The 66727-nt window shown below is 43.2% G+C and overlaps 1 protein-coding gene across 1 annotated transcript; it reads right to left on the bottom strand.

Moving 5' to 3' along the window:
* Positions 1-38921: 38921 nt before the first annotated feature.
* Positions 38922-45628, bottom strand: Fam124b (family with sequence similarity 124B). Its single transcript, XM_013019686.1, has 2 exons — positions 44906-45628; positions 38922-39506 (listed from the first exon to the last, which is right to left on the bottom strand). The coding sequence occupies exons 1-2, from the start codon at positions 45626-45628 to the stop codon at positions 38922-38924; spliced, it is 1308 nt and encodes a 435-aa protein (XP_012875140.1).
* Positions 45629-66727: the final 21099 nt, after the last annotated feature.

A 66727-nucleotide genomic window follows, 5' to 3' on the forward strand; every position in this document is an offset into this window, starting at 1 on the left:
GGCTGAGATCTGAGGATCAAGATTCAAAGCCAGCCCGGGCAAGAAAGTCCATGAGACTCTTATCTCCAATAAACCACCAGAAAACCGGAAGTGGCTCTGTAGCTCAAGTGGTAGAGCACTCGCCTTGAGCTAAAGAGCTGAGGGACAGCACTCAGGCCCAGAGTTCAAGCCCCACGACCCAGAAAAAAAAAAAAAAGTAATCAACTAGTACAGTATGCAACAACATGAATGTGAATGAGTTTCAAAACAAAATAAGCCAAACCAAAAGAGCACATATATTATATGATACTAAAAGAAATTCTAGAAAATGCACATCTATCTATAATGAAAGCCAATCAGTATGTATCTAGGGATAGAAAAGTATTAGGAGGTGGTCAAAGGCAAGACAGAGCACAAGGTAATGACTGACGCATTACCTTGGCTGCAGGGGTAGTTCCCTATGTCAAAACTTGACAAATCATCCCTGTGGGAGTTGCTGTGATCAAGAAGAAACTGCTTTTGTAGAGGCAGACAAAGGAGAGGCAGGGTAAACCCATGCCTGTCTATCTGAGATTAACACTGCTTCAAGTCAACTCTTTCACTTTATATACACCCCAAGCATTACATAGCTTACATATATGCATGGATCTCTGCATCAAAAATGATTCTTGAGCATTCATTATAATTCCCATAAGCGCTCTCCAGCAGACTTCCTCCATGGGCAAGCTGACACCCCCTCCTGCCCAAGGCCAATAAATTTTGTATCCAAGTAGTTGCATAAATGTCTCCATTTTTCCAGTTTGAAACTTCCCTTTACCCCAACCTCCTTGGATGCACTCAGAGTTTAGGAAGGCATACATGCATACATCCCGCTTCAATGCTCTTCTATTCCCACATGAACACTGTTCATTATTCTTTGGAGACAACTCTGTCTGATTGTTTTTCAGTGAACATATTGTTTAAATATGTGCAGTTTCCAGTATGTCAACTGCATCAAAATAAACTCGTTAAAATAGCATCGCTTTCTGCTCTTCTGCAGCCCACAGCTAGAACAGTGAGAGCCTGGTGTGTTTTATCTAGCTGAACTAAGGTGAAATACAAATTTCATGTTATTCAGCGTAATCTATGCGAATGATGTAGTGAGGGAGATGATGATAAACATCAGGCAGGTGTCCATTAGAAGTCAGGTTGGAACAGGTAATCAGGTTTCAGCGTGAGGACGCTGTGTGCACATTTGAAGGGGGCATGGTAGAGTCATAACAAAGACCCATTAAACAGTAAGGTCATGGCAGGTGGATAGGAGAGAGAGGACAGCCTTCAGGTAGAAGAAGGACTTCCATATTTAAAGAATGTGAAGAAGCCCGACATGGGTGAAAGATGAAGTATATACATATACACCACACACACACACACACTCACACACACACACATCTAGCAGCTCCCTGAGCCACTGATAAGGCTGGGAAAGGACATTTTAAAAAGGCACAGAAAGCTCGGCTCACACCTATGGCTTACACCTGTGGCTCACACTTTTAATCCTAGCTACTCAGGAAGCTGAGATCTGAGGATTGCGGTTCAAAGCCAGCCTGGGAAGGAAAGTCCTTGAGACTTTTATTCTGGAAGTGGAGGCAGTGGCGCTGTGGCTCAAGTGGTAGAGCCGAGGCCTTGAGCTGAAGAGCTGAGGGACAGCGCCCAGGCTGGGTTCAAGCCCCATGACCAACAGGAAAAAAAGAAAAAGGCACACAAACAAAGTGAGGCTGAGTGGTCAGGGCCCCAGTGACACCAGGCCGGCGGGACTGCACCCAGTGCCCCCAGCCTCGCCATGCAGTGTCGTCACTGCCACACACAGCCCTGGTGTCATCTCTGATAACAGATTCTCCCTTCTTAGCTCCTGGTTCCAGGTCCAATGGACAGATTTGCTTGGCAAACTTGAGTTGTGTTCCTAGACTCCTGTTTCCAAGGAGAGAGAAGCAAGCACATGGCCTTGGGGCTTTTCAGTGGGAAGGGGGCTGTGCCCAGACCTATTCTCGGGAGACGGGGAGGGGGTTGTATGCCAGAGGAGAAAAGACAAGGCCCAGGGAAAAGTGAAGGTGGCCTACTTGGCCCTGCCCCATGGGAGAGGGTGTTCTGGATTCTCTTGCCTAGATGAGGCCAACGAGACCCGTGAAGGATGGCTTTATAACACAGAAGGAAAGAAGGCATAAAAGGCCCCACTGCAGTCGGCTGGAGTTTGACAATTTGGAACACTGTGTTAATGGTAAGGAACTAAAACAAAGGTTCTCTGTGATAGGAAAAGAAAAGGAACAACAGCTTCCAATGGATCGACAAGCTTGATTCTGCCACAGGTGGCATCCACACCCCCCCCCAAAAAGAAAATGGTTCTCCCAGATTAGACCCACCTGAGTAGCGCTGGCTCAGGTACCCACTGGAGTTCAGACCAACTCAAAGATAACATGATGAAGTGTGTGTGTGTGTGTCCGTGTGTGTGTGTCTGTGTGTGTCCTGGAGCTTAAACTTGGCCTGCGCACTGTCTCTGAGCTTTTTTGCTCAAGACTAATGCTCTACTATTTGAGCCACACTCTACTTCTGACTTTTGTGATGGTTAATTGGAGATGGGAAGCTCACAGACTTTCTTGCACAGCAGGATTTGAATCTTGATCCTCAGACCTCTACTTCCTGACTAGCTAGGATTATAGGTGTGAACCACTAGTGCCTGGCTATGAGTACCTTTTATTACTATCAGATCTCTAAAAAAAATGCATCAATTTTTTTGTAAATTACAATCCATAGGCATTTAACTCTATAAGTTCTATTTCTAAAAACGTGTTATTAATTCCAGTTTAATCTTAAAGGAACTAAGTAGGGAAAAAAATGCAACTCTTAAACCAGCAAGAAGGCTCAGGGAGAAGAGGTAAACCACTGCTAGTCAGGTTGTGTCCTAACTTGGAGCTGTGGTCACTTCTCTCTGGAATCCTCCTCTTCTAGGTCCTTCACTGATATGGGGTAGACTTTGTTTTACAGCTTAATGGGCACAACCCACATTGAACTGAAAAACTGCTTCTTGTCTTGGCTATAAAAAGGGAACTATTCAGCCCACTAACTGGCAGGCTTGACTAACCCCTGACAGGCATTATCATTTACATGGTCCATTGGAGATCTCTGATGAGCTATTGGACATTCGTAATGACCCCGATTTACTACCAGGAGCAGATGCAAGGTGCCTCTTCATTATCTCCAGCTTTTCTGGCAATACCATTTAGAACAAATATGTTCTTTCAACAAATCTCACTTATGTAACTCTTATGCTCAAAGGCCCCACAGGAAAAAGAATAAGAAATAAAACTTCCAGGTTCCTGGAAATCCAAAAGTGGACAAAAAGGTGCTTCACATTGAGAATATGGTGAATACTAAGACAGGTACAAAGTAATGCTGTGGTAATCCCACTGGGGTAGAATCCTTTTGCTGTGAGGTTTAGTGTGGGAAAGGTCTCTGAGCTATGATCCAAGACTTGATGTATGTCAAACACCCGGTTCAATATTAGATTAAAAATATAGATACCAAAAAGCCTCAGTAGCTTGTCACATTGAGCTTTCAAATGTGAATAAGACTTTTAACAATAACAGTATTGCTCTTTGTAAGAGTGTCTGCTATCAATGCACGATTTTTCAAAAGTGTTAAGATCTTCCATACGTAAATATAATGTACTTTGTTGGTATTCCACCCCTCCCTTCAGGTTGGTATCTCATCCTCCTTCTTCTTTACTTATAATTATAGTGGATTTCATTATGCTATTTTTATACATACACATAAAGTACTTTGATCATATTCACCCTTCCCCATCACCTCCTGTTCCTGAGGTCCCCTCAAATATTCTCACTTCATATTTGATAGAAAGACAGATCTACATTCCACATAAAAGACACAATATGTGATATTTCGCTTTCTTTCTTATTTTTTGTTAATCCTTGGGGCTGAACTTTGGGCCTGAGCGCTGTCCCTCAGCTCTTCAGCCCATGGTAGTGCCCTACCACTTGAGCCACTGGCTTTTTTCTGCTTATGTGGTGCTGAGGAATCGAACCCAGGGCCTTATGCATGCAAGGCAAGCACTCTACCACTGAGCCAACTTCTCAGCCCTAATATTTAGCTTTCTGAAGCTACTTTATTACACTTAATCTACCTTATTACATATGATGATCATCAGTTCATTTATTTTTCTGCAAATGATTTAATTTCATTCTTCTTTATGGTGACTAGTATTCATATATATATATATATATATATATATATGCATGTATATCTCCCATTTTCTTTGTCCATTCATCTGTCAACCTGTCCAGGCTGATTCCATGATTTGGGTATTATGAATAACCATCAGTAAACATGGATGTGCAGGTATCTCCTGTATGCTGACTTACATTCCTTCAGATATATGCCCAGTAATGTCTTTTTAGATCTGAAAATAAACTGGTTTAGACAGCACTGTGATCAAGTATTCTCACTGGCATTGCAATAAACAAAAGGCAGACATGCTGTGCCATTCTTCACGCTCTAAAGGGACTGCCTGGCCAGTGTCGCCTGGGGATCGTGCAGTGCTTTGCAGACTCTTCCTCATTAGCTGATATGGGCACAGGAGATCTATTGCCCAATGTCCTGGTGTCAAGAATGTATAAAGAGGCATTTGGACCCAAATACACACCAAACCACACACACACACACACACACACACACACACACACACACACACACAATTAACATCTATACCTACTAATCCTCTATTCACTTTAACTTCACCATAGAGTTTCGTTGAGTTTTTCTTCCTCAATAATGGCTGCCATCAGTTGCCTAATTTAGAAGACACAGATTGTTTTCATATGCCTGAAATAATTCAGCTAAGTTGTTATTGTGGAGTGAATACATATTTCCACAGTGCCATCACCTAAAATATGAAAGGGAAAGACATTGTAGCATGTATTTATAAGCCCAGAGGTACATGGATATATCTGGGAGCTCTTCAGAGACCTATGTTCAAGATAATATCTTTGATTTTTGTTGTTGGTGGTGGTGGTTGTGGGGCTTGAATTCTGGGCCTGAGCGCTTCAGCTCAAGGTAAATGCTCGACTGCTTAAGCCCCAGAACCACTTCCAGTTTTCTGGTGGTTATTGAAGAGTTTCATGGACTTTCCTGCCCCGGCTGGCTTTGAACCGCGATCCTCAGATCTCAGCCTCCTGAGTAGTTAGGATTACAGGCCTGAGCCACCGATGCCTGGTGTGAATTTGATTTTTAAAATCAGATTTCATTTAGTGATAATGTACATTTTCTAATACAATTGTAGCAAAATACTGACATTTGATATTTAAACAAAGTATCATTCATGTAAAAATCATATTTAGCATGTAAAATGTAATTAGAAAATTCAGAGTTCACAAAAGTACATATATGTTGTTGATTAGCTTGAGAATATTATTATAATTTTACTTAGGATACAGACCAAAATTCACAATTAGTACTCTAAATTTTACACTGTATTATTGATACTTTTGTTAGTAAGGTACATTTGAAACAACTGATTCTGATGACCAATAATCTAATATTTATTAAAAACATTTATTGTGTATACTAATCACCAAATAGTACATATGAATGAAAGCTATAGGAAAGTGACAAATCATCAATTTTGAGATTAATATCTTTAATCAACTACATTCTTCAGCTCAGGAGTCTCATAGAACATAAGATTCCAGGTTATGCATTATTCCCTGAAAATTCTAAACAAGAAGTTATCAGCTACTAAACATAAGAACAAGAGAATGGTTTATGATTCTGTAGAAACTTGAAGCTTCTTAATTAAATATGTTTATTCCTTTGTTTCTATTTATTTATTTAGTGCTGCTAGGCTTTGAACTCAGGACCTTCCACTTGCTAGATAGGTGCTTTACCATTTGAGATCCCTGCCAGTCCCAGATCTTTTATTTTAAAGATGAAACAAAACAAAACTAAGGGTCACACACTTGGAGAGTTTTGTAGACATCCTTAGAACTGAGATCTCACAAAAGCTCAGAGAAAGTGCCAAATGGCAAAAGTAGCATAAGACAGAGCCCCAAAGCCTTCTCCTACTGTATTCATCACTATTTAGTATTCACTTAGCTTTTTAAAAGTGCTTTGACAAGCTCCTAATTATCTAACAAAGAGGAAGATCTAATTTCACTATGCCTTGTAGAGACAACGGTTGAGGCTGCCAGTTGAGCAGTGCGGGCATGTTACCTGCCCTGACTTATCAGTGATCTAGAAACATGGGAGCCTACTCCAAGCACATGTGCTTGATATATTTGCAAAAATTTAGGGGTACTTTGGACTTAAAATCATGCATCTAGCTTTGCAAACATGACAGAATACCTTTAGTTTGCAAGGGAGTGGAGAATATCACTTACATATTTTAAAAAGATGTATTTTATTCTGATTATTTTAAAGCCTTTTTCAGCAATTGCAACAAATCAAAGTTAATTTTCAGACAATGGCTCCTGAATTCCCCATGAATTTCTTGTACTAAGAACGAAGCAGATAAATTGCTGAATACATCTGCCTAGCATTCAAACTTATCTATACAAAATTCCTGATAATGCAACCAAAAGTCACATTATCTGAAATTGCAGATATATGTAAGTCCAATATTTAACAAGGTGATTCATTTGAGTCTCTATGAGCATCAGTGACTATTATTATGGCTTAATGAATATTAATGGTTATTAATATAAGCTTATGAATGTTATGACTATTAATAAGCATTGATGAATATTAATGTTGTCGTTAATGTAAACAACTGACCAATCTTCACTGATATCTCTATGACTCCCAGAGCATGACTTTTGAGTCAACGGAGGCTGGGCACTGGCGGCTCATGCCTGTAATCCTAGCTCAAAGTCCATGAGACTCCAAGAAACCACCAGAAAGCCGGAAGTGGCACTGTGGCTCAAGTGGTAGAGCACTCACCTTGAGCTGAAGAGCTGAGGGACAGTGCTCAGGCCCAGAGTTCAAGCCCCAGACTCCCCCCGCCCATACACACACACAAGTCAATGGAATATTGAGAGAGACAGTGATGTTTCCTATCAGGTTCAGTCTGTTGAGTCTCTTGGTGGGCTCCCTGGCCAATCACTGTGGACAATAGTGCTGTTGAGCTCAAGCTCAAAGATTTCTGAGTATTGTCCAAAGCAAAACAATGCTAAAGAGATAGGAGTACATCCCATTCTGGGGAGCAGAAATATGGAGTTTGAGAAGGATATAAAGAAAAAAACAGTCGAAATAACAGCAAGTAGAAATAATAGCACTCCTGGGGTATCTTTTATGGCTTAAGCCTGAGACTCTTGAATGTTTCTACATTTCTATGCATGCCCCTGTCACTTGTTCAAAAGCTTGTTCTTGCTTCTTTGGTAATTCTTTTGTGTGCTTAAGCATTTATTATTCTCTCACAGGGAAGGCTCAATGCACAACACGGAGATAGATCTGTGATCGTATTTCTCTACTCCCAGCTAGAAATCCCAAATGTCACCAAGCAAAACCTACCCCTTCCAGTTCCATGACCTTCCCAAGCAGTGTCAACCAATACCTCCACATGTTTCTGGTGGAGAATTTTGTCCTTGATGAACACGAGACAGGCAGCTACTACATATCCATCATAGGGTGAACCAAGAGAGGAATCAGTGATGAACATGCCATCCACAGTGAGCTCAAATCCTCTGTGAAGTCACGACTCCAAAACCACAAAGAACACACGTGTGTAGCACTATAAAGGAAAAAACAACAGCAACAACTGCTGATACATGCAACAGTGTGGCTGAATTTTGAATGCCCTTAGCTAAATCCAAGAAGATACACTCCAAAGTCTACATCCTGCACAATTCCATTTAATTCATTCTGGAAAATGTCCTCAAAGGACAGAACACTGGGGGACAGAATGTCACAGGGACTGTGATTAGCTGCGGGGAAGGGAAGCAGCTGGCTCTAAAGGATTGGGAGAATTCGTTGGGGTTGTAAGAGAAACCGCATGTGCAGTGGTGAATTGATGACCTGGATTTGTCAAATCCCAAAAGTGTGCACTAACAAGATTAAATGTAAATTAAACCTCTGTTTTATAAAAGGAAATACATGGGACTATATTTCAAGTCTAGCGCAAATTTAAAATTTAAACTTATTTTAAGTGTCTAAAATGGTTGTTTATAACTAGGGAAAATACAAATAAAATAAATGCAGTTATGATCATATTAAACGATGCTTATCAAAATGAACTCCAAAAAAATGGAAACAAGATGCTTTTTTATTGTAGTTTGTAGTTTTCCCGCCCCTTTGGTTTATTGCCTTTTGTTGCTGTGTTTTATTTCTGTACCCTTTGTCTTGTATATAAGTTTATCTGATTTGGGAAGGGGAAGGGGGAGCACAGAAATGGTGGGACAAAGGGTGAACCAAATCAGCAGCGAAACCCACTAGACACTGTGCTGGAAATGAGCTATACAACTTGTGTGGGAGGGGGGAGTTGGGAGAGGGAAAAACTGGGCGAAAACAAGAGAGGGGTGACATTGCTCAAAAAGAAATGTACTCATTCCTTGACTTATGTAATCCCTCTGTTCCCCACTTTTAAAATAAAATTTAAAAAATAAAATAAAGTTCTTGAATTAACATAAAAAAATAAGTGCAATTTCCTCCAGGAAGGAATTCAGGTCACTGGTCTGAGAGATGGCTGTGCAGACACAGCTATTGTTTGTTTGGTTTTCAATCCTGTGAAAGAGACTTGCAAAAAACAAAAACAACTCAATTTTCCGAAATGTAATAATGGGAGTATTAAAAGAGAAAAAAGTCAAGAACCCTCTTATTTGAGATACATTTCTTGTAACTGCTAATTTGTTTTCGCAATGACCTAGAATCCTTGGAATTCTTAGCTTGTGAATAAATACTGTATTTCCAAAATGTTATGAGGTTATAAAATTTTGATTTCACTTTTGCACACTCTCCACATGATAGTACAAAAGAGAAATATAAGATAGTATGGCTGACCAGAGCCAATCTAGACAAGGAAAGACATAAAGACAAACAGACACTGCCAGGCGCTAATGGCTCATGCCTGTAATCCTAGCTACTCAGGAGGCTGAGATCTGCGGATTGTGGCTCAAAGCCAACCAGGGCAGAAAAGTCCCAGTGAGACTCTTCTCTCCAATAAACCACTCAAATAAGCCAGAAGTGGCGCTGCAACTCAAGTGGTAGAGCACTGGCCTTTATCACAAAGATGCTCAAAGGCAACACCCAGGCCCTGAGTTCAAGCCCCAGGATGGGCAAAAAAAAAAAAGATGAAAAGACATAAAGCAACAAATGACATGGAAATTAACTGTTGGTGGAGCCTTACAGGCAGGAGACATGGGGATTGTAATTACAGATGGCTTCTGGAGGAGACAGGAATGGAGCTAAACGTGGAAAGCTGGGTGGAGGGAACAAAGGAATCCATCCTGGTGGGAGTCATGATCAGCATATCTGTGCACTCTATGGACACTCAAGTCATCCCTTGTCAGCTGGGCACCGGTGGTTCATGCCTGTCATCTTAACTACTCAGGAGGCTGAGATCTGGGAATTGCAGTTCAAAGCCAGCCCAGGCAGGAAAGTCCATGAGACTCTTATCTCCAATTAACAACCAGAAAAGTGGAAGTGGTGCTGTGGCTCAAGTGGTAGAGCGCTAGCGTTGAGCAGAAGAGCTGAAGAACAGTGCCCAGGCCCAGAGTTCAAGTCTGACAACAGACAAAAAAAAAAGTCATCCTTTGTGGTGGAAATAGGGCACCCTGTGTTCAGCTATGCAGTAAATCTGAGTTTTGTGGGATCTGGAAACCCCTCGCAGCCTGAGTTTGGTTTCACTACAGTCAGGATGGTTGAGCTGCCAAACCCTCTTCCCCCAGGTTGATTTACCACATAACTTCCATATTGTGGGGTCTCTAGGGATTTGGCCTACAAACATGGCTAAGACAAACCATGGAGATTATGATTGGAGGAGGGGCGGGCAGGGAGGAACAGCACTCACTGTCTGTGCAGTATACCAATGGCACTGTTTTAAGTTCACAGAGTGTTAGTTTTCTTCTCTTCCCTGAGACTTTCTAGGGGCAAATATTAATGTTTGGGGTACGTGTGGTGGTACTGAGGCTTGAACTCAGTGACTGTGTGCTGTTAATCACTCATGCTTGACAGTATACTACTTGAGCCGTAGCTTTACTCCTGTGGTTTTTATTGGGTAGTTAATTGGTGGTGAGTCTCACCGACTTCCCTGCCTGGACTGGCTTTGAAGCTGGAGCCTTAGATCTCAGCCTCCTTCATAGCAAGGATTACAGTTGTGAGCCACCAGCACCTGGCTACATGTTATTTTTTGCAACGAGAAAGATATGTTCAGGTTAGGATAAAGACAGCTACCGTATTTTCAAACTCATTTCCATCCCTCGATGCAAAAGAAACCTCCATGTTTAATTCCTAGTGTATTGTGTCAATGAAAGGCTGATTTGTTTTTATTTTTTTAATGACATGCCAAAGATCTAAAATTTGTACCTAGTAACTCACACATCCAAGAGTGGCTTAAGGAAAGTATGTAACCCTTTGAAGAGAAAAAACAAGTACACTTTACAGGTTTTTAAGTTATATATCAACTAGGTGCCGGTGGCTCATGCCTAAAATCCTAGCTACTCAGGAGGCTGAGATCTGAGGATCACAGTTCAACGTCAGCCTGGGCAGAAAAGCCCCCATGAGACTCTTACTTTCAATTAACCACTCAAAAACCAGAAGTGGGGTTGTGGCTCAAGTGGTAGAACATTAGCCTTGAGCACACAGAAGCTCAGGGACAGCTCAGGCCCTAAGTTCAAGCCCCACAACCAACAAAAATAAATATAGATGGAGAAATTCTTGCCTTTCTATGTGTCTCATGTAGTCACTTCTAATGAAACTCTACCCTAAATCTACCCTGAAACAATTAGATGTGGTTTCTTAAAAAAAAAAGTTTTTAAATAAAGCTAAACAAATGTATACTGAAGGAAAGAATCTGATTGGTTAAATAAAGCAAGGAGTGGTGTGAATTAGAACATTGGCTCATCAATAACACCATAAGCTCCAGGAAGACTTCATTATGCCATCAGCAGGGGTGGCCCAAATTGGCTAGCTGTTCTTAGTTAGCTGTGTGACTATGGATAGATTAGCTCTCCCGTACAATGGTGCTCTTACCTAGTATCATGGAGATAAAAAGGCTCCCCTTCAGCAACTGTTATTTCAAACAAATGAGGTAAAGTTTGTGAAACTGTCCAGCAGCATGTCTAGAATATAATTGGTACTCAATAAATCAATGCTATCCCGAAGACGGTGTGAGCATTAATGTAGGACAGAACATAAGCGGGGAGCCACAGGATGCATGGAGAGTCCTTGCTCTAATCTCCTGACAGGTGGAATTGATCCATCCAGGTAAGAAGAATTCTGTCAACACTGGAAAGAAGACTGTCAATAGCTTTTCAGATCACTAGAGACAAGCCAGTGAATCTTAAATCGATGGCTATCTTGCTGGGAAGTTCCCACCCTCAGAATGAGTGAGCTAATAATCCAGTGATAATCCAGGCCTTGACTTCCTTCCAATCAAAAGTCAAGATTATCAGGTATAAAATTAGTAATACATGGCAGGGGGCTGGGGGATGGGGGGGGGGAGCCAAAAAGCGCTCCTGGTATTTAATTGCAGGGAAGTTTTTGCTGATAAGATGTAGATTTTCACATACTGATAAAAAGCAATTTAGCCAATTCAGTTATATAAAGTGATGGAGAAGTTTATGCCAAGCATGGAAACTAAGTGATGAATATGCAAATTATACAGATTTTGCCAAATCGTGGGGGAGGAGGGGAGAAGAAGGGAATAGTGGTCCTAGTCAGTTACACACAATTCTCCCAAGTGTTTTTGGTTGGCAATATCCATTCTAGACCCTTTGAAACTGTCATCCTGGACTGACAGTCTGAGAGACTGAGAAACTCTACTGCCTGTATTAACCTCGGTATGGGTGATTTTCTTCCATTGGCTCTATTCATTCATTCCTGTGCATTTCCTTCCAAGAGAAACTCAAACATGGGAATTATTTAAAGTACAGAGTGAAGAGACAAGCTTATGAGTTTAAAGAAAAAAAATAACAGACTAAGTTTATGATTCCACATTTTAATAGGAAGCATTTCCCAGAGCGTTGTACGTGAATGATTATAAAATTATATGCATGTTGGCATGTAGTAATCATGATTTCACACTTGAAAAATGGCTTGTAAGCATGTTAATATAAAAGATGGGTAAAACGTGGGATTTGGAAATAATGCAGTAAATGATGTGCTCGTCACTGAACTCCTGCCAGCCCTTCCCTGAATAATTAGTGCTTCTCTGTACCGCAGGTGTACATTTATCAATTCTGTCTCTAAGGAGATGTCTGCATGCAGCCTTTGCATCTGGGGAAGCAGACCCTTCTGCCTAATCTTTCATCTATTCCTACTTTCCACAGCCCTTGAAAGAGCACGCACTTATTGTTCTCTGTCTCTCTCCATCTCACAAATATTTCCATTCCTTTTTTTCCCCCTTACCTCAGAAGCTCACCGCAGCAGACTATGTGGCCATGGAAAATGGGTGCCAGACAGGAGGCCCCGAAGTCCTTGTAAGAGACCCTTCAGACCTTCACTTCTGCTTCACTGTGGGAACTTTGCTCCCAGAAGCCAGGGCATTGACAGAGGGAAGGTTTGTGGACAATCTGAGCTTCTTCCGCAAGCCTGCTCCACCATTGATTCGGTTTGGAGCAAGGGGAGTGTTCAACCATCAGGTGGAGTTCCATCACTCAGCACTTTGCAGGAACTCAAAAGGTCAGCTCATGAATGATCGTTGGGCATTTGTGGTAAAGAGACTTCAACATCTGACTTCCATAAACCTTTGCTAGGTCACATACCTAGGATTTGCTGATACCTCTGTGCATTTTCTCCAGGGAAATAGCCATATAAGCACTGAATTTTGCATGCAATTTCAGAAATTTCAAAGCTCTCTTGCTGCTCCTGGTTGCTAGGTAAGACCTTTAGAAGAGAAACTAAATCACTTGAAATCCTGAGAGTATAAAAATCCTTCCCCATTTACCATGCACGAACAAGGAATTGCTAACGCAGAACTTTAATCAGCATTGACAAATTCAAGTTTAAAAAAAAACAGTGAAAGTAAAAAATTTCACTTTCAGTCTTGGGAATGGTATTTGGGGACTTGTAGGTTCAAAGGAGGGGGAGATAGTAGGGGCTTATAAAGGCAATATTCCTTATCTATTAGGAGCTCAGTGAAACTGTTTAAAGAGAAATTTGTATTAAAGTTGGAAGCAAGAGCTATATAACAAATAGAAGATGAAACTACACACACACACCTTGGTATAAAGAAAATGCCCATACAGGGAGAGTCGACAAGCTCCTGAAACACATCTGTAATGGCTGGACGGACCGGCCATCTATAGAAAAAGGAGTGACCAGTCCATTGTCTAGGCAAGTAATGAGACAGTCTTCTTCACTGCCCTCCTGATTTAATTTTGAAACATTCTCTTGATGGTAGTTTCTTTTTTTGGGGGGAGGTCCGGTCATGGGCCCCGAACTCTGGGCCTGGGCACTGTCCCTCAGCTCTTCAGCTCAAGGCTAGCACTCTACCACTTGAGCCACAGCACCACTTCCGGCTTTTTTCGTTTTGCTTATGTGGTGCTGAGGAATCAAACCCAGGGCCTCATGCATGCAAGGCAAGCGCTCTACCACTGAGCCACCTTCCCAGCCCCTTGATGGTAGTTTCATAGAGGATTTACCTTTATTTATTTTTCTTTCTTATTGCTATTGCAGAGGTGATATACAGAGGGTTACAATTACATGAATCAGGTGATAAATACAATTCTTTTTTAACCATGTCTCCCTTTTCCTCCTTCTCTCTCTCTCAGTGTTTCCCTTCTGTCTCCACTCAAAAGATGTACAGTTCATTTTCCACACAGTCTCTAATGAGTACCACTATTGCATTGGTTTACCCTTGGCTCCACCTTTTCCATGCCTCCCATACCCTCACAAATGCAAACAAACAAGACAAAAAGAAAAGGAAACAAAAACAGCAACAACAGCAACTAAACAAATCTCATTTCCATTTCTTGGAGTTCATTTTATATTACTTTAGATGATCATTTGCACATAGCTATTGAGCCTTTGTCATCCATTCCTCTGTATGTCCACCTTTGGCCTCACTCAGTGTGGGAATGTCTAGCCACATAGATGGATGGATGCATAGACAGCCAGCCAGCCAGCCAGACAGACAGACAGACAGATAGACAGACAGCAGAGACAGACAGACAGACAGACAGACAGACAGACAGACAGACAGACAGACAGACAGACAGACAGACAGACAGACAGATAGATAGATAGATAGATAGATAGATAGATAGATATCATTCAGTGTGTTTACTTGTAAATCTATAGGCACCTACTAGCTACCACCAATGAGAGAAATTAAGTGGCTCTGACTTACGCCACTTAACTAATGTTATTTTCACTTTAGGAGAGTAGAGGAAAAGAGAGCCTTTAATGTTGCCTTATGAGATTACCTTAGGCTCAGTTAGTGCCTCATGGTTCCAGCCTGCAATATCCTAGCCGGAGAAATAATAACGATAACCGATGCCCAACATAAAACTCATTGATTCTGTGCTGACCACAGGCCAGGCCTTAGGCATTAAACCAAACACTTGAAAGCTCCCTTCTGCTCGGTCCAGGTTCCTGCTGATGTTCTTTAAATTCCCACTCGTTCACTCAATGATCTCCAGGCAGATTGAGTGGGTGGCTTTGAGTCCTTCTGGCAGCAAACCCCCTGTGAGCTGGGACTGCAGGAACCCCCTGCTATGGCCTTGCTTCAGAGCTCACACATAGCAAGCCTACATGTGCTTCGTGCCCTGTGGCTCTGCAGATGTTCCTGCCTCAGCATTCCCAGGAAGTCGGGCCAAATGAGAAGGACCAGAATTCCCTCGCCTTCTGGAGCCAGAATGTTAAAGATCCAGCCACTGGATGCTACCCAGCCTCCCTATCTGAGCTGAGTCAATGTGGAAGCAGACTTCACACCAGGAGACTCCAGAGTCCTCCCGAACATTCTCTACTCCTGGAAAGCACAAACAAATTCTCAGCTGTGATCCCTATGGTAAGTTCACAGGTTCCCTGTGGATTTTCTGAAGGTAGGTTTGGTCATGGATCACATGACGTAGTCACAGCTTTGGTATTATGTCTTTCCCACTGTGGTGCAAGCTGTCTGTGGGTACTACTTGGTAGTTGGAACCTCAATGAGCCATCTTGAAATCTTACAGCCAAATATCTTTGGGCTAGAGTTTCATTAGCTCCATGGGCTAGAATGTTATTTTAGATCCACAAGAGGCCCAGCTTCTAGGGTTCCATTAGCACTGGGCAGCCAGAAGAGAGGAAGAGGCGGAGGGTTCATTGAAACCTTCAGAAATCAGAAATTGAGGACTCCAGATAGGATTTTCCAGGCCTGAAAGATTTGTGCTGATTCTACACCGACCCTTCCTTCTCTTACCCCAGTGTTTGCACGGGTTATGCTTCTGAGTCCTGATTGGTGGGCTGAGTACTGATAGCTGATTTCTATCAGTGCCTGCACAATTGGTAGGGCTCCAAGCTCCTTCTTGAAACAGAGGCTTTGGGGGTGAAGCTGACTTTCGGGGTGTCAGTAGACGAAACCTTTATGAAGAAGATAAAGACCTAAGTTCACAGTCTATGGAGTTAAAAAGGATGATTTAAATGCTGACTTTCACCTGGAGAGGTTTTAACTGGGTGTGGCACTTTTTAAAAAGATTGCAAAACTTGAACTAAAGCTGATTTTTAAAAGTCTGTCTTTCTGGGTTTTGTGGCATTAGGCGCCAGTGTGATTCATTAGAACCGACCTGAAGTGCTTGAGGGATCATCTTCTAATGCACTGTGTGTTTCTTTATTTGATGATTTTCTTTATATACATTTTGGGAGCTTTTAAGTTGCCTCTGATTTGATGTATAATCTAATAGAACACAGTCAGACTAGTTGATGAGTCATCATAAAAAAACAGCCAAGATAAAGAACAAATCTTTTTACCTTTTTTTCTATTTTTTAAAATATCTTTTAAATCTCCTTATGTAGTTGTACAAAGGAGTTGCCATTCAACAGAACAAACCTTTTATCTGGATCTTGCTATAACTACAGGTGACCTTTGCCACATAGAAAGAGCACTATTAGAAAATAGGTTCCCTCAACCCAGATGCTTCTCAGTAGATGAATGGGTCAAGAAAACGTTATTTATATATATATATATATATATATATATATAAAGTGAAGTAAGCCAGCTTAATATATATATATATATATATATATTCACTTAATATATATATATTCACTTAATATATATATATTCACTTAATATATATATATTCACTTTATATATATATATTCACTTTATATATATATATATATATAAAGTGAAGTAAGCCAGGCCCAAAGAAACATAGGTCCCATGGTTTACCTTATTTGCAATAACTAGTATACATCTAGGACAAGTAGAAAAGGTCAAAAGCTATGTACATATGATGTATAAGATGATGCTAAGCGAAATGAACCCCAAGCTAGGGACACAAGAGGTTTTATCTTTGTTGCTGTTGGTTTTAATGTACTTACAATGTTCTATGTGATTTTTTTGTTTCTTTTGTACGTTCTTCCTCCATGGCATAACCCTTGTTTTCATGTATTTGCTTCCAGTGCCCTGCATCTTAATGGAAGCTTTCTCACCATGACAAGGTATGTGATGTTCTCTGCAGGCAGAGGACCTGATTTCAAGTTATGCTAGGATTTAGAAAGCAACATTAAACAAGGTTGCTTAGAATGGTTCAATTCCAATCATGTAAACACAAGAACAATGACATTTCTCCAAGTTCTCTAACTTCCTTTTTTTGTATTTAATTACATATTTATTTATTTATTGTACATCTTGGGGCTTGAACTCTGGGCCTGGACGCTGTTCCTCATCTCTTCAGCTCAAGGTGAGTGCTCTACCACTTGAGCCACAGCATCACTTCAGGTTTTCTGGTGATTTACTGGTGATAAGAGTCTCATCCTAGCTGCTCAGAAGACTGAGATCTGAGGATTGTGGTTCAAATCTAACTTCCTTTTTAATAGAGAAAAAAACAATGAAATGATTTTGTCAGGAGATAAAACAAAAAGTCAATGTGAGAACAGAGGTGTACAGAAGTATTCTGAAAGTCCTATTAATTAATCAACATAATTCAGCTTTCTAAATGTAGCAAGAGCCCAAAGACTGGATTTGGGGGCTTACTAGACTGAAAACAACAAGCATACAGTAGGACAACAGGCATTGAATTTGCTTACCCCTCACTTAACTGTTGCAAACAGTTGCTCCCTGAGTGCATGCGAAATATCTGATTAGAAGTTTGATGCCTCTCCTGGTTTTTTGGGTTTTTGGGTTTTTGTTTTTGTTTTTGTTTTGTTTTTTGTCGCTCGTGGGGCCTGAACTCTGGGCCTGGGCGCTGTCCCTCAGCTCGTCAGCTCAAGGCTAGCACTCTACCACTTGAGCCACAGCACCACTTCTGGCTTTTTCTGCTTGTGTGGTGCTGAGGAACCAAACCCAGGACCTCATGCATGCAAGGCAGGCACTCTACCACTGAGCTACCTGCTCAGCCCCCTCTCCCAGTTTAATGGGTATTTTGTCACATACACACCCCACCCTCCATCCCAATACATTAATTATACATAGCCTAATCAATTATGACATGTTACAGAAAGGAGAAGAATTAAAAAAGACAAGTCTGAAATTAGAATATTCTATCAGAAATAAGGGTTGTCCTATCATTTCTTTGAAAATTCCAAAATGTGATGGACTTCAATATTCTAATCACACTTGTTAACACAACCGACCTCAAAGGCAACCTCATAGCTAGCAGTGGATCCATAATTGGAAAGGGTGGACAGTTGGGGTGTCTCTCCCGGAGCCATGATCCCACAGTGGGGTGGGGTGGACACAGGTCAGCGTGGATGGGCCTGTCTGTGAGTGATAGAGACCAGCTTCCTCCGTGGAAGTCTGCAAGTTGGCTTCCCCCTGCTGAGGTCACGTGGCGGGAGGACTGTGGGGCCTCAGGTCTCCTCACTTAGAGAACACACATACAGTTTCTATGACAACGGATAGAGCTGGACACCTGCTTGCAAGAGGCCCAAACACAGATGCTGACAGCATACCAAGATGTCTTTCCTATAGAAACCTTTCGGGGATGAGCTATGGATGGATAACCGGTGACCAGCGGTCGGTCAGCACAGACAACGAGGTTGCCCTGTCCACGTCTCCTTCCAGCTACACCCTCTCCACTCAGGAGGGGAGAGGATAGAGCACTGGAGAAATTCTAGAAGTTCCCCATCACAGGAGGTCATTTCTTTCTTCCACATTATACAAATTCAGGAGCATCTCCATCCACACTATCCTTACCAGGCTACTCAGAGCATGGGAGAGATGGTTGAACTCCTTAGACCATGAAAGCAGGGGTTTATCAAGGGAGAGTGTAGTGGAATCCAGAAGCAAACAGCAGCCTGGAAGATGTTCCATAGTGATAGCTTATTTCTCAACTTTTATATAAGAGGGTAAAAAAAAAAAACTACCTTGTTGCACCAAACAGTATCCTAAATGAAACATATAGATATAGATATATAATAATGTTATTTATTTATCTATCTATCTATCTTGTATATATCCGTAGCAAGAAAGGGTCAAAAGTTTAGCAACAATTACCATAGAAAAAGTAATATTTTGTTTTTCTTTATATCATATTGTATATCTTTCCATAGAAATTGCAATGGTAAAATCAGGGAAAAGGTTGAAAAAAAACCAACATTGGAAAACAAGGACTATATGATATGATTTACATGTTTTATACAAGGGTTCATATGGTAAGAATTTCTATCATGGTATATGATAATCATCTGTTGTAAAATCATGATTACTTTTGATTGTTTAAAAATGTATTTAGAAAGGTGCTGGCGGCTCACGCCTACAATCCTAGCTACTCGGAAATCTCCATCCAAAACCAACCCAGGCAGGAAAGTCTGTGAGACTCTTATCTCCAATTAACTACCAGAAAATCAGAAGTGGTGCTATGGCTCAAAGTTGTGTAGTGCTGCTAGCCTTGAGCAAAAGAGCTCAGGGCCAGTGTCCAGGTCCTAAGTTCAAGCACCACAAAAAAAAAAGCTATCTAACAAGTCAAGGCACATCACTCAAATAAACTGATGAGGAAGGAGTATCTCTTATTAGTTATGGCTCAGTCTCTGAAGTCATATTTACAAGAAACACAATTAGTATAGTAACTAAAAGCTAAAAGGGAAATGGTTCCTCAAAAAACATTAAAGAAAATAAAAGCCATAACCCACCAGAAAGTGTCTCAAAAGTCCCTTCTCTTTCCCATTTCCATGTAGGGAATTCTCACGAGTCAAATCTTTAGACTTCTTAGCTCCATTTCAATTCAAGGACATTGTTTCCTTCCTTAAGTTTTTATGTTGACCAATCTCCATTTTCCCCAGGTTGCTTCTCTCATTTGCCAGGGGAAGAGAAAGAGGCCTGACTAGTAGCAAATGAAGGAGTGTTGTAATCACTGATGGCTGCTAGAGTTTGTCCCGTGAAGGAAAACCCAATTCCTCCTCAAAATAATCAACTGGATCCCTTTGGAATCTTTTACAGAATAATTAAGAACGTAAGTAGTTATTGTTTTCTGTCTTCATCATTACAAAGTAAGTTTGGTCATCACAAGTTGATTCCAGAAAAATACTTTAGAAAGGTAGCTCTAAAAACTACTTTTTTTTAGAGAATATCAAGGTTCTAATAACGCCTACACCCAGATCAAAGTTTCTAAGGAGGAAAGAGAAGGGGAAAAATTACTGGACTGTCAGCATATCATTACGAAAAAGTTAGTGACTCAGACTTCCAAAATCACCTTTCGTTTGAAGCTAGAGATTTATGCTATTAACCTAAAGTTATTAATAGTTTTAAACTGTTAAACGGTACCAAGAATTATGATGCCTAATAAAGATATCATTTTGCTGACATTTTAATAACATTCTCAGGGTTTTAAAAAGCAATGCATGCTTCTTGCTGAAATGAAATTAAAAGGCTCTAGATAAGAAAAATGTTTACAACCTTCAGAAGTACTTTATGCTTCATTTTGTTTGTTTGATTCAATATAATCATACTAATGATAAGTTTTCAAAAAACATCACCATACACAATAACACCGGGAAGGAGGAATAAAATCCTGAGGAACAACTGTATGTCCTTTCTCCAGCCGGTCTGTTGTGTCTGGCAGGACACAATGACAAACTGTTTTTAATAAAATGGTCACTACTGCTTCTGAGTGTTGGACTATTTTCAGAGTTTAAATTTCATTCATTTCAAATCCTCCCAGCTTAAAGGAAGAAATTTTCCAGACTGACAAAGTAGATGTCACTTCGAGTTTGGAACATAAGATTCCAACCTAAAAACAGGAGGAGTATATTTTATTTAGAGAAAGTACCAAAATGTTGTCGATATGCACACTTAATCCATTTTGTCCGTAAAATCTGTGTTCTGAAGAGCAAGCAGAATGCTCCAGGTACTGCTTATTACATTTCCTCACGGGAAGCTCTGCACTGGAAATGCCCTTTGGCCACCCACCATGTTCTAATGGCAGCATTCTGACTTCCGGTCACTGGAAAGGGAGTGAGGAGGAGCCTTGGATTTACCTTAGTCCTCTCTTAAGAAGCACTCTTGTGAAAATAAATGCATTATATTGAATGAATGCATGACACTTGGAATTCATTGAGTATTTCTCTCTTTCTCTCTCTGTCTCTCTGTCTCTGTCTCTCTTTCTCTCTCTCTCTCTGTCAGTCATGGGGCCTGATCTAGGCCTGGGTGCTGTCCCTCAGCTCTTCAGCTCAAGGGTAGCGCTCTACCACTTGAGCCACAGCTCCACTTCCAGTCTTTTCTGCTTTGTGGTGCTGAAGAATCGAACCCAGGACCTCATGCATGCAAGGCAAGCACTCTACCACTGAGCTACCTTCCCAGCCCCCTATGGAGTATTTCTCATAACAGAGTGGAAGCGCAATTTAGTTGGCCAAAAATAAATACTTATATGATAACACTGAGCACTGGGCTAAGCAAGAGACATTGCAAGTCACCATTTCTGCAGACTACACACACACTGACAATCACTAGCCAGTGGTAGAGTTGCCCCAGCTCAACCACCACACAACTGGCACTGAATTATTTAGTTTTAAATTAAGTAGTGGATTACAGATGCATATTCTGGCCTCCTCGCAACTCAAAAATGAAGAAAATAAAGAGAAGTGGTAACTCAGTCTGTGAGAAAGATAGCAAATGCTAAAACCCCACACCACGCAATAAATAAACAAGGTATCTAAGCAAAGTGGAGCCCAACGGCTCAAAAGAAGAAATAAAGATGAGAAGTTGTTAGAGTGTACTAGACTTTGCCAGAAAACCACACAGACATCCAGATATAAAGAACAAAGAAAAGGTTTATGGCTGGTAAAGGCACGGGCAAGACCCCTTCTCACAAGAGAGGAGTGAGAAGAAGCACAGGCTATTGTCTGAGGTGACCTGTATAACCTACTGAGGCCAGGAGGGACTAGAATGAGCTAGAAGGCAGAGACTCTGGTGTAGACGTGAGGGCCAGGCTTCATCATGGCAGACTAGGATTGATGGCTGCTGCCCAAGTAGTAGATCAGGGACCCTACAGCCACCCAGACCTGAAGGTCACTCCAAGGGGCTCTTGCTGCCGTATATGGTTGTAGATGCCCCCAGAGAAGTGCCATCCCAGGGTAAAGGGGCTGGAGGCTGATTATCTACTGCCTTTACTAAACGGGCCTAGTGTTGCTTAGGAAAGAGGCATGCTTGGTTGTGGAAAGGGGAAGGAGCGTGCTAGGCTAGGGGAAGGGAGCTTCTTGGGCCAACAGAAGTAAATTCAGAGAAATATAAAATATGAAATATAAAAGAGTTAAAAACATACCCAAGAGCTTTATTTTCTTGAAAAGCAAATTGATTTTTTTTAACAGACACAAACTATCAGCTCACCTATTGGTTTTCCAGCACTGGTGATTTTGCCCCATCCCATTCTCCAGGGTACATGTGCTGGGCAGTGTCTGGAGAACATTTTTGCTTGTCACAACCTAAAGGAAGGCGTTGCAATTGGCTGCTGGTGAGTAGAGATGGAGGCTGTCACTAACCATACTGTAAGGCCCAGACAGACCCTGTAACAAAGATTCTATCACCATTTCTAGAAAGAAGTTATTTCAATATTATTTAAAATGGCTCTAAAGCCCAGAATAGGGAGAAACCCTTCCTTTTTCTCCTCCAATTGAAATTATATAATACCCAAATCTGACAGAAAGCCCATGACAAAGGACAGTAGAAAGCAGTTTTAGGTATAAATATCAGTGCAATAAAATATTAGCCAGATGATTGTAGCACTACATCTAAAACACATGGTGACCAGATGCTATGTATATTAGAGATGAAAATCTCTGCATTAGGAAATCTGCATATAATTTAGCATCATACTAAGGAACAGAAAAATAGCATGACCATCTTTGCTCTTTCTCAAAGTCATTGGACAAAATTAAATATATTTCCTGTTTTTAAAAAAGTACCTATTTCTATATCATGATTTTATGACCTCTATAACTACCCGTAGGTGATAGCTCCCTTTATAATAGTTACGTTTAGTTCATTTTAAAAGTGTATATTCAGTATTTGGTTTTTCATCAAAAAGGAAGCAAAGCCTCCCCTTCCCCCCCGCCCATTGCAGGCTTTTCTAAATGTTTCATTGCTGAGAATACAGAGATGGTTCTAGAAAGGAGCACATGACACAAAGAGAACCACAGGACTTCTCTCACCCAGCCCTGAAGGTTCTGAGTGGAGATCACTTTTTCCTGAGGACTGTCACTAGTGGTATGCTTTGTGTTTGAGATTGCGGAGTCTTACCAAACCTTGGGAGATAGAGGTACAGAATCCCAACGTGGACAAGTTTTGCCCTTTCTAGCTGAGAGGAACAGGACAGGTATTCAGAGGAAAACCAGGGTTGAGCACTGAGTCTAAGTGGCTCATTTAGGCCTCGTAGGGTCCTGTAGTCTCTCAGCTCATGTCAGGATGAAGTGATGTATAATTTAACCAGGGCCGTAGACTGACCCATCCTCTGGTGGATTAATGGCCTTGTAAAATGGTTCTATTTGTCCCTTTGCAGGGTGACCTTATGTCTGGGCAAGACTTCTGTTTGCGTGGGATCTCATTAGACACAGGAACAAATCCAGTGTGTGTGCACTGAATATGTTAGGCAGCGATTAATGCTGAAGAGAAGCGGCCCTCTGCTGACTCTTTCCTTGACTCTGTTCTGTGAAGAATTCGGCTTCACTCTTTGATCTCCTCAAGGCACCAACATTATGATGACAAAGGAATCAGTGAAGCCTCATAACCGAGAACCTCTGTCAGGCAGGTCTTCTTCAGTCGAGGGCTTCTAAACCTTGGGCCTCTGTCTTGTCCTTCAGGTATCCCTCTCCCATTCAGATTGTTCCCCTGCTAAGCTCTCAGCCCCTCTATCCCGCACCTTCCGCGCTTGCTTCACATTCTCTTACACATCTTTCTCTTTTTATTCTGCGATGATCCCTACATATAACTACTGAGTTCCTGTGGAATTCCAGGTCTTCCCTAAGGGCAAACCAAGGTTATACGTATTACCTCTCAAGGAGCTTCTGTTTTAGGTGGGAGACTAAAAAAACCAGAAGAGAATTTTTAAAATCATAGCGTCTGTGCTGAGGGAGAAGCAGCTCTGTTCTGACAACCATCCCCATGGATCTCCTCACACCACGCCAAAGAGCCCATCCCGCATCCTCCAACCACGCCAGAACACCATGAGGGAGAGTGAAATGGTCAGAGATAAAGGCCAAATGTCAACGTAGTCGTGATAGCTTTTTAATGATGCAAGAATTCTGCTTCCATCCAGCAATCAATTGCTGGCATATTTTTTTTCCAGACCAGAACTGCTGTAAAGGTAAAAACTGCAGTCAAGGTAAGACATCAGGGTATGGTTTTAGAAAGTTCTGTCTATGAGCTTTGCTGTGACTCAGGAACACATAGATGAGCTGGAAGACAGAGAAACGCCATTATTCAAGAATTACTCCAGGTCCACCAAATGAGCCCCATCTCTCTGTCCTACCCCACTCAGAGTCCATGAGCCCCATCTCTCAACCCAGGGCTCCCCGTTAGAGCAGCAAGCAGTGGCCTTAACACTCCCTTCAGTCTTGACTGAACCTCTTAAGATTTTTCCCCAAAAGATTAAAATTATCACTCATTAAAATGAATTTCAAACCAACTGTTCAGATCCCTTCACTCTGTTAGGCAAGGATTCCTTTTAAATGCCAGGTAGCAAGTGTGTCTAATTCATCCCAGTTCTTGCTGAGAAACCTGACATCAAGGCCTAGTTTCTGTTCTTTGCCAACAAGAATAAAAAGATCCATATTCTCTATAAACACACAAAAATGCTAACAAAACAGACTTCCTGTTTGATAGAAAGTAATATTATTTAAAGGTATAGGAGGTGAAGACCTTTTTGTGTTTATTGTGTTTATAGCAAAATTATGAAATCTGTCTACATGGCCACCTAACACATTACCAAAAAAATTAAGGTTGGTGTTCGTCTATGTCAACCTAAAGTTTCCCCTGGAGGTGCTTTCCTGTTTTAATAACCAATGTTTGCAAAAGGTTTCTCTAGATAAAAGTGACAAAATACATAGTTTGAGTTTGTAAATTACCTTCTCACCTCTCCCACCCTCCAGAATGTGCCACATCAAAATAGGAAATAACTAACCAACCTGACAATGCTTACAGAGCAATTCCTGGTGTTTACATGTTCAAGAATGTCTTAAAGAGTTAGCAGCCCTAGGAATTCATCTAACAAGTGGCCTGCTATTTTAGCTTCCAAGCTACTGGATTTGGTTTACCTGAGAACAACAGATCTGTTCTGAACTCACTGTGACTTCTCAGAACTTGCGTATGGAGGGACATTTAAAACTAATGTGGATTGTTTTTATTTAGTAAGTGAGTCTAACCAGAACAAGAAAATGACAGACAGCCAAAAGCAAACGCTGGAAAGGAATCCATAGTTACACCATTACATAACTAACTAGCTCTGAGGGCAAACACTTCCATTTCTGCTCACCAGGTGGCGCGAGGCACCTGCTCATTTGCTAACACTGAGCCTAACGCTGGGAAAGTGTGACGTCATTAAAAAGGTGAGAGTCTGTATTGCAGATAGGAACACTTTTTTCCTAAGCAGGGCAAAACTTCCCTTTTCAATAAAATGGCATTGTTGGAAGTGTATTTCCCGAATGCTACTTTGCAGGAAGCTTGTGGATTCTTTGTTTTGATAGGGAACTATCAGGATGTGTTTGCACATAGCTCACCCACGTTTCTAGATACTGACAGACCTGGGTCTGGGCCTCTAGCCTGGTCTTAGGCTGTAGGAGTTTGGACACCTCACACCAAGCAAGATCTTGTCATTTTATCAAATGAGAGCAGCCTAATGTTGGCTGATTTGTGACAAAAAGGCAGGGGTTTGTTCTTCAGCGCTAGCTGGGATGACAGGGGTACTGTACTAGGTGGTCCCTTCCTCCTCTGATGACAGAACTCTGCCTGCTGGCTTGAACCAATCCTCCCACCCTCCCATCGCCTGCATGCAGCCCGTGCCCGAGCCCTCAGAAGGGACTCACTCAGGGATTCACAAGTGGCTCCGACACTGTTGAGATTTGTGGCTGTCTCCATCCTTCCAGTGGGGCTCAGGACTTTGTTTCTTGGCATCATGCAAGACCTCATTCTATGCTGCTTTAGCCACTGACTGCTGGGCCAGCCTTTCTACTGCTTTAGCAAGTTCATTGTATGGGCTGGGAAGGTGGCTCAGTGGTAGAGCGCTTGCCTTGCATGCATGAGATCCTGGGTTCGATTCCTCAGTACCACATAAGCAGAAAAAGCTGGAAGTGGTGCTGTGGCTCAAGTGGTAGAGCACTAGCAGTATTCAAGCCCCACACTGACAAAAAAAATTCATTGTATGTATTTTTTTAATTTTAAATAATCGTACAAAGGAGGTTTCCATTCAACCTGTCCATTTATGTGTACAATGCACATCTTTCTTATCCAGTGTCACCTCCTCCATCTTTCTCCCATCCTCCATCCACCCCATTCCATCCTTCTCCTCAAGCAAAAAGTTCCGTGTACTTGAACAGGTTCCAGAATGAAGTATCATCGAGAGCATGCCTGTCTTTTGGGTCAATAAGAGTTTATGGAAAGTTAATTTTCATTCATTCAAAACATACACTGCCATTCTTCTCCCCACTCAGGAAAAGAAAAGCAATCTACTCAGCACTCACCTTCTTTCCCTGAGTGCTCTCTAGCAGGGCTGTGTCCTGTTGGCAACCTACATTCCTCCAACATCAAAACTTACTTTGCCTCTTTGTGGTTCTCAGGGACCAGGCTGTCTAGGTTGGTAATCCTATTTAGAGATTACTAGCAGAAGGCTTTGGGGCAAGTTACCTAATCTAGCTAAAACCGCCAGATCATAGGCCCGGGGTGGGATTAACTGAGTTCAAAGCACAGGGCACAAAGCCAGTCACGGAACAAACGCTCAGTGAGTGTTTTGTCGCTGCTTTTACTCTTTTGTGTGTCTGGCAGGAATTTCCCCCATTTATATGAAACACATCTTTTCATCCTGTTGCTTTGACCTCTGGCACCTGGCCGATGGTGGAGAAACTGGCCAGTCCAGGCTGGTCAGTTCCAAGAGACAGTTAAACCCTCCTCTAGGAATATACCTAGTGCATGTATAATCCAATTCATCCAAGAGCCCAATTCAGAACCTGCTCATGCGCAGATCTCACAGGGTCTCTAATGTCAGCTACTATTTATTCCCTGTCATCATTAACCAGGCGTGGATACCACAGAGATGATAGAGCCTGCACCGGGAAGCCCAGCCCAAGTGGCCTATCCACATCCTGTCAGCTCTACCTCCCCGATTCTTTCCTAAGAGAACCACAATAAAGGCTTTTTTTGAATATTCTTCCATGAGTGTGTAATGATTGCACACCTCCGTAAGGGACGGGGTGGTGTTTTGGCACATGCGTACCACGCTCCATGGCCCCTTAGTATATGCATCCTCTCTAACGTGCATCATTTGTTTCTGTTGGAAACATTCCAGGTCTGTCTTCCAGCTCACCATAAAGGAAGACTCCAGCTCACATTCTGCCTTTGCTCGCCCTGCTGCCGCACCAGCCCTGGTGTGGGCCCAAGGGGCATGATGGGTGCCACCTCTGCAAAGATGGCCATGATAAGCCACACCCAAAGCAGGGCACAGCTCTCCCTCTACAGCGTTCAGCAAGCTTTCAGACTCTGTGATGGGATTAAGATTTTCTATGCTATCAGAACACCATCCTACCCATAGACATGATTGCCCATAAAATGTGTGCAATAATTATCTAAGGCCTTGGTGCCAGTAGCAACGTTTAAATTTAGGGCCTCATGCTTGCTCTACTGGTGTTCTACAGATTGAGCCACTGCCCCAGCTCAGCTTTTCAGTGGTTATTTTTGGGGATGAAGTCTCACAGACTTTTTTTTTGCAGTTCTGGGATTTGAATTCAGAATCTGGGCACTGTCCCTGAGCTTCTGTTGCCCAAGGCTAGCACTCTACCACTTGAGCCACAGCATCACTTCTGGCTTTTTCTGTGTATGTGGTACTGAGGAATCAAACCCAATGCTTCGTGCATGCTAGGCAAGCACTCTACCACTAAGCCACCTTCCCAGACCCCAGACTTATTTTTTAACCTGAGTTGGCTTTGAAATTGTGATTCTCTGGATCTCAGCCTTGTGGGTAGCCACAGGAATCCGGCATTAAGATCTACTATGAGTCAAACTCTGGACTGTGTGATGGGGGGAATATATAAAGTTAAAACAGTGCTCTTCGTGGTCTTATTAGCCCTTAGACTGGTCAGCTATCTGTGCAGTGTAAAAATAGTGGACCACAGTACAGACTACAAAAGTAAAGTGGTACAAGAAATTATGAGAGGATGAGAGATGAAGAGATCAAGTCTAGGAAGGAAGATGCACTATTGATGGACCCCAACATTATTTTTCCCACATAAATCCTATATTTCATTATTCTGTACAATGAAGCCTTTTCAAAATTAGAGATTCATAAGGCTTAAAAATCACTTTTGAAGCCAGGCGCTGGTGGCTCACACCTGTAATATTGCTACTCAGGAGGCTGAGATCTGAGGATTATGGTTTGAAGCCAGCTCAGACAGGTAAGTCCACGAGACTCCTATTTCCAATTAACCACCAGAAAACCAGAAGTGGAGCTGTGGCTGAAAGTGATAGAGCACTAGCCTCCAACAAAAATGCTCAGGGACTTTACCCAGGCCCTGAGAGCAAGCCCGAAAACCGACCCCTCTCCCCCAAAAAAATCACTTTTGAAAACCAGGTGCCTATAATCCTAGCTACTCAGGAGGCTGAGATCCGAGAATCCCAGTTCAAAGTCATCTCAGAAAGACAAATCAGAGAGACAGGTATGTTCATTTAACCAGCAAAACGCTAATAGGGGCAGAATGGTTCAAAGGGTAGAGTGCCGACCTTAAGCAAAATCAAGCCACGTGAGGACATGAGACCCTAAATTCAAGTCTTAGTCCTGGCAACTTTTGTAAAATGGGCACTTTCCTGATGAACTCAGTAAAACTCTTGCTACCTTATACAAATCTCATGCACAAAGTGAAACAAACCATGAACCCTTGCTGCTTACAACTGCTTCAAAGAAGCAAATGAAGCAACATCAAGACTTAGAAGACTCCATTCATTCATGTGGGCAACTTGACTTTAGTTATCAGCTGGCCTTGCTTCGTGACAGGGACATTTTTTCATGAGTATGTTTTTCATTTTTTACTCAGGAATAATTTAATGACGAATAACAAGAACCCCTCCACATTTGTTTTCTACCCGGCACTGATCTTTCAGAAATGCTACCATGATCTAAAATACTCTGACCTGAGGTTTCCCTGTCAAATGTTCCCACATGCTTGGCTATGATTCTGGGTTGTTTGGGGTACGTGGAAATCCATCCACCAAGCTGTATATACAGACCACAGGCTCCACACACAGACACCATGCTATCACTGGAAAGCCTTCTGCCAGCCAGGGTGGTTGCATTCTTTCAAAGCAGTCAGGGTCTTCGCTTGGCTTCCCAGACATAATGTAACTGTAATTCACTCAAAGTTCCTGGGCTGGCATCCGACAGGAGGGGCACCAGCACAGACAAACTAGACCTCTGCAAACGGACATCGTCATTGCTGCGTGTTTCCTCCCGTCAAATGCATCCCACAAAAGTAGGATGTCAAAGTTTGACATTCACTGTTGACATTCACTTAAAGAAATCCTGACTACCTCGCATTCCAAACCTTGTCATTATAGCTTAGAAATTCAAGACAAAAAGAAAGACTCACTTTCTTTTACCCACCTTGTCATTATAGCTTAGAAATTCAAGACAAAAAAAAGACTCACTTTCTTTTACCCAGTCCACCGAATCTTCCAACAAGCATTGATATAGTATTTCACTTTTTTTAAAGTCTTAAGTCACCAGGTAAGTTTAAAATCCAGTCTTCACAGGGTAAAATCATATATATTTGATCTTTTTAATGTGGGGAACCATTTTGAAGGCATGATCCCTTAACAAAAGCGAGGCCTTCCCTGGTTTTCCTAAATAGGCCTTCTTTCCTCTGGAGGGAACCTTGCCCACAGATTTCCATCGGGCAGCGTGACAGCAAGTGGCCTTGCTTCTGAAGGTCACTGTGCTCACTGAGTTTTTTCTTCTCTTCTGAGGGCATTTCTCAAAAACGATGAGCATGGGACTGGCAATATGGCTCAGTGGTAGAGTGCTTGCCTAGCATGCGTGAAGCCCTGGGTTTGATTCCTCAGTACCACATACACAGAAAAAGCCAAAAGTGGTGCTGTGGCTCAAGTGGTAGAGTGCTAGCTTGAGCAATAAAAGCTCCGGGACAGTGCCCAGGCCCTGAGTTCAAGCTCCAGGACTGGCAAACAATAAAATTAATAAAGGAAAAAAGAAAAGCATGGACTTAGGCATTGGTGGTTCATGCATGTAATCCTAGCCACTCAGGAGTATGAGATCTGAGAACTGTAGTTGTAAGCCAGCTCAGTCAGGAAAGTCCATGAGAGTCTTCTATCCAATTTACCACCCAAAAGCTGGAAGTAGAGCTGTGGCTCAACTGGTAGAGTGCCAGCCTTGAGCAGAAAAGGAAAAATAAATCTAAGCAAGCTATCAGCCCATGAGTTCACGCCCTAGTATTGCTGCTGCACACACACACACACACACAGGACTCTTCCCAGATTTCAGTTCATTATCTCTTTTACATGGCTCCCCCCACACCCCACATAGGAATTACCATTTATAGGATTTTGGATAGATCCCAATATTCAGGATTTCCATCTTTCAGAACTATGAGTTGGGGGAATTTGGACTTCAGGATTTTTTGATCCTAAAGGATTTCAATATTCAGCATTCTGACATTTGGGATGGGGTCTTTCAAGTTTTGTGTTGGGCGCCAAAGAGTCACAAGATCTAGGACATCAGACATATCGAATGCTCACCTTAGTTCAGGACCATTTTTTCAAATCCTTACCCAAGCTGCTCAGAACCCTAAAATCGCCCCCTGCCCCATGGGAACCCATTCTCCGGAGTGTCAGGAACATCAGTTCAGCCCCTGACACACTGAACAAAGACCCTGGAGGATGGCCTTTGAAAAACAAGAGCCAGAACTTGGACACCTCCTACGGATCTTCATTGTAATAGAACATGGATGGATGCGTATCTGCCCCTATCATAACCAATGGGGCTTTGCCTGGATAGTTGAATGGTGGCATTCGCCATTTAGCGACATCACAACAGTCAACATGGACTCACTTTTCACACTCAATAAAGACTGCCCAGAACATAGCTGTACCATCATCTCTTTTCTAAACTGTGTTCACATCAAGAGACCAACTCTTCCTTAAGATACAGGCTTCCACTACCTGTATGGACCACTGTCTGTTTCATGTGTGAATTCTCAGGGGTCACAAAGTCTGAAGCCCTGTGAAATGGCTGTTGACTTGCCCGGCTGCCCGGATGTCCCTGTGTGTTGCTGTGAGCCAGTGACAAAGCCTCTCCCCAGATGACTTTCTCAGGCCTTGGACATCCCAGGAACTTGATCTCAATCAGGTTCCCATTCCTATGAAAGGTGCATTTGTAGGGCTGCATTCACAAGGGCTTTGATACTGGGGGAGGGGGGGCATATTTGTGGTCCATTCACATTGCAAGGTGTGAAGTCATTGGAACCTGGTCCTCCTAGCTCTGCTGACTACTTTTTGGTTTTGTTTTGTAAAAGGAGAAGGAGAAGAAGTTTAGGTCCCTGTGGTTTTGATCCAGGCAAGCCTTTCTGGAGTCACTCATGCTGCTTGGCACGTGTCATGCCCGGGAAGGTTCAGAGAAGTCACCTGAGAAACTGGCTGGCAACTGTTGAAGGACACACGTGGACACTCCAGGCTACGCAGGATGGATGCTGCCCTCTGTCTGTGCCTGTGAAGTGTCCAATAGAAATCAGCCCATGAACACGTCTTCCCAGGAGCTGTGCAAGCCGACGCTGCCCCCGCCCCCCGGCCTGGTGATAGAACACGCCAATTAGGATCTTGTGAATGATTGGGTCCAAGGCAGTCAAAAATTGGTCTTTAGCCTGTGCCTTTCCATGGATGAAGTCCAAAGGCTCTCCTTCCATTGTCCAGAGCCAATTGAAGAAACTGCACCTTGGGAAAGGTGACAGATTTGAAAAGGGAGAACTGAAAAGCTAACTCACTGTCCAACAAAATAAGGACCAGGACAAATACTTGCAAGGGAGGAAGGGGGTGAGAATGCAGTCATAAAAGTCAGTATCTATACTAAAAAATTAACACTGAAGGAAGGGGTGGGGTTGGGAGAGATGGGGGAGAATAATGGAAGGGGTGGCATTGATCAAGGTATGTTGGATTCATAAAGTGCGTGGTTGAATGGCAACTCCTTTGTGCAACTACTTAAAGATAACTTTAAAGAGAAAAGAAAAAGAAAAATATGCTGGGAAGGAAGAGGAGGAGGAGAAGGAGAAATAGGAGGAGGAGGAGGAAGAGGAGGAGCAGGAGGGAAAAAAAGCAGAAAAAAAGTATTCGCCAGCTTTGGCCACTGCTGTTCCGTGATTGGTAGCCGAGTCTGTAATTAGGTGTGAGAAAAATATTGGGAGCAGAGAGACCCAAATTACTACCATCTGGACAGTCAATTATGATACCAAACTATGTAATACACCGGCTGTACATTATACTTGTCTTCCTTATTAATTCCTAAGGTAGCATCTTGTACATTATTTGGTGCATAAATTTTATTGCTCTGAATTAAAAGGCAGAAATGATTACCTACGATTATGGAAACCAGCCTCAGAGAGTATGTATTAAACCAGAGAGAGAGAGAGAGAGAAAGAGAGAGAGAGAGAATGCAAGTGAAAGAGGTCTTGTCATTTGTAAGGCTCTGTATTGAGTGGTGACCCTTCCCACCTCCAAATGTAAGTCCTCATCCTAAAATCCAGAGCCTGTGAATAGGATGCTATTTGAAGAAGGAGTCTTTTCAGATGTAATTCAATGACGGATCTTATTGAGGAGCTGATTGTTGGTGAGGTAGAGCCTAAATCCAATGACCACCATCCATGGAAGAGACCGGAAAGACAAAGAAGAGGAAGATGGGAAGATGGCAGCAGAGACTTTCGCTGTGGGGCAGCCAGCCCGGAAGTACATGAAGTCCCCGGAAGCTGTAGGAGACGGGGCAGGATTCCATCCTGGGGCTTCCCAGGAAGAGCCCCCACTTTGTCCACTTTGCTTCTAGACTAATGGCCACCAGGACTTTGTGAGAATAACTCCTGTCTTCAGTTATGAAATTTGCGATCACTTGTTAAACAGCCTGTTGAACAAACACAGGCTCTAAAGACAACAAAGCTGACTAATGGACACCATGTGCCAGAAGGTCTCAGTTGGTCAAATGAGTTCCTAGGAGGGTCCCACAAATGTGGTCAATAGTCATCGTCTCTCCTTACCAGTTCAGTCTGGGCTGGGAGCAGACCCTTCTCCAAAGGGGCCCTGCTTCCTCTCCCTGGCCCTCATTCTGCTTTCTTAGCCTGCTAAGCAGGAAGGAACAGGGCCTCTTCTTGTCACAGCCACCAGGAAGAAAAGAAGCAACCTAAAAGGCAAAGAGTGAATGCATCAAAGCCAAGAGAATTCATTTCCTTAACATGGCTCTTGAGTTTTGAACTTGGCCTTCATTCACATCAATGCAGCTCCTGTACCAGTCTGTTATTTTGTATCCGAATATAATCATTCTAACTCAAGCTAAGAAAATGTTATCAGAACCTTGGAGAAATGGGCTTAGACAATGCATAAAGTCAAGAGACTAGCCTAAATGATTCACAATCAAAATCAGACCGTAGAACCACCCAGGGGCCAGGCTCCACAACAAACAGACTGGACATGGCGTCTCCCTGGGGTCCAGAGCCAGGTCCCCCTCTCCCCCACACACTGGGGTCAGAGCCAGGTCCCCCTCCCCCCCACAACAACGGTTTCCATCACACCCTCCAGGTCAGAATATACAACTAGTAATACAATCTTCTTGGTCATGGGCCCAATCAAGGGTCTGTCTTTCAGATTTGCTCTCTTCCTACCAAGACCATTGGGGGAAAATTCCGAAATAGAAATTAAAAAATAGAAATAAATAGAAATTTAAAAAAATTAAATATCTATGGTGTTTTCTTTTGGCAACTTTCTCCCCAATCACCCCCCCCCCCCACACACACACAGAGAATCCAGAGTAATTTAGTTTGTATTACAATAGTGCCCTCTAGTGGCAAATTTGTGCCCGTATTTATTTATTATTTACTTATTTATTTGCCAGTGCTGGAGCTTCAACTCAGGGCTTAGGTGCTGTCCCTGAGCCTCTTTGTGCTCAAGGCTAGTGTTCTATCACTTGAGCCACAGCGCCACTCCCAGCTTTTTCTGAGTAGCTTGTTGGAGACATGTCTCGTGGACTTTTCTGCCCAGGCTGGCTTTGAACCTCAATCCTCAGATCTTAGCCTCCTGAATAGCCAGGGTTTTCAGGTGTGAGCCACCAGTGCCCCGCTTAATTTTTATTTAAAGCTAATCAACTACAGCTCATAAAAATCAAACTCTGCTGCGATTCAGTGCGCCTTAATTTGGTTTGTTAATTGCAAAAAGACAGGCAGTTCTAAACTTCACCTGCAGTCTGACGCAAGAGAGATGAAAAGAACCATGATGCATAGCGGCGGAAATCTAGCCCAGTCTGTGACCACAGGAATTCCCAGGCATTGGGACAAGAGTGTCCACAGCCTTTCTGGGGTGATCTTTGCATGTCTCTCTCGACTTTGATGGTGTTTTTGATCCCTTTAAACCCTCAAAACTCCCTTTTCCCCCAGCTGAGCCTCGCTGGCCAGGGCAGGGAAACCCAGAGCAGCCTGGGGCTGGCACGTGGACGTGCTGTAGAATAGGCGGAGGAGTCTCAGACCCCAGGAGAGGAAGAACCCCACAGATGCCACTCCCAAGTTACTTCGGCGGATCTGAAACTTTGGCAAAGTAGCAGGGTATAAAATTAGCCCTCAAAAATTAATGGCTTTTCTGAAGAGCGCAGATGAAATCAGGAAAGCAACTCCTTTTGCAGTAGCCCCACAAAAAATAAAATATCTAGGAATTAGCCTAACTAAAGAAGTAAAAGACCTCTACGACGAAAACTTTAAAAACCTGAAAAAGGAAATTAAAGCAGAACTAAGGAAGTGGAAAAACCTCCCATGCTCTTGGATTGGGAGGATCAATATTGTGAAAATGGCCATATTGCTAAAAGCTATCTACAAATTCAGTGTGATACCCATCAATATCTCAACCTCATTCTTCAATGAAATGGAAGAAGCAACCCCAAAATTCACATGGAACAATAAAAGACCCTGAATAGCAAAAACGATCCTTAGCAGAAAGAATAGTGCTGGAGGAATTTCAATACCAAATTTCAAACTCTACTGCAAAGCCATAGTAATCAAAACAGCTTGGTACTGGCACAAGAACAGACCTGAGGACCAATGGAATACAGCTGAAGACCCAGCAATAAACCCGCAGACCAACAGCCACCTAATCTTCAATAAGTGAGCTAAAAAACTAGAATGGAAGAAAGACAGCCCCTTCAGTAAATGGTGCTGGCAAAATTGGTTAATCACTTGTAGAAAACTAAAGCTAGATCCTTTTTTTGGGGGGGGGGTCCGGTCATGGGGCCTGAACTCTGGGCCTGGGCGCTGTCCCTCAGCTCTTCACCACTTGAGCCACAGCGCCACTTCCGGCTTTTTTCTTTTTGCTTATGTGGTGCTGAGGAATCGAACCCAGGGCCTTATGCATGCAAGGCAAGCACTCTACCACTGAGCCACCTTCCCAGCCCCTAAAGCTAAATCCTTATATATCACCCTGCACCAGAATCAACTCCAAATGGATCAAAGACCTTGGAGTCAAAGCAAACACCCTGAAAACATTACAGGAAGGAATAGGAGAAACTCTAGGTCTCCTTGGCACCGGCTGAAATTTTCTTAATAAAGACCCAGAAACACAACAAATCAAAGAAAGGTTGAACAAATGGGATGGCATGAAGCTGCAGAGCTTCTGCATGGCAAAGGACATAGCTAGCAAGATCAATAGAAAGCCCACGGATTGGGAGAAGAAACCGGGAAGAGAAGGAGCAGGCAAAGGACTGGCAGGGGTGTTCCCAAACTAAAGAGAAGTAGCCAGGAGGGAGGCGCTGCCCAGTTAGGCAGGTGAAGGGGTGAAAGAGCTCACCTGAAAAAGAACAGGAAACAGGAGCCGCCGGAAAGGGATAAGGAGGAAAAAGAAGAAACAGCAGACACAGAGTCCAAAGACTGAGAAGCCTTGGAGAAAGTACTAGAACAGCAGGCAGTATTGAGTTGTTCCAGGAATTTCTAGACATTTTGTGTCCTGGAAATGAAACTTTGTTAATCAACGGGAAACACAGTGTGTGCTGTATGTGGCTCCAACCCCGAGTTTGGGGCGGGAAGAAAGGCCTTTTCCCACCAATGCCTCTTCCTGTGTAACTGGAATTGGCCCTGAGGATGGGTGAGTAGGAGAGACCAGGGGGCAGATGGGAAGCTAGGGCAACAGCGCCACCTGCTGGCATGAATCAAGTAAATCTCTATCTCTGAGTCTTCACCCTGGTCACCCCAAATCTTAACGTCCCTCACTCTACTTCTGCTGACGAATACCTTCACAAGCTTCCAAATATTATTATTCTGTTCGTGCTTAACAATGTCCAAATGATGCGTGCAAAAAAGTGTAAAATACTATTAATAAAGTTGGAAGTGGCTAATCAATTACAATACAGCTGATTTTTAATATACCTATAAAGAGAAATAAAATATTCTGATTATTAAGCGACTCTCAGGTTTAACAGGTGATACATTTTACATTTTAGGCAATAAAATATAACTATAGTGAAACCTAATTTGATAAACTGTATTAAATCAGTCCTAGTTCATTCTTATTCCATCTCTGTTTTAGTCAGTTTCAGGATGTATTTGATCTTTGCTATACATAATCTTCCTCTGAGATACAGGAACATAAATAATGGCACAAGTACTAAAAAGAATTAGGGAGGTGGATTTATGGTTTTACTGTTTCATTGATCCTGCGAAAACTTATAAAAGAAAACCATCTTCGTGACATTTTTAAACTGTGGGTCTGAAGGGCCAATTATAGTACTAACACAATATATAATAAATTGAGACAATAACAGTAAAATCTCTCTTCCACATTTATAGTGCTTAGTAATATCTACAAGGTTTCAGGAGTATCACCTTGATTCTCCTAATGACCTTTGTTCCAGTACCCAGACTCCAGAGGAGCCTGGCATGTTCAAAGTCACACTCCCACACAGTTCACTGTCCTTTCCAATGCATGATATGGCAATTTGGATTTTAGCATTCTGTAGGCTAGAGTAGGTGGCATGTTAAGAGTGTCTTACTTTACAAGTCAATTTCATAAGGTACTTGCTCAAATTTCTCAATACTCTTTATGATTTCCATTTAGTTATTCTCACTCAGGTATTGTGTGAAAGACATTCAGACAACAGTAAAAAGGAAAAGTAAGAATGATATGCTAAAACTTCCCCCCAGCTCTACCATTCCCAACTCAAAGTCCAACTGAAATAAGATATTTTGTAAACCCTGTCATAGGAAACTATACCAAAATTAAGTTATTCATTCTATTTTTCTGAGCTCAAGTTTTAATCTGGAAGAGAGAAAATAGAAATGGAAATATACTTGTTCTTTATGAACAGAAGAAAACAAATGCAGAAGCTTCATTTTTGTCCATTTTAAAATATTCTCTTTTTTCTTTAGCAGTGTAAGTTCTGAGCTCGGGTATATCTTGCTAGGCAGGCGCACTACCACTGGAGCCCCTGCCTCAGCCCTAAGAAATCTCATTCCTATGAGCTTTCTGAACAATCCCAGCCTACACTTGCTTTTATAGGATCTGTCTTCAGACCTGGACTAAATCTTTGGATCTAAATATTCAGGTCTTAGAAGAGCCAGCTGGGGTCTAGGCAGGTGGCTCAGTGATGGAGCACTTGTGAAAATTCTGGAAGTTTGGAATTGATCACTAGCACTGAGGGAAAAAAAGGAAAAGAAAGAGGAAGGAAGGAGGGAAGGAAGGAAGGAAGGAAGGAAGGAAGGAAGGAAGGAAGGAAGGAAGGAAGGAAGGGAAGAGGGAAGTATTATATGGGCAGGATAGGCACAGAACATAGAGTTACCATATATACAACAAACACCTTGTTCAAGCAGAAGTGTTCCATAAAATATTAAGTGAATATATATAAATATAAATGGATGAGTGATGAGTATTGCAAAGGACTTTCGGTATTTAAATATGGTCAAAAGAATCCAGATCCTATGCCATTACCCAGCCAGTCCAATTCACATAATATGCCTAGCAGAGATCTCACATTACCCATAGGCTAGGGATTTTTTTTTTTTTTTTGGTTTGTAGCAAGACCTGCTGATTGGTCAAGAGCATGCAATCCAGGAGATAGAAACACAACACTCGAGAGCCTAGCGTGCATGTTAACCTGATTTCCTGGCTGCCAATGTTTCTGCTCATTAAACAGAAAAAAAAATCCAACATTGTTGATCATTTTCAAAACACTTTGAATTTCCATTTGTTGCAGATGCAAGCACATTTCAAGGCAGAAATCACAGGAGGCGACGTGGTGAACAGGGCTGGCCTACTTTCCAAAGGAGGTCACATAAAAATTAAAAAGCACTGAAGAATAAGTAGTCCGTGCTGTCCAGGGGATAAACTCTGCAAAGCCAAGTGGAAATGAAGACCAAATTACAAATGCTAATCACTGATGTATAATGCATCCAGCTCATCTGCATACAGTGCACGTATGCTGACAGATGCTGACCGCAACACTTGCGGCTGGGTCCGCGTGTTCCCAGGAAACGCAGCCACCGGCCCTGGCTGTGTTTGCCTATGGTCAGGGCAGCGGTCTCTTCAGTATCTGTGGGCTTTGAACGTTTGAAGTGAAAGCCATATAGCCCTACACAGGGCGAGCACTCAGACCAAGAACAAGAAGATTCTGGACTCAGGCTCCATGTCCCCACCCTATCCAACCTAATATAGAAAAGGCCTTTGTTTTAGGCTATATAAAGAATTCTTCTTCTTCTTTTTCTTCACCCTGGATTGGCAGACGATGGGAACACGTGGAGATGATCTTCCTTGCTCCAAGCTCCTTGGGGCCAGCAAGGGACAAAGGGCAGACTCTTACATCCGGGGCTGCTTTACGCAGGGAGGTGGCCTCCTCTGGACAAGATGGAGGCAGCCTGGTTTCCAAGTCCTTTGACAAGCTGTTCACTACAGGCTCCGGATTGATGATGGTGAATCCCGTGTCTACATCTGTCTCTGCCTCGAGCTTCTGGAAGCCATCTTCATTCATTCCCCATGCAGGTTTGAGGACGTGTGGAGGCAGGTGCGGCCAGCTGCTCGTGGCTGAGCTGCTCACCTGGGAGGCCAGGCCCGGGCTCCTCCACGAAGGGCCATCCGAGCTGTCTGCAGTGCCCCTGGGCTCTGGAAACTCCAGAGAGCGCACCTTGAATCTCCTGCTCCGGCTCCTCTGGGTCCTCCATTCCATGGGTCTCTGTGCACACCCAGAGGCCAGCCTGGATCCCAGGGCGCCAAGAAAGGAAAGTTCACCATTCTCAACACCAGGGCCTGGACTCAGCTGGACCTATGAGTCAGGAAAGGAGAAAGAAATGGAACTTACTTTAAAAATTAATCAAGTATCACCCAATGCCTTACTCATCCCCGGCCAAACCACACCCGGGGCAGGCTCAGTAGTGAGATGAACTGAGGTGGCAGGTCAATCTGATTATACAATCAGCATCCACTCCACACAGCTTATTTCCCTCCATTAACTTGTGGACAAGGCGAGACTCCAGGAATTGCTGAGAGATCTCATAGCCACGATGAAAAGATGCGCATCGCTACTGTTTGATGACCTCGCTGACTGCTACAAACGATACACTGCCAATGCACAAAAAGCTTAAAGCCTTAGATGTGAGGTTACAGTTAAGGACTGGAATAAGAATCTAAGCTTTCAAAGCTGAAATAATGTCGTATCTCCTAGGTTATTCTAAGATGTGTGGACATTCCAAGCAGGCCAGTAATCTGGAATCTTCTAAAAACAAATATCCCTTATATATTTGTGAGTGTCATTTGTGTAGAGTAGAGGCTGTGGATGCAGAAAAAAGAAGTAGCTGTAGAAACTCGGTATTTTAATCAGAGGCATTTTTACTTTGGTTCCAACATTATTCAGCTCATTCAGCAAAATTCCCAGCCTGCAGGTAGCTTCCAGCTCCCTCCAGAGGGTGGCGCTCATGGGTACACCTTCTGTCCTGGGACTCCAGAGCTTCATGCCCTACCCCTTGTGTTCTCCCAGAAGATTTCTGGAAAAGATAGTTTTCTCCATCTCGCTAACAGTCTGCAGAACAAATTTTGGTATTCAGGATCTATGCCTGGCCAAATCCCTAATAAAATTAAAATGAAATGAAATGAAATGAAAAGCTGGGTGCCTGTGGCTCATATCTGTAATCCTAGCTACTCAGGAGGCTGAGAGCTAAGGATCACAATTCAAAGCCAGCCCAGGCAGAAAAGTCTGTGCGACTCTAATCTCCAATAAAATACTCAGACAAAGCCAGAAGTGGTGCTGTGGCTCAAGTGGTAGAGTGCTAGCCTTGAGCCAGAGAAGCTCAGGGACAGTGCCCAGGCCCTGAGTTCAAGCCCCAGGACTGGCAAAAAAAAATGCAGTACAGAAGGACTCTACATACATATTACTAATCATAAGATAAATAGACAGGGGCTAGGAATGTGGCTTAGTGGTAGAGTGCTTGCCTATCATGCACGAAGCCCTGGATTCGATTCCTCTGTACCAGATACAGAGAAAGAGTTGGAAGTAAGGCTGTGGCTCAAGTGGTAGAGCACTAGCCTTGAGCAAAAAGCTCAGGAACAGTGCCCAGGCCCAGAATTCAAGCCCCAGGACTGGAAAAAAAGACAGATCAATCAATATAGATAGATAGATAGGTAGGTAGATAGATAGATGATAGACAGACAGACAGACACACACACACACACACACACATATTAGCTCAGGAAATAGGAGGAATAATTGACAAATGGATTTGCTTTAAAGTTCTTTGAAGCAAAGACAAAACAATTAGCAGAATGAACAGACAAGCCAAAGAACAAGATAAACATATTTTCAAGCTATTTCTCACACAAAAAATTAGTACTCAGAAAATATAAGAGCTCTAAATATTGAATACCAAAAGAATGATAATCCAACTAATAAATGGGCACAAGAATTGAACCAACAGCTCTCCAATGGTTAGTAAGCATCTGAACAAATGCTTGACACCCTTAGCCATAAAAGAAATGCGAATCAAATTGGCGCTCAGATTCCATCCCGTCTGTCACAAGTCATCACCAAGAAAACTAACAACAAATGCCAGCAAGGATGCAGAAGAAAAAACAAGTGAGTCCTTACGCATTGTTGGTAGGAATGTAAGTTAGTGAATCACTATGGAGATAAGTACAGAGGTTCCTCCAGAAATGGCAACTAGAACTACAATATGATCCTGCGGTGCTATTCTTGGGCATAGATCTCTCACACAAGAGACAGCTCTGCACATCCATGTTTATAAACATGGAATGTTTATAGGGACGCTCTTTACCATCACCAGGGTGCAGAGTCGGCCCAGTATCTGGTGAATGGATGAGGAAGACATTGCTCAGACTCAGTCGAGTATTATGCAGCGGGAAAAAAGATGCAGCCATGTCATTCGGAGGAGAATGACTGGAGCTGGAGATCATCATGTCAAACAAGATGAGCCAAACCCAGAAGAAGAAATAGCGCATCTTTCACTCCTGTGCAGACCAAACAGTAATCATACTAGTAATAATAATAGGATGACATAATTGTAAGAAGGGGGGCTATTTGGGGGAAAACCGTGGGCAGCGGAGGGTGCAAAGGAGAGGTGATGGAGGATGAATTTGTTCCAAGTATGTCATGTATAGGTATAAAAATGGCACAATGAGACCATCTTTCTGAAAGGAGGGGGAGCAAGGGAGGGTCTTAAGTAAAGGTAATAGAGAGGCCATGGATTTGGCCAAAGTACCTCATATGCATGCACATAGAAATCGCAATAAAACCTTTTATCCGACAAGCTTAGGTGGGTCCTCTTTTGTAAAGACAGAACGTTACAGCTTGTTCTCAGGAGTGTTGTAGGGCTCTCCATTAGTCCATGGCAGACGGGGCAGTTACGAGAGAAGGACGTGCAAGCAAGAGCCACGCCAGCTCAGCCAGCGATGGGGAGGAGCTTGGCAAGGCAGCGATGGGGAGGAGCTTGGCAAGGCAGCGATGGGGAGGAGCTTGGCGAGGCAGCGATGGGGAGGAGCTTGGCGAGCCAGCTCAGCCAGCGATGGGGAGGAGCTTGGCCAGCCAGCTCAGCCAGCGATGGGGAGGAGCTTGGCCAGCCAGCTCAGCCAGCGATGGGGAGGAGCTTGGCGAGCCAGCGATGGGTGGCCTGGGGAGGAGCTTGGCGAGGCAGCGATGGGGGGTCTGGGGAGGAGCTTGGCGAGCCAGCGATGGGGGGTCTGGGGAGGAGCTTGGCGAGGCAGGGAAGAACTTTCCAGATGACGATCCCTCATTCTCTTGGCAAAAACATAACGTCGTGGACACAGAGATGTCAAGGAGAGGGGATGGAGGTCCAGCTTCAGAGCAGGGAAGAACATAAATGTTTGGGGAGACTTTTAGGGGCCTGGGGGGGCGGGGCAAGGGTGAGAGGGGGCGGCCCTAGGGGATGGGGCTCTTGTACATCTCATGGGTTTTTCCCTTTGTCCAACGCTCCCCAGATGTGCCTTGACTTTACAAGGAACCTAATGGTGTGGACTGTGATTGCGAAGGAAACATGGTGAATCCTTTAAAGAAGGAATAAATCAAATAATGCTTTCTGCTGCACAAATGCATAAACACACAGGCACATGCGCACACACACACACATGCACGCATGCACACACGCACACACACGCACACACACACATGCACGCACGCACACACGCACACATGTGCACACACACGCGCATGCACGCACACACGCACACACATGCACGCACACACTACATTGTTATTTGCCAGCGATGTTGACATTAGACTCTGGAGACTAACACTGAAGGAGAAACCTCAGATGCCTTAGAAAGGAGACATAACAGACATGTGAAGGAGAGGATGCGTATCCACCTTTTCCACAGGCAAACAATTCTGAAGTCACGTAAAGGAATCAGTAGGAGTCTTGCTTTATTAACTGAGACAGAATTGAAGAGAAGGACAGCTTGCCATTACTTTTTAGCTTGCTATAACTTTATCTGATAGACTGAAAAGGGGGTTTCTAATCATTTCTCTTGGGATATTTTCTTATTAACACTGTGAACACATTTATATGCACATACACAGCTGACTGGACTGAAATTTTCTTCCTTCCTTCCCCCCTCAATCTCTCTCTCCCTTCCCCCCTTCTCTCTGTCTTTGCAGCACTGGGTTTGAAATCAGAGTCTTGCTCTTGTTAGACAAGCATTTGAGGCACATCCCAGCTCTCTTCTTTCTTTCTTTCTTTCTTTCATTCATTCTTTCTTGCTTGCTTGCTTGCTTTTAAAACAGGGTCTCCCTTTTGCCCAGGGCCAGACTTAGACAGTGTTCTTCTTACATCCACCTCTCACATAGTTGGGATTACAAGTGTGAGTCACCATACCTGGCCTACAATTGTTAACCACATAGACTTCCAGGCCTGAGAAACACATTCTAACTGTTAACTCAGACAAGTAACTGAGCTCTGCACACCTATTTCTCACCTGGCAAATAGGAAGACATAGGAACATCGTAAGGTTTTATAAGGATTAAATAAAATTATTCATTTTATAATGTTAATGTAGGGCATAATATGAGCTGCAATGATTGAAACTGAGTTCTGGGCCCTGTCTTAAAGATGTGTTTTGTGTCAGAACACTTCCTGTAGATAATCACCTTTGTTATAGCAAGATGCCAGTGGTCATCTAATGAAAGAGCTCAGCCCTGAGCTGATAGGGAAACTGAGGCCCAGGTCATACCACTGGTAAGAGCTCAGCTGACACCTCCCACCCCACAAGGGGATAGTGCAAAGCAGCGGTCATAGTTAAACGCACACACCCAGGGAAATGAACTTCAACGGAACTTTTGAAGGTTACAAAAGGAGGTACAATTTCAAGATATTTTTAAAGGGGTTCTAGCCATCTAACTTGATTGGTGATTTAAAAATATTGACAGTGATATGAGTTGCTTAAAAATGAAGTTGATAATACTACAAACTCAACTTTCCCCAAATACAGATTAAACTGAAGTTCCTTAGGTCTGGTGGGAAGAGTTCATTATACTTCTTACCATGGCTTGGACAAAATATAGATGGTTGGCAGATGTGTTCAATGCAATCTCAGGAGAGAGCATTGTTTGACTCTATTACCAACTGCTTTTCAGGTTCAAGCTCACCAAGTCAGAACTTTCTTATTGTACACGAGGAGGTGTTTTGTTGTTGTTTTGTTTTGTTTTTAAATCAGATTGGGGCCCCTCAACTAATATTACAATCGTGTCAATGCTGACATGATTGTTTGAAACCCCTCTGGGTCTCCCTCAAAGGATGGTGGTTAACTGATCGGAGGTTCAGCTGTGTGTGGAAAAGTGCAAAAGTTCCTGGGACTTCCAAAATGTAACCAGGATTGACATCCATCCACAAGACCTGGTTAGATATTCAATCACACAGTGAATTACGCCTGTAATCCCAGCTATTCAACAGGTTGAGATCTGAGGGTCACTGTTAAACACCAGCCCAGGCAGGAAAGTCAATGAGATTCACCTCTCCACTTAACCACCAAAAAGCTGGGAGTGGAAGGGTGACTCAAGTGGTAGAGCACCACCAGCCTTGAGCGTAAAAAGCTATGGGACACAGCACCCAGGCCCTGGTTCAAGCCCCAGAATCCCCCACCACAAGCTCCCACAGTTCCAAGCGCCTGCACAAACGACATCGTTAAGTCACAAAGACATACCTGCAGCAGAATCGTGTGGCCATCGTAGTCCTGGGTGCGCCAGCGGGTGCGGCTGATGGGCACACAGGGGTTGGGCAGCAGAGGCACCAGCTGGCCGATCTCTTGAACCCTGAACTGCAGCACCGATGACTCTTGGGGGTCCACCGAGGTTCCGGGGGGCAGTTGCTTCAGGGAGAGCTGCAGAGCGAAGCTGGGGGTGGTATAGAGCACAAAGAAGCAGACGCTGCTCTTCTGCACGGTGGCCTCGCGCTGCAAGATCATCCCGTAGAGCCGGATGGCGTCCTCGTAGTTATCAAACCCGCAGTGCAGGGTGATCCTGAGGATCTCGGGGCCGTCCCGGCACTGCCTCACGCTCCACGTGGGCATCTGGCTGTCCAGGCTGTAGATCTCCTGCTTGGCAGGGAGGTAAGGGCAGGGCCGGCCCTGGGCTGGGAGACACCGCCAGGGCGCGCACTGCAGGGAGTCCAGGACGTGGCACAGCCGCTCCTGGCCCAGGCGTTCGTCCAGGAAGAGCCACACGGACATCCCTGGGAACTCACAGCGCCGGGGATGGCTCTTTCCATAGTACTTCACCGGTCGGACCCGCTCCGACACCTGGAAGAGACGCACCTCTGGGCAGATGTGATCCAGGAGCTGGTCCAGAGCCTGCTGAAGAAGCCAGCCGTGGCCAGCATCAGCAAGGAGATGGACAGTCATGGCCGGAGGCTCCTGTGTCTCCTCCATGGTGGGCCAGGGCCGAGGCTTCCCAGAGGATCTGGGGAGTGGGGACCCCTGGCTTTGTGGGGGGGTGTCTCTCTGAGCCCTGTAGCTTCAGCTGCAACAGCTGAGCCCAGATCCCTAGGCCACAGGAGGCTGGAATCTGGCTGAGGAAGGGAATGTCACACAAGTCTGAGCTCCACAGCTCCGGCTGTGCGCACCAGAGGGGCTAACACGTCAGCCAGCCCGGCCAGAATGGAACTGCTTGTTTGGCTGTTTGTAGGCATTCCCCAGGGTTTCTGTTTGACCTAAAAACCTATCATCCTGAGAAGCATGGGGTGGTTCTTACAGCCAGGCTCCCTAAAGGAAATGACCAGGCGGAGAGAGGAACAGGAGTGGGCTGTGGGCGGCTGATAGCCATCTGTTTGGTGGAGCAGACAAGCATCTGATGGACGCACAATGAGCTCTGATTTCCTAGTTACCTTCCCTGGTGCTTCCGACAGGCCGTGGAGCGCCAGACTGCTCCAAACCCTTCCCCACACACGTCCCCCGCCCCCCCCCTTTAGTCTCATGTTGTTCTTTTGAGCCGTTTAGGCTACAGCAGGAAGAAAAGATATTTTATCTAAATAATTTCGGCTCCACTGAAAATTGCTGGCTCTAAGGAATGAAGCGTGTTTAAGTGTATTTAAAAAAAAAAAGAGGTCATGAAACTAAGCTATTGTCTATGCACTTCAGGCACATTCTTTTTCTTTCTTTCTTTTTTTTTTCTTGTGGAGTTTGAACTCAAACTCTATCACTGAAGCCACATCTGTACTCTCTGGCTTTTGGCTGGTTCATTGGACATAAGAATATCTGAGATTTTTCCACCCTGGGCTGACTTTGAACCATAGTCCTCCAATCTCAGCCTCCTGTGTAGCTAGGATTATAGGCATGAGCCCCTGGCCTGCCAGTCATGCAAATTCTTGAGAAGGGTGAGTAGCGTTGATAATAATATTCATACCTCCTGAGAATCTACCACATGATCCTAAAACACTTACACAAATGGACATAATCATCCAACAAACCTATGAAGAGGTTATTGATAAGGGAATTAGGATGTAGAGAAGTTAAGTCCCAAGATCTCACAGTAAAAGAAGCTAAAGGAGTATTTGAACCCAGAGCCTGAGGGACTCTTATGCTGTACTGCCCCTCTGAGCAAGGAAGTCCCAACTTAGGTTTCTGGAGGGTAAGAAAAGAATGACAGAGCAACATCTAGTTGCTTTTGCTTCACCTTTGCTAGTCACTATGCACTGTCGAATGTTAAACTGAATAAACTTCAATAAGTGGTTGGTTGCCAAGCTTGAACCCAATCCTTCAGTGTGTTCTAACTAGCAATTCCAAGCCAGGCTCCTGTGGCTCATGCCTGTAATCCTAGCTACTCAGGAGGTTGAGATCTGAGGATCACGGTTCAAAGCCAGCTTGGGCAAGAAAGTCTGTGAGACTCTTACCTCCAATGAACCACTCAGAAAAAGCCAGAAGTGGCTCTGTGGCTCAAGTGGTAGAACACTAGCTAGCTTAGAACACAGAGAGGCTGAGGGACAGAGCCCAGGGCCAGCAATTATTTGCAGAATTATTTGCTATTCTGACAGCTGCACTTAGAAAATTCTGTGGGCAGTCACCCATATTATCCTAAATGTAATTCTCCTTAGAATTGATGCAATTTATTAATGCTCAAGCAGATCACATTTTTTGTGTATGAGTTAATTTTGTAAATTAAAAACCACTTTGGGGATGCAAACTATAACTTACTCTAATTTTATATAAGTAGATAAAAGTAGGAATCTTAAATTAACAAAATTTGAAGTTAAAAAACGATCATAATCCAAGGAATCAATTCTAGTCAAGGTTTACTTTCTACATCTACCACCAATTCTAATCCTCTGAGTTTCACAATCCCTATACTTTCTCCACTGAACAAAATACGTAAATATATGGTTATAACAGATGAATTGCTTTTTAATTGCCATGCACGATTCAATGGTTAATTCCTTTTGCTCTATCTTTCAAAAAATCATGATGGAGTTTTTTAAGGAATTTCAGCAGGAAAAAAATAAAAACCACCTTAATCCCTGTCACATGCTGGCAATCGTGTCTTCTCCTCAGTGTAAACCACTCAGAGAGCTGACTCCAGTGAGTCACTTCAGACAAAACCAGGGTTTGGAAATTCTGGAAATAGCAGAAATAGTTCTGACAACTAGAGGAGCAAAGAAGTTTAAACCCCAAGAAAAACATTCACACACGACATCACGTACAAGGCAAGTGCTTGTCCTCTTCCTAGGAAATGGTTTGGCTTCTTGGTGGTATGGTTCCATCTTGCATCCAAGTGGAGAAAACGCACATTCTCCTCATTTCTGTCAGGATCAAAGACTGTTTTAACCCACTGATAGCCAAATTGCCAAGAAAGTGGAGTTAGGGGACCATCATCCCTTTGCCTGTCTGTCTTTGCAGTTCTGTTCTCGGAAACAGCACAAAACACTGGCACTGGCTGTTGCTGACTGTACTCAGTCAACCCCTTCCACCCCTTACAGATGATGGCTTCTCAGCTGTGCTCCATAATGAACTACATTTGCTGCCCCAAGTTCCTTGAAAGAGCCAGACAAACACTGTGGGTCACCATCCACTCTGACTTCCAGTACCTCAGGCAGTCAACACTTGGCTCTCCACCTTCTTCACCCCAAACTTGGCACAGATGCCCCGGTTCTTGTTGGTCACCAGTGCATGGACAGCAGCCAGATGCTCTACTCCTCAGAGAAAAGCAGAGTTGACTGGTGACAGGCAGGCCAAGGAATTCTAAGAAATCTGGCCCTGGGAGCACCTGTGGAAGACAAGGCAGTCCACAGAGACCTGGTCCTTCTATGCATCCCACAGGCACACTGGGATATGTGGAAAACAAAGTGGGACTTTACTCATCCATTCAAAAAAATAGGATCATGTCATTTGCAAGGAAATGGATGAACCTAGAACAAATCATGTTAAGTGAAGTAAGCTTAGCTCAGAGAGACAAACAGCTCATGTTTTCTCCCATATACAGAAGCTAGATCTAAAATTTAACTGGACATGACCATTTATTCAGGGCTCTATGCATCCACACACAAATAAACAGACCAACAGAGGATACACTTAAGGGCACAGCTCAGATGTGTAACTCCTATGGACTTCCAAAGCACTTCCTATAAACAAATTCCAGGAAATGGAAATGTAGTTCTTGGTGGTGGTGTAATTGTTCATTTTTGTTGTCCTTTTTTTTTTGTCCTTTTATGAGGGGCAAAACAGGAGTGCAGGAATAGAGGGAAGAAGGGTGAACAAATGCAATCATAATATTCAATATATTCTTATGTCAAAAAGTGAACTAAGCAATTTATAAGCAAGGACGGGAGGGTGGAAATGGAAGAAAGGGAAAGAAAGCATAACATTGTCCAAGAAGCATTGTACTCGTTACCTGACTTATGGAACTGCAGCCCCTTTGTACTACTCCTTAATAGTAACAACTGTAAAAGACTTTCCCATCATAGTTCTCAAGAAGACTGAGAAGTTTCCTTTCTCCCTTTAACTTTAAGGGATGCTTATCCTATGTCTTAAGAACCTGGCACGGTGCCAGAGGCAGAAGCCACAGGTCCTACCACGAAGAAGGGAGTGAAATAGTGTCATTTATGGCGTGGTCCAGGCTCTGCAGAGTGACATGGACCCCTCTAAGAGGAGGAGCTGCTAAGTCAGAGCCATGGGAGGCCTGATGGAGAGATGCTACTCAAGCCCTGGGACCAAGCAGATCAAGCAAGGAGACTAGCTTGGACCTGGAGCGGGAGAGAGCTGTTAGGAGAAACTACAGACAGCTCAAACTGGTGAGAAGCTGGGTGAGAAGCTGGAAGGCAGCCCAGGGCTTGGTCAGGAAGGGCCTCTTGTCCCTGCAGGAATTGTCTGGGCTTTGTTCTCATGTGAGAGTTAGCTTGAAACAGGAAGCAATGGTTTGAGGAAACCATGAATCAGAGTGGCATATGCAAAGCCAAAAGGCAGCTGGAGAGCTGGTAGGATGTGGGCAAATAGCCACAGTAGCCAGACCAGAAAAACCTCCCAGAAGTTGAGTTACTGTGTGTCTAGGTAAAGCTGCCAGACTCCAGGTAAGAAATAGCGCAGAAGAAGGCCACCAGGAGTGAGGATGAGTGTGGTTGGGTTGAGCAGACACCTGTCCAATGCCAGGGTGGAGGTAATGAGCAGGCAGCTGACCAGAGGGTGTGTGCTGTAGAACAAGTGGTCTTTGCATGACTCTGGGGATGGATGGAGTCCCCAGGAAGAGGACCCATGATGGACGCAGGGCAGCAGCGGGAGGGGTCCTGGGAATACTCAGTGTCAGGATAAGCAGCATTTAAGTTGCACTGTTGGAAGAGGAGTGGAGGGGCATGTCATCCTGGCCCCTGTTGGTGTTCCAGGTTACAAGGATTGGAGGACATGGCTTTAGCTGGATAGACATCAACCTTTGGCTTTTCAGGACAACATTGGTGGCTCATTCTTCGACCTTCTCAATCAGGAAAACCCAAAGGAAGCAGCTTCTCCTTTCCCTCCCCCACCCCTACTCCTAGCAGAGCCCAGAATCGTGCAAACCTCTGTTTAACGCTTGTTCTTAACTCAGATTCTTTGTCTGATTCTCCCTTTTGCTGTCCAGGTGCGAGGCATTGTGGAACACGGAGCCGTAAGGAAAGGAGTCTCATAAATATCACTTCAACTGGGGATAGCAGCCAGTAGCCTGGGACCCACCCGGTGGGTACAAAATGCCCTGTCAGGTGTGGGCAAAGGACTCAGGCAGCTCAAAGAGAATCCTAGGAAGGCTGGCAGAGTGTGGAGTTTCTGGGGTCTAAATCACACATCCCCACCACACCCAAGGGGGTGGCTACTCAGATAAGACATGGAAGGTCATGAAACGCCAAAAGGAAAAAGGAAGTTCAAGCAAGGAAGGAGTGTGGTTATTCCCAAAGGCATAACAATGTCCATGCTGAATGTTCTAAGCATTATTATCAACATGCTGTCCTGGTCCTAGCCATTTCCCTACCCCAGCCTTTCCCCAATACCCATATAAACAACAGTCAGACACACACACACACACACACACACACACACACACACACACACACACACACACACACACACACACACACCCCAAAAGCCCTGGGGCCACAGCTCCTGGTTTCTCAGGGGAGTTCTGGGAGGATCAGCAGCAAGCACAATGGAGCGCTGTGGCACTCAGTAAGGGAGGTGGGGAGGGAGGAAGTAGCAGCAATAAACACCTCCCAAAGCTCTGTCTCCCAGTTCCCCAGAAACCTCCTGCTCAACCACAAACAATGCTATCAGGTTCCGATTAAACTGCCATCTGTTTCCCCTTTTCCCGGACAATGGAGCAATGGAGCCCAGGGGCAGTGTGAGCTGATACCGGGGTTTTCACAGGTGCAAACAAACCAGAAGGGTTCCTCCTGGCTCTTTGTTGTAGTCTGCCGCTGACTTACAAGTATCATCACTTCCGGGGCCTGGGCCAGTTAGGATTCAGCTATGGAAGAACAAGCTGTGAGCCACAGGCCTGCGACCCTCCACCTGCCTGTGTTCCTAATCCCTCCAGTTTGGTTTCCTCATCCATTGAAAAAAAGCAACAACAATAGCAATGATAATAATTAACCTCACTCCCAGGGAGGTTCTCATGCATTCAAGTATCTCCACATGAAAGACTACATTTTCTATTGTTTTAATCCCAAAATAAAATCTAGTACATGCTGTGGGGGAAAGGCAAGTTCACCTACCTAGTTCTCATGGGATGCTGTGGAATATGTTAGCATACATTATTTTCCATAGGATGTTAGACAGAGGTAAAAAAATCAACCAAACAACTTGGAAGAAGAAGAAGGGTGAGGATGAGCCTCTCCTGTCCTAAAACAGTTGCCTCCAAGGAAAATATCTGGAGAAATCGTCCATCATCATAGAGCAGGACTATCCTTAGTCTTACAGCAAGATAACTTGTAAACTGAATTAGTCACTAAAGGGGGCCAGTAGAGAATTATAGCCTGTTTGCAGTGAAGTTTAGTCTGTGTGGAGGAGAGTGGATGAATTTGAGCTACTCACTTCATTTTTGCATGAATCTCCCGAACACAATTTTGAATGACAATGTCAAGATGAAGAAAGAAAATGCATACCACATTCTACTGTTGATATAAAATTTGGAAATATGCAAAGACTCTCCAATGGTTATAGAGAAAAAAACTGAGTAATGGAAGAATAAAGAGGGTTAGGGATATGACCGTAGGAATGGATCTAACAGGAGAATGAGAAACACCAAATTCAAGATGGCGGGGCTCAGGTATAGGAGGAATGTGTATTGAAAAGCTTCACTAACCTAGATAGAATATTTGAGAGTGTTCATTTTATTATCTCTTAGACCTATCCTACATATTTCGTAATTGCTTTAATAAGTGAAATCTATTATCGGCAAACCTAGAAATAAACGTCTCTAGTGTTAATTATATATAAGTATAGTGTTGAATAAAACAAAGACCATACAGCTGATGACCCCCTGTATGACTGGATGGAAATGTCTTAAAATATGTATGCTAAGCTGGTGTTACTAGTGGATTAATAGTGTATATCTCAGGAATATGAGATTGGGTGGGGATAGGAACATTTCTTAGTTCAAGTTATCTCTGCATAATTAGTATTTATTGCAAATACTGTATATCACTCTTGTAATTAAATAATGAATAATACATAGACTAAATTTAACCAATGCATGATGACTTTCAAGTTCATTTTTCAACAAATGTCTACCTCGTAATTTAGGGATAGGAATAGATGGGGATACTATGATAAAGAAGAAAAAAAGAAAAGAAAGACACTGCTCTGGTCTACAGGAACTTATATTGTGGTAGGAGACATAAATATCAGTCAAATAATCACAATTTAAAATATATTGGGAGCTGAGTGCTGGTGGCTCTTGCCTGTAATCCTAGCAACTCAGGAGGCTGAGCTGTGAGGATCATGGTTCAGTCAGTTCAGATAGGAGAGTCCCTGAGATTTTTATATCTGTTAACCACCAAAAAGCTGGAAGTGGAGCTGCAGCTCAAGTAGTAGAGTGCTGTGCTGTTCGTAAGCAAAGAAGTTCAGGACACCACCCACCAGGGCTTTGTGCTTGCTAAATGGGGGCTCTACTAGTTGAGCTATGTGCCCAACCCTATTTTGGCTTTAAATATCCTAGGTATCATATGGCTAACATTTCTATGGCCCCATTTCTCATCTGTAAAATCAGAATAATGAAAGTACTGACTTCAGGATGGTTGTTAGGATTCAATTAGTTAATATGTGTGTTTAAAACAGCATCTGGCATAAATTAAGTGCTCAATAAGAATGAAGATTTAGATGTTCTTATCATCTGCCTAGTAATTGTCTAGCATTCTAATCATATGACATTTCCACTCACTAAAGACCTTCCTGTCACACTCCAGCTAAACTCGCTCTTCTTATAACATTTCCAGTTTTACCACCTGGTAATGAGTCAGTTCTTTGCTCAGTTATAGTCCCACCTGCCACACAGCCTTTGCAATACTGTTCTTCATGCAAGAGTGACCTTTGCCCCTACCCCTTGGACTCCTCTTCAATGACCATGGCTTGAGCTCCCTCCAGCTGACATGGCTTGTCTGACCTCTCTGAGCAGGTCAAGTCCTATGCACCACTTGCCAGGTGAGTGTCTCAAACATTGTGATTCCTTTTGCAAACCCTGGCAAGAGTTTTGGTTTTATTATTTGGTTTGATTTTTAGTTTCAGAAGAGTCGTTTTCTAAATTTCTCCTGGGGGATGACTGTTATTGCGTAATGATGATAGTTGTCTTACAACTCAAGTTGGTGACAAACAGCTAACTTGCCCTCCCCAGCCCCACCCCCAGAAGACAAGAATCAAGTAGAAAAATTTGCATATAAATTCAGCTAGCCAGCCAGGTGCCAGTGGCTCTGGCTGTAATCCTACCTCCTCAAGAGGCTGAGATCTAGAAGATGGCATTTGGAACCCAATCCCTGTAAAATGGTCTGAGAGACACGCTCTCCAATCTAACAAAAAGTCAAGCTGGAGGAGGGCTCAAGTAGTTGAGTACCATCCAAACAAGCAAGGCACACAGCATTGGAATTCAAACTCCAGAGAGACATTCAGCAAATAGCTGACTGTAGCAAACACTTATGAACTACTCCCTAGGTGCCACACACTGTGCCAATAGACCCCGTATTTCATAGGCTATGTATACATACATAGCTGCACACTGTGCCAAGAGACCCAGTATTTCATAGGCTATGTATACATACATAGATAGCATTATAGTATAGTATTATATTTATACATATGCAAAATGAATCATAATATTAGAAAGACCCGCCTGGCTTTTTCTTTTGTGTGTGTCCCAATCCTAGGGCTTGAATTCAGGACCAGGATGTTGTTCCCGAGCTTCTTTTGCTCAAGGCTAGTGCTCTACCAGTGGAGTCACAGTTCTACTTCTGGCTTTTGGATGGTAAATTGGAGGATGAGTCTCATAGACTTCCCTGCCCAGGCTGGCTTTGAACCCTGAGCCACCAGCAGCTGGCTCACCTGAGGGTTTGCATTCGCAACTCAATCCCACGTAAATTGGTCAGGACAATGCCTATTGACTTTGAAGCACAGACAATTTTTAAACATTTTACCTATAATGTGTCCCTTTCAAAATAAGATAGAAATTACTAAAGATGACTCTCCAACCAAAAGTCTGGCTTTAATTACAATGTAGGTTACAAATAGACTTGGAAAGACTTGTGGCAAGAAACCCAGCTTTTTATGCCAACCTTTAAGTCATTAAAGCCAGCTCAGCATAAAGCCAACAAGTCAATCAGACCGAAACCAGCATGCCTGGGCTGGTCAGTCAGCCCTGCAGAGCCTGAGGCTTTGCTATGCTTATTCAGCTGTTTTTTTGAACTTAATGGGCCTCAATTCCCATTTTATATTTATACTCCAGCTGCTTCAAAGACCATGACTGTGCCAACCAGACAGACAGCAAAAAATAGAGAAGGAGAGAGAAGGAAATAACTATACACATGTATAAGCGCTCCACTGTTAAAACACAAAGCAGGAATTTTGGTTCATTCAGCTTCATAAAGGAACTTTTATAAGACACAAATTGAGCTTGCGGTTTTTACAACGGGCTTGTACACATATCTTGTGGTTGAATCTTTCTCCAAATACAAATCTTTCCAACACACTTTCTAAATTTGCTGGAGCTGTCCGTTCTTTAGCATGTCACGGGAGAAAAAAAATGGGGCAGCTCTCGGTTAAATTCAATGTAAACATAAACAATAATATTGCTCAAAAGTGTACACGGGGAAGAGAATTGGTCTATGAGAAAGCAAGACCTGAGTTAAATCCTTATCACATTGCATACAAGGTCATGGTGCTTTGCTTACTCCAGAATGGACAGGGCAGCTTTCCCCTTGGTCACTGTGCTCTTAGTTAGGTAATAGGCTGGCAAGTGCCTGGCCCCAGGTTTAAACCCCACAACACACTTGTCTATGTAGTATAGACAGTACATGGGCTGAATTCCAACTACTGAATTCAGCATCACCACACTTCCTTCTTTTATTCTTTGATCCCAAGTAGTTTTAAGCAATCTACTTTTTTTTGCAAATTTTAAAATTGTTGTTATAAAAATGATGTACATTCCCCAAATCAGCCCACATATAGAGATCACTAGCTGGCTGAACAGAACTGAGAACCTGGCAGTGAAGGGTAACCACTCACTCAAACATCGGCAGATTTGAACCATGGGATTCCGCTACACACCCGACACACGTCCTGTCAGATTCAAGTCCAAGTCATGTATGTTTGTTGTTGTTACTCCTTTTGCTTTCTCTTTTCCCTCTTGAAGTTGAGTTTTAGGAAACCCTTAGATCAAAACTGCCACTCACAGAATAAAAATAGCCCATGTCATTACAATCGCAAAACCTTCACTGCCATTGTTTCTGCCTTTTTATTAAAAAAAAAAAGTCTAATTGTTAGAGAACAACCATCTAGAGTTCTTCATCAGGTCACTGAGGCAGGGGCAGTAGACTGTTGTGGATTGAAATAGACTTGACACAGAGCCACTTAATACAACCTTGCATGCCTTGATATGGCCTTTCATTTTAGGGATGTCCAGTTGGTACTTAAGGGAGAAATGTCTCTGAGACACAGATGAAATGGATTAGCTACTAAAAAAGCATTCTTTCTGCTAAGCCCAATTGGGATCCCAAGAAAACAGTCCTTAAGATTTCATTGGGAGAAAGAAGCTATTGTGTGATATTCTTTGAATCGGTTGAACACGTCCATTTGTTCCATCATACTGTATCATGGAAGACAGATTTCTAAAAAGAAATAGGAGACTTTATATTATAGGACTCTTAGAAAGTAATGATTACTATCATGTGATGGTATTATTGTTAGGGTTTTTCCTTTTTCTTATGCCAGACCTGGAGCTTGAACTCAGGGCCTGGCCACTCTCCCTGAGTTTTTTTTTTTTTTTTTACTCAAGGCTAGTTCTCTACCACTTGAGCCCCAGCATCACTTCTGGCTTTTTGGTGGTTAGTTGGAGATAAGAGTTCTACAGACTTTTCTGCCTGGGCTAGTTTGGAACTGCAATCCTCATGTCTTAGCCTCCTGAGTGGCTAGAACTACAGGTGTGAGCCACTTGCAATCAACTTACTTGTAGTTTTTATGAAGTGTCTCCAACAGCACTGGGTCTAGGCTGTGTGGTGGCTTCAGATTTAGTTCTAAGCAGTAATAACCAGGATGGGCAGGGAATGCTGCGGGAAAGCTCTTCCAATGAATTAGGAAATACATCTATCAAAGTGACATAATCAGAATTCCCTCATTAGTGTCATTAGCTCCCTTCCTCCACCATGGATGAGACCAGCCATGTGTTCTACCCTGGGGAGGCTGGAAGATGGATCCAGTCACATGGGGTTTGGAAAGGCAGGCATATGTGCTCAATCTCAGATCTCATCCAAGACTATCGGCTGTATGACACAGTGATGGCTAGGTCTTGCATGGAGAAAGCCGCTGCCTACTGCACCTGACCTATGGACACTCAGACCGCCTCAGCCTCCTTTCTCCTGCCAGCTTTGACACGGCCTTTGTGCCCACCTGAAGTAGGAGCTTTGACAGCTGATGGCTAACATTTGCAAGATAAAGCCAGGGCTAATTCCTGAGGCCCCTTTTCAGTTCTGCTAATGAAAACTAAAGTCCTGGCTGGGTACCAGTGGCCATATCTGTAATCCTAGCTACTCATGAGGCTGAGATCTGAGGATTGAGGTTTGAAGCCAACCCCGGTATGAAAGTCCATGAGACACGTTCCTGCAATTAACCATCAAAAAGCCAGAAGTGGAGATGTAGCACAAGTGGTAGAGCACCAGTCTCAAGTAAAAGTACTAAGCAACAGCACTTAGGCTCTGAGATCAAGCCCAAAAGTTAAACAATTCCTTGGATAGCAGGATGGTGATGAAGGTAACATCACCAGGAGGGGCACGGTTTCCTCTTAATAAGGCTACTCTCATGACAAATAGCTGTTGTAGATGGCCGGCTGAGGAGAACTGTCTGCAGGGCATCAATGTCCTTGTTTCTCTGGTCCTCGGAGTGCTGCCTCAGTAGCACCACAGTGCCATGGACAGAGCTGACCCTGCTTCCCCCGGCCACCCTCAGCCATTTCATTTCTGCTCAGAAGCAGAAAACTGCTTGAAAAGATTCCTAAAAATAACATCACCACAGTATCAACAAACATGCTTTTTAATAAACTCTGAGAAAGAATAGTCCCTTTATAGTAGGAACAGCCACGCCTGCCTTCCAAAGCCAGCGTGACGTGAGCCCAGTGACGGGGGTCTCCGGGCCCAGCTAGGACTAGAGCAGCAGGAACACAATGCTGTGCATTTGACCCCGCCCACTGCAGTCGCTGCTCTGTCCCCAAGGGACTGGGCCAAGTCCGTGTTGTGGAGGTCCTCCAGTCCTTCCATCACCACTCAGACTGGCAAGATGCCCAAGAGGAAGCTGCCAACCTGCCAGCTTGCCCTGTACCGCCTGCTCTACAGAATGCACAGTGTGTCTGTGCATACACACACGTAACACAACACACAGACGGGGACAGGCACACTCATACAGAAACAGGCACACAGACATATATAATGCACACACAACATGCAGACACATACACAGAGATATACACAGACACATAGAGAAACACACAGAGACAAGATACAGTCACAAACACAGACCATGACACAGACATACCCACTGTTATACATAGAGACACAGGACCTAGACAAACACAGACATATACATACATGCAAAGAACACAAGCACAGATGCGTCACAAAGCACACCCAAAGATATACACAGACACAAAGACACGGTCACACTGACCCACACACAGACATACACAAATATAATACATACATGACACACAGACACAGAGAGAGACACACACAGATACACATTCACTATACAGATACAACACACACAGACCTACAGGCACATACAGTATGTACAAAGACACACACAGACACGTATATAACACAAAGACCTGACTGACTTGTTGCTAATTCTCTGTCTTTCACTACATCAAAGCTCTGAGCAGTTTCTCATTGTGCTCAGTCAATAAGAGGTTGAAATTAAATATGTAAGCCACAGAAGAGCCAAAAATATGCACTAGACTCTAGGGTCATAGCCCATCCCATGAAGAATAAAATGGCTACTTCCTGGAAAACTTCTCAGCCCCTTGGAATCATTGTGTTCTTGTTTGTTTTTTTTCTTGCTTGCTTGCTTTCTTTCTTTCCTTCTTTATTTCTTTTGGTCAGTCATGGGGCTTGAATTCTGGGCCTGGGTGCTGTCCCTCAGCACTTCAGCTCAAGGCTATCACTCTACCATTTGAGCCACAGCACCACTTCCAGTTTTCTGGTGGTTTATTGGAGATAAGAGTCTTAGGGACTTTGCTGCCCAGGCTGGTTTTGAACTGTGATCCTCTGATCTCAGCCTCCTGAGTAGCTAGGATTATGGGTGTGAGCCTCCAGTGCCCGGCTTTTTTTTTTTAATTTTTATTTTTTATTTTATTTAGCTTTTTTTTTCTTAAATGTCAAGTTGGACATCGGCTTCCAACAATATTTACCCCTTGACCTACGTGTGACAAGATGCCCAGCTGTGGATGTGGAGATCTGATTTTCTAACCCACACACTAGATTCCCTAGGACTTTTGGCGGGTTTCCTCTCATCTCTTTTAATCATGCCCTAAATTCTTCAGGCCCTGGGAAGACTGGCTAAAATACAGGCATCTATTTAAAAAGTATAGCTTTTCATGATATGATGGAATGCTCTCAGAATTTAAATCAACCTGCCTCCCAGGTCTTTTCCTCCAACATAAAGCTCAGACAACCAGACTTGAAGGCTCATCCTTCTTTCTCAAATAATAAAGAAAATAAGTATGTAGGAGATGGGAGAATACTGCCATTGTGTATCCAAGCTTCCAGATCATTCTGGATGAAGACCTCTCCAGAATGGAGGCATGCTTATATCTTAGCAACACACTTCTAGCAGGAATCCAAGATGAGTCTAATTTGCTCAGATTTCAGCCTAAAGAAGAATGTTAAAGTAGCAGAAATGGACATGTAATTTTCCTGGAAAACTACCTCTTGATAAATGTTCATACTCTTTGACTCTAATCTCTTTCTTGGAAGCTATTCTTTCCTTGTTTTCTTTTGTTGTGCTAGTACTGGGACTTGAACTCATGGACTTGAGCTCTCCCGTGGGGTTTTTTGTGGTTTTTTTTTGGAGGAGTTGTTTTGTTTTATTGTCTCAAGACAGAGGCTATACCACTTTAGCCACCTCTCTACTTTCAGCTTTTTGGTGGTTTGTTGGAGTAAGAGGCTCATGAAATTTCCTGCCCAGGATGGATTCAAACCTCCATCCTCAGGCTTCAACTTCCTGAGTAACTATGATGACAGGTGTGAGCCACCAGCAACTGGCAGCCATCCTTTTTATCTATTTGGCTCTGGTTTTGTGGATGTTCATTTGTTCATTTGTTTGTCTTAGTAGGGCTGAGACCATAAACCTAGAGTCCTCATATATGTCAGGCAAGTGCTCTACCACTGAGCTACTATCCCCCAAGCCCTTCTAGAAATCTATTTTAAACAAATGCTAGAAATGTTGAGAAATAATTGTGCCTGGAGACATTTGTCATACTAAATGTTTGTATAAAATCAAAACACATAGATTAAGTTTCAAATACTGTGATAAAGAATAATGCATCTACACCATAGGAAAATAGTAAAGAATGATAGCCTGCAAATCATACCAACTGATGAAAAATCACTGGCGTTAACATTAACTTTTTAAGAAGAAACCATATTATCTATGTAATATTCCAAGAAAGAAAAGTGTGACAATACAAATGTGAATGATTGGGTAATTTCTTTTCATTTTTATCTTTCCACATTTCTGAATTCTCTAAAAGGTGCATTTAGAAATTTAAGAAGCCAGGTGATGGTGGCTCACACCTGTTATCCTAGCTACTCAGGAGGCTGAGATTTGAGAATTGCAGCTCAAAACCAACCCAGGCAGGAACATCTGAGAAACTCTTATCTCTGATTAACCAGCAAAAAGCCAGAAGTAGGGGTGCAGCTCAAGTGGTCCAGTGCCAGCCTTGAGTAGAAAAATCCAAGGGAGAGCTGAAGCCCCTGAGTTCAAGTTCCAATCACCCCCCCACGCACAGACATACACAAACACAAACACACACACACACACACAAATTAAGGAGGATAAACCAATGCATTTCTTAAATGAATTAACCTTAAATGAAATGTAGTAACCTACCCTCCTCCTTTATATCCTGCATAAAGATATCATAAAGAGTTCAAATAAGTTTAGTAGTTGAGACATCAAATACTTAGACCTTGGAGTAGTTTTTGCAATTGGCTTTACAACAGATTTTAGTTCAGTATAGATAAAATATACAATAGAGTTCAAAGCAGATAAAATGTAGTTCATGCAGATACTGCATACAATATGCCCATGTATATTGATGATATGCTTGTATATTTATTTATGAGACAGAATCTTTGTTGAGGAGGGAAAGTGAGTGAATGAGTAACAAGATCTTACTGTATAGCCCAGGCTGATCTTGAACTCATGAGTCTCCTGTCTCTTTCTCCTGAGCATTGGCTTACAGGCATGAGCCACCATGCCCAGCATAATTGTGCACACATGTCCCAGTATTTTGCCATACCAAATACCATTTTCTAATAAAAAAAATAGTAGGAGGGTATGAACTCATGATTTTAGGCTTGCTACACAGTATTGATTGAAATTAAGTTCTCAAATGCAATTTTGTTAAGCTGATGCCCTCATCTCCTGATATCCCTGATATATGTACATGTATGTATATGTGTATATATGTGTGTGTATATATATATGCATGTGTATTCACATATACACACTGTACTGGGGCTTGACCTCAGTATCTTGTACTTGCTTGGCTGTCTTATTTAAAACTTGTGTTCTATCACTTGAACCATATCTCCTTCCTGGCATTTTACTAGTTAATTAGAAATGGCACCTCCTGAACTTTTCTGACCTGGTTGGATTAGAATCATAAGCCTCGAAAAATCAGCCTCCCTAGTAGCTAGGATTACTGGTGTGAGTTAACAGCACCCAGTTTAACTACACATTTTATTGAACACTGGTTAAAACCTAAGCACTCTACCAATGTCTAAAGAGATACAAGTAAATAAAACAGGTGTCTCTTGCCACTTTTTGCATTTACACTACAATCTATGTGCCAAAATAAAGCAAACCATTAGTACGGATGACAAGAGTTCCATTAAGGAAGAGAGCCAAGTGAAGAACTACTTCACCTTAAGCTTCAGGAAAGAATTCTTGCAAAGATGGGAAGAAACAGCAATACAAATGGCGCCCTAGACCCATGGGATACCATACACAAATGTCCTGGGGCAGGAAGACATTTGGTGTGTTTTAGGAACTTCCAGGAATCTAGTTTAGCTGAAAAGGGACTGACAGGTGAAAGACATTGGGTGGGGTTGGAAAGGAGGCTGACGGTCATGGCAATAATGATTTCTACAGACGGTGAAAAGCAGTTGGATTTGTCTCAGTGGCAAATCAGTGAGAGAGTTTCTTTCCACTTATACAAGTTTTTTGAAAATTTTTTAAATTTTTAACAAATTTAGACAAAATCACTGAAGTACCAACTTCTGTCAAAGCTTCGCCCAGCTTTCCCCAATGACACCATCTTGTATACGTGAAGGGTCACATACCGAGTCAACACTCCTAACCAGAACATAGACTTTCTTCAGAACTTAGCGGTATCCACATGCACTCATTTTTCATTTTATTATTTTTTCTTTCTTTTGTCAATGCTGGGGACGGAACTCAGGGCTTTGTACATACCAGACAAGCACTCTACTCCTGAGCTACATCCAAGCCCCACATTCTTTTATTTCTATAGCTCTTGAAGTCTTACCCCCATATTCACATTGTAGTACAGCACTGCAGTGCCTTGTAAGATCTGATTTGTGCTTTGACGCCAACAGCTGGAAGGAGAAGGGGTTTGGTGGGAAGAGCAGTCAGGGTGATGCTACAACAAGGACCAGACATGTGTGAGGATACCAGAGATGGTGGAAAACAGAACTGTTTGGGAATAGAGGAGGCAGAGCTTATTCTTGGGGTACACTCGATGTGGGGGTGAGGGAAAGGGAGAAATGAGAATACTCCCACTCTGGATGAACAGCTTGCTGGGTAGGGAGATGGGGATGCATATACTGGGCCTTTGGTCAAGGAGGAGGCTGATTTGAATATGCAAATTTAACAGGCAGATGAGAGGACATTTGGTGAAAGACACATCTGACTGTCTACAGTGTACAGACTTTACACAGAGCCATGGAGATTCTGGAAAGCAGCCAGGGAATGAGTTGACAAGAGGAAATATGGCCCCAAGCAAAGCTCTGAGCAACTCATTTCCATAAATAGCAAATGCTCACTCTACCATTCTACTCTACCATTTGCTGGGCATTCCACAGGTGGTAATGTCTCCTTTGGGAGAGTAGAGACCTGTAAAGTGTCCAGGACTTGGCCTTATGATTGTGCTTTATTCCTGACAATGCCTGGCATGGTTGGGCACTGTAGTACTGCTCATGAAAATCAGCTCTGTTTTGTAAACACTCACCCGATAGACCTTGTTACCCATTGGAGAAACAAAAAGAGATACTGGGAAGTTGGTTCCAAAGTCACTCTGACCAGGTGTTAAGTGGCTCATATCTGCAAGCACAGCTACTCAAGAGGCTGAGATCAGGAGGATCATAGTTCAGGACCAGTCCAAGGAAGAAAAGTCCACTAGATTCCATCTCCAAAATAGCCAGCAGAAGTCTTGGCTAACTTGTATATCCATTTGTCTAATCTGGGGAGGGAATAACAAAACGGTGAAACAAGGACACTGGCTGACCCATTGCAACAAGGATACCCACAGGACAGTATATTGGAAACAAACTTTACACCTTCAGCAGGGGTGGGGGGAATGCAGGAGGTGGGGGAGGGAAGGGATAGGGACAACAACAAGGGAAGGGGTAACAACAATCAAAAAGTAATGTGTGCATTGCCTTACTCGTGTAACTGTAACCCCTCAGTACAGCATCTTTACAATAAAATGAAATAAAGTCTTGTCTAGAGATATGGCTGAAGCAGTAGAGCATCAGCCTGGCGAGAACAAGGCCCCAAGTTCAAACCACAGTACTAAAACATAATCACACTCAATTCTCTCTGTATTAAAACACACCTCTGATATTGCATAAACCAAAGAAGATGGCAATTTAGAGCAAGACGTCCATGCTTTCTTCCCAGTACTGGCACTGTCATCCCTAACAGTTACTTTTTTAGGCATTTATTTCCCACAGTTATTATAACCAACATAACTGTTGTTCATAAAAGACTTTTTTTGGGGGGGGGTCTGGTCGTGGGGCCTGAACTCTGGGCCTGGGCGTTGTCCCTCAGCTCTTCAGCTCAAGGCTAGCGCTCTACCACTTGAGCCACAGTGCCACTTCTGGCTTTTTTCTTTTTGCTTATGTGGTGCTGAGGAATCGATCCCAGGGCCTCATGCATGCAAGGCAAGCGCTCTACCACTGAGCCACCTTCCCAGCCCCTCATAAAAGACTTTTGAGAGGCTTTGGAAATGATTCAATGATTAAATATGGCAGCCATAGTTATACAATTCCCAAAGAAGAAGAGCTTAGCAACTGACTAACCATTTCAAGTGTACAGAAATCGTCTCTGGTATCATAGGTTTCAAATATCTCCATGGCAAAAAAAATCATCTAATACCTCAAAAACAATAAAAGCATATTTTCTATTTCTTAGACTCTTCCACCTAAGCCTGGCTGGATACTCAGTTCAAAACTGAACAGACTAGGGGCTGAGAAGGTGGCTCAGTGGTAGAGCGCTTGCCTCGCATGCATGAGGCCCTGGGTTCGATTCCTCAGCACCACATAGCAGAAAAAAAAAGAAGCTGGAAGTGGCGCTGTGGCTCAAGTGGTAGAGCACTAGCCTTGAGCTGAAGAGCTGAGGGATAGTGCCCAGGCCCAGAGTTCAGGCCCCACGACAGGACCAAAAAAAAAAAAAAATGAACAGACTAGGAAGGCTGATCGTTTTCTTGTTATTCTGCAAGCCCTTTGTTGGACGTTCCACAAACTTGTCACTCTTCAGAAAATTTAGTTTTACCCCTTTTCAAAAATGCCTGTAGTTGAGCTGTAATTGATCACACTTCTAATCCTCGCTACACAGCAGGCTGAGATCTGGAGGATTGAGGTTCAAAGCCTATCCAGGCAGAAAAGTCCTTAAGACTTTATCCTCAAAATAACCACCAAAATGCTGTGCTTGCTTCTAAGCAAGGCTTAAATAGTACAACACCATCTGTGAAAAAGCCAAGCTAGTAATCCATGCAAGCACGAGGCCCCAAGTTTAAAGTCTAGCACCAGTAAAACTCTCTAATTGGATCTCTTCCTTTTCTTTCTTAACTTAAAAATCCATTCATGCCTTCATTTGTTCATTCAGTGACTACTTAATAAGTTTTACTATGTGCCACATAGTTTTTCTAGAGACGAAATAAAAAATCCTTGTTTTCTCCCTTTTCTAGTGGAGTACTCAGGAAAACTAAAGCCTATCTCATGAAGCAAATCTGGAACAGAATCTGAGGGCAGATGTCCAGTTGTGATGGAACTGAATGGACGAGACTCAGAGTACTGCTACACTTTGTGGATCTTGTGCTAGGGACAGACAGAATGCTTATGTCCTTTCCCCATAATTCTCAAATGGACTCCCAGAACCCCCCCACCCCCCCCACACCCCGTGTGCACACATTTGCAGTGAGGTCTCTAAGGAATAATTGAGTATAAATGAGATCAAGAATGGGGCCAACAGCAAACACAAAGTCCATAGTGCAGTCTTCTGGATATTGAAGTCCTATAGTATCCACTCCAAGGTGTTTTAATGTTGTAACCACAGAAAGAAGTCTAACTCATAGCCACAAAATGCCACTAATTAACACATTTTTTCCAAGTATGCATTTGAGTGGAAATAGACAATTGGAATTTGTATTCTGTAGCTCCTACATGAATACATTAATAGCGCCAGCAAGATGACAAGGATTTTCTTCTTTAAAATAAAAGCCATCAAATAACTCTTCTCCAAAGGAAACTTTTAGGGCTAGAGGTGTGGCTCAAGTGGTAGAGCACTGACCTCAAGGAAGAAAGCTGAGTGATCAAGAATGTAAGGCCCCAAGTTCAAGCTCCAACGCCAGCTACACAAATCTAACACCTTTCAGCACTAGAATTGCTTTTACAGCCATGTGTATGATCTTACTTTTCTGACAATACAGAGCAAATGAGTGAAAAGCAATACACTGAACTGAAACGGAAGCTCAAGAAAGAATCTATCTGACTATACTTACTATAATAGCAGCCCAGTGGAAGTTCACACCCATTGTCCAGTGCCTACTTCTGAAGAAAGCCAGGGAGCCCAGATCATTAGACGCAATCCTATAATAATTATTTATTTCCTCTTGCAGAACCAAAGAAAACAAGAGTGAAATTGTCCATGGTTATAAGGTCAAAACAGATTCCCACTGTAGCATGGAATTATGTTACCAAGTAGGTAGCCATCTTTGAAAAGAGAATCTGCTTTCAAGTTTAGCAGAAGGAGGAGTATTACGCTATAATGACCAAATTGTCAACGAAGCCACTTCCTGTTCAGAGTCAGTTCTGCTACGGGGTGCCTCCTTCACTGTGTCAGAGAATAAAGTCCATATGGTGGCACAGCATCAAGGGATGTTTACCCGAGGACCAAAACTCAAATATGTCTCATGTGCTCCAGTTACAACATCAAGTAGTTTTAAGCTCATACATTTCCTAGGATTTTTCTACCAAGAGTTGAAAAAGACATATCAGCTCTAAGATTTCTAACAAGAGTCTAAATCTAAATATTCACTTTACCAGAAACATCTACGCTTCAAGTGGTAGAGCGCTCGCCTTGAGCTGAAGAGCTGAGGGATAGTGCCCAAGCCCAGAGTTCAAGCCCCACAACTGACCAAAAAAAAAAAAAAAGAGTTCACTGCTGAGCAGTCTGATAGCTTAAGCTTGTCTAGAATTTTCTCAGCATGTGGCCTATATTCCACAAAGATGTGGAAGGCATAACTAATGTTTTGGGTTTTTTTTTGGAGAGTTCATCCAATGAATCCAGGCAACAAAGAGTTGGAAGGCATATGCAAATGAATAAAGATAAGAAGGAAAATGGTGGCTCAGTGGTAGAGTGCTTGCCTTGCATGCATGAGGCCCTGGGTTCAATTCCTTAGCACCACAGAAGCGGAAAAAGCTGGAGGTGGCGCTGTGGCTCAAGCAGTAGAGTGCTAGCCTTGAGCTGAAGAGCTGAGGGACAGCACCCAGGCCCAGTTCGGGTCCCATGACCCACAAAAGAAGAAGAAGAAGAAGAAGAAGAAGAAGAAGAAGAAGAAGAAGAAGAAGAAGAAGAAGAAGA

The sequence above is a fragment of the Dipodomys ordii genome, unplaced genomic scaffold (assembly GCF_000151885.1).
Source record: "Dipodomys ordii isolate 6190 unplaced genomic scaffold, Dord_2.0 Scaffold1, whole genome shotgun sequence".
Classification (NCBI taxonomy): domain Eukaryota; kingdom Metazoa; phylum Chordata; class Mammalia; order Rodentia; family Heteromyidae; genus Dipodomys; species Dipodomys ordii.

What these genes read in the sequence shown, in the direction of transcription:
- Fam124b (XM_013019686.1), bottom strand. Translation starts at nt 45,628, where the DNA reads ATGGAGGAGACACAGGAGCCTCCGGCCATGACTGTCCATCTCCTTGCT. An exon ending in GCCACACGATTCTGCTGCAG is followed by an intron (nt 39,507 to 44,905) that starts GTATGTCTTTGT and finishes CCTGACTCATAG; the next exon opens with GTCCAGCTGAGTCCAGGCCC.